This window comes from Azolla caroliniana, unplaced genomic scaffold (genome assembly GCF_043228905.1).
Source record: "Azolla caroliniana isolate FFs.n. ecotype wild unplaced genomic scaffold, voAzoCaro1.0.p SCAF_1, whole genome shotgun sequence".
NCBI lineage: Eukaryota > Viridiplantae > Streptophyta > Polypodiopsida > Salviniales > Salviniaceae > Azolla > Azolla caroliniana.
The window spans coordinates 18046980-18119068 of record NW_028230436.1 but is presented as its reverse complement, the minus strand read 5'-3'; the positions used below and the strand labels follow the sequence as shown (position 1 = coordinate 18119068).

At 43.9% G+C, this 72089-nt stretch overlaps 2 protein-coding genes across 2 annotated transcripts; both read right to left on the bottom strand.

The window, feature by feature from the left end:
- Positions 1 to 44522: 44522 nt before the first annotated feature.
- On the bottom strand, positions 44523 to 47711 carry LOC147869118 (uncharacterized). The gene is made up of 9 exons (XM_087326598.1): positions 47411 to 47711; positions 46310 to 46432; positions 46044 to 46211; positions 45867 to 45950; positions 45642 to 45692; positions 45478 to 45534; positions 45289 to 45362; positions 44718 to 44844; positions 44523 to 44614 (listed from the first exon to the last, which is right to left on the bottom strand). The coding sequence occupies exons 1-9, from the start codon at positions 47591 to 47593 to the stop codon at positions 44549 to 44551; spliced, it is 933 nt and encodes a 310-aa protein (XP_087182724.1). The 5' UTR covers positions 47594 to 47711; the 3' UTR covers positions 44523 to 44548.
- Positions 47712 to 50417: 2706 nt separating this feature from the next.
- LOC147869117 (protein ORANGE, chloroplastic-like) lies at positions 50418 to 54971 on the bottom strand. The gene is made up of 8 exons (XM_087326597.1): positions 54665 to 54971; positions 52828 to 52960; positions 52604 to 52714; positions 52385 to 52471; positions 52213 to 52289; positions 51990 to 52117; positions 51302 to 51411; positions 50418 to 50589 (listed from the first exon to the last, which is right to left on the bottom strand). The coding sequence occupies exons 1-8, from the start codon at positions 54835 to 54837 to the stop codon at positions 50512 to 50514; spliced, it is 897 nt and encodes a 298-aa protein (XP_087182723.1). The 5' UTR covers positions 54838 to 54971; the 3' UTR covers positions 50418 to 50511.
- Between the last annotated feature and the right edge of the window lie 17118 nt (positions 54972 to 72089).

The following is a 72089-nucleotide window of genomic DNA, read 5'->3' as shown; positions in this document are numbered from 1 at the left end:
CAACAACGTCGAGAAGTAGCCAGAGAGTACAATCCAAGAAGCACAAACAATGTTGTGACACAACTGAAGCAACGACAAACGGAGGATAACTGCGGGATAACCTCCGATGCACCGAATGGGAACATGGACAAGAGGGAGTCATGCAGCAACTGAAAGGCATATTGCTATTATTGCCGGAAGGATGGGCATTATAGATATTAACCAATGTCTGGTCAAGGCTAATGAAAAACAATCGGCGGTAAACATGGTCACCGCTGAAGTTAGTGACGTCCAGCAAGTCACTACCCGTTCCAAAGGAAAAGTGGCTGAGTGGGAAACTGAGGAGCATATCCGGAAGCAAGCCGCCAAATGGATCCAGAAAGCCAATGAACGTAATGTGGCCGAGATATAGGAGCAAAACTTACAACCGAAGGAGCCCGTAAAGAGTACCGACAAGGACCCAACTTGGCACGCATTACAAGAATGCCAAATCGTTTTACCATTGGGGCGCCTGCTACAATTAGTCCCCCGGTACACTGAAGGGCTCAAAACAACGTTCACCGCACCAAATCAAGAGCCAACAACGACATTCTTCTCCAATTCGGAGAAAGGACTGGCAGTGGTGGACACAAGCAGCCCAACCATCACAGTGATTGTTAAAGGCAAAGAGATCACCGGAACCATTATTGACGGTGGTTCAGGGGTGAATGTCATTAGCAAAGGGACATGTGACCCCTTGGGAATCTGAGATTGGGAACTGTGTCCATTCTGGCTAAGAATGGCGGATACAAGTTCGGTTCGACCAACCGGACTCATCCAGGACTTGGACATCACAATCAGAGGATACGCTTAATGTGCAAGGGGCCTATCCCCTGTTGCTAGGAAGACCATGGTTGCGGACGGTGCACATAAAACAAAACTGGCAAAAGAATGTAATCACCTTTCGACGAGGAAAGACCAAAGTACGCGTATTGACACAACCACGAGTAGGAACCAGTAAGGAAGTAACCCCCCTATATGCGGAGAGCATCAACATGTTGGACGGGTTAGCTGACGAAGAAGTCGACCATTACTTGGAAGAGCACCCAATGATTGTGCCATTATTTGAGGTGCCATTAAGTGACAAACCTTGGAAAGGAATCGGACGAACCAGATCAAGAAGCGATCCGGGAACTACGACAAGCACAAGAATCATCGGAAAGGGAAATGACTATATCCCAAAGAGTAAAAGCATCCCAGCTCGAGGAAGTGGACCTTGGTACCGACGACACACCCAGACCGGTGAATGTAGCCAAAGAAATGCCACAAGACGAAAAGAAGGCGATGGGTCGAATTACTCACAACTTTCCGAGAAGTGTTCGCCTGGTCCTAAAAGGATATGCGAGGATTGGATCCCCAACTTTATTAGCATTAGATCCACCTTAGCACGGACGCCAAACCGGTGGCACAATGCCGTTACCGAATGAATCCCAATTATGCGGTGAAGGTCAAGGAAGAAATCGACAAGCTATTGAGAGTCGGGTTCATATGGCTGGTAAAGCAAGCAACATGGTTGAGCTCAATTGTAGTAGTACCTAAGAAAAATGGTAAGATTTGGGTATGCATGGACTACTGGAAGCTGAATGCGGCCACAATACCGAATGCGTTCCCACTACCGTTCACGGACAACGTGTTGGATGCGGTGGCTAGGCATGAAGTATATAGTTTTTTAGACGGATTTAGCGGTTACAACCAGATTCGAATGCACATGGAAGACCAAGAGAAAACGGCTTTTGTCACCGAATGGGGGGGTGTTTGTGGCAGTGGTAATGATGTTCAGGCTAAAAACAACACCAGAAACTTTTCAACGAATCATCATGGAAATATTCGGAGAGTACATCCCAACATTCATGCAGGTCTTTTTAGATGATTTTGCGATGTACAGTCAACAGGACGAACATTTGGATCACCTCCAGTTATGCTTGGAGAAATGTTGGGAATACCGACTGAGCCTAAATCCAACAAAGTGCGTGTTCGGAGTAACCAGTGGCAACCTATTAGGACACATTGTAAGTAAGGAGGGAATTGTGGTGGACCCAGATAAGGTGAGGGCAATCCTGGTGTCACCCACACCAAATAACGCAAATGCCCTGAGCCGGTTTTTAGGACAAATACGGTGGCATAGCCGAATGTTACGATATTTGGCTGACTTCGTGACACCACTACATGCAACAGTGCACCGATAGCCCTTTCAATGGGCGGAGCCGGAGGAAAAGTCCTATCAAGCATTAAAGGTAATGCTGTCACAAGCCCCGATGGTGCAACCTCTTGACTGGACGAAGAGTTTCAATGTGTTTGTGGACGCATTGGACGTAGCAACTGGCAATGTCCTTAAGCAACTCACCGAACCGAAGTGGTATCAGCCGGTGTACTATGCAAGCCGGAAGCTCTGGAAGGCCGCTAACCGGGAAAATAGCAAGATGGACACTACTATTAAAGGAATTTGAGTTCGACATCTACCACTGACCCGGAGCGCAGTATGTAGTAGCCGATTACTTGAGCCGGCTAGAATCCGGCGAAGTAGGAGACGGAGTATGAGGTGAGTTCCCTGATACCGAGTTATTCAGGGTAACAACAGAACCGACAACCGACTCAACAGTTGCCGAGGAGGACAAGTGGCTTATAGACATGCATCAGTTCTTGAGCACCGGATTACCTCTTGAAAAAATGGATTGAGACGAACAGAAGAGAATAGCGGTGTCGTAGTGTAATTTGCACACTATGTGAAAATTGCATTTTTGTCCCTTCGGATGGAACCGGCAAGGAGGAACCAGTAAGGAGGAACCGGTGAGAAACGGATGAAGGATGGAATCGGTAAGGACAAACCGGTGAGAACCGGATGAAGGATGGAATCGGCAAGGAGGAACTGGTACGGAGACCCGGTAAGAACTGGCAAGAGCCGGACAAAGAAGGCCGGTGAGAGTCTCTCACCGGATGAAGAGACAAATTTGTAAATAGAAGAAAAGATTGTTACATCCATAGGGCAAGATTCGAACCCTGTACCTCCATGTTAGCAATTTTTAAGCATTGCCACTATACTAGCATATTATGAATTTTAAAGTTATGCTAAACTTTATCCCATGTAAATATTCTAGATATGCATGGTACAAAAAGTTATTCATGCATACACACTCAAGATAAAAGAAAAGATGGGATAGAAAGCTAAAGTTAGGAAAAGCATGATGCTTTCATGTGATAAACTTAGACTCTTCCAACACTATATAAGGAAGAGAGAAAGATGTATAGGGGTTGTTGATTTTTTATAAGGATTGATTAATACAAAATATTCGTGGGATTCACGATTTTACCATCTAATTCTCTCTTACAATCTAAGTATCCATTAATACATTATACTCGGGGGATTCACAAGTTTCACATCTCCATCTTGCAATCTATTCGTAACAAAAACTATCTCATATTCTTCTTCTCCTAGTCCAAAACCTCAGTGGTTCCCACCCGACTCACGCAACGATCCGGAGCCGAAAAGCACGACACAAGTGGTGAACCCAACCTGAAACCGGGTGGCAAGGAGATGGAAAATCAACAGAGGGCTAACAATATGATGGTGATGTTCGAGAGGATGCTACAAGAACAACGCTCGATGTCGGAGATTGCAGCGGCAGTTAAGCGGCTCGTGCAACGGAACGGGCAATTCAACGGGAAATATGTGTCGCGATATTTGCGGGATTACAAGGCGGAAATGCTACGGTGTGGAATATTGGAAGGATTGTAGATGACATCCTTCAATCGGGTGGCTACAGACGGGCTTCAAGGGTGTATCCACGGGTTACGACAATAGAATCTAACATGGGAAGCATTTGAAGAAGCCCTAAAGACCACGTTCGCCATGGAGGACTCTTCCAAGGCAATGAGGAGAGGATTCGAAGATTGGGTGGAAACGCGAGATAAGGGGATGAAGGTCCTCGATGTGTTTTCGGCATTCGAAAGTCGGTTCGGGAGGTTGTCCACGAGAGATCAAGCTATCCTTGCACCGGACAAAGTGATCATGTTCCTACGAGCCATGGACGTCCAGGACCGGAAAGATCTCGGAGTGGTTCTGGAGGACACGACTATCGAGAGTGGTCTCACCGATACATGGGATAAAGTGTGACATATTGTCGCACGATATACAAAGAGGGGGCAATGGCTTGCTAACGAAGAAAAAAGGGTTTCAGAACCGATTCCGAAGCCGAGGGGGCAATGGCTTGCTAACGAAAAAAAGAGGGTTTCGGAACCGATTCCGAAGCCAAGATCCGGTTTGGAAGACCAACAATCGTGGGCTCGTGAGACTACAACCGAGAAGGGAATCGACGCAACCACGGTGGAGCAATTGTTGAAGGAGATGGAGTTCCAAGTTCATGGACCGTTGATGCATATGGTGCGATAGCACCGAACATGATCGGAGAGATTGCGACGAGCACAAGGAGGCGTTATGAAGGGATTTTATCTACTAGGAGGGAAATCGGATTCATTCGATGGATTCTCAGAAACCACTCCGACCGAACTTTCAAAAAGGCGGCATGAAGAAGGTCCTAAAGGAGGAGATCGCTGCGAAAAACAATTATGCGACAACCGCGAGAATACGTGTGGGGCAGTCATCTGCAACAAAGGCGTCTTTTTGGCCAGAAGTGCTAGAAATTTTCAAGAAAGTCGACCATGATGAAATCCGAAGCGCCGTGGAATGTATTCGGGAAGCTACGGTATGGGAGTGCCCCGTAGATAACAATAGCATACATGCGCTATGCCAATTGCATGAAGTGTATGTAGACGAGAAACGACGACACACGGATGATGCGACCGGACCATCGAAGACACCGGAAAGCTGGAACTCCGGAGGGAAGGGAAAAGAAAAGACAATTCCGGCATTCAAGCTCGCCTCAGACATCGAATAGCAAACGGACTTGAAAAAGGTGTTTGAGGAGAGAATTCTCGATAGCCGGGTAGAATTTTCGCTACGGGAATTACTCGGGATAGCGAAGGAGTGCCATGATCTTCTTGTGGATCTCGTGAAGAGAAAAAGACAAAGTACAGAGTAGAACGCTCCAAGGGTAAATGCGAACACGGTGTCGTAGTGTAGGTTGCACACTATGTGGAAATTATATTTTTGTCCCTCCGGATAGAGAATGGAGTGCTCGGTGAGAACCGGAAGAAAACGGCATACCGGCAAGGAGGGAAAACGGCATACCGGCAAGGAGGAAAACGGCATACCGGCAAGGAAGAAAACGGCATACCGGCAAGGAAGAGCCGGATAAAGAGACATAAATGTAAAAAGAAAGGAAATACTCACTACTGCGCAGGGCGTGATTCGAACTCTGCACCTTCACGTTGACAAACCCCAACCTTACCATTACATTAACTTATCTTAAGTGTTTTAAATATAGATTTAATACGTATAAGACCTTTATTTATGCATACCTTTATTAAAAGGTAAATCGTGTATTTTTTTTAATATATGAAAAAGAAAAACACGAGACACTAAAAATAACTCATGCACATCTAGCGTGCATGAGCCCTATACTTAGGAAATAAAAAAGCATCACATGCACATTTAGTGGACATGAACACTTTTTGTAAAAAAAAAGCATGAAGCCATGCTTAGCTCTTCCTCCCTTATATAAGGAGGAGAGAAATGTGTAAAGGGTTGTTGATTATTTGGATTAAGTATTAATCAATACAAAAATTATTCGTGGGATTCACGATTTATACATCTACTTCTCTCTTAACACCCTAAGTACTAATTAATATAGTATACTCGTGTGATTCACGAGTTTCTTATCTTTCTCTTTGCTATTTACTCATAATTAATCTCTATCTCACGAACTTCTTTCTCCTAGTCCAAGACCTCTGTGGTTCCCACCCGACTCACGCAACGATCCGGAGCCGAAAGGCACGACACAGTTGGTGAACCCGACGTGAAGACGGGTGGCAAGGAGATGGAGGCTCAACAAGCTAACAATATGATGGCGATGTTCGAACGGATGCTTCAAGAACAACGCACGATGTCGGAGATTTCGGGATCAGTAGAGCGGCTCGTGCAACGCAACGGGCAATTTAATGGTAAGGATGTGTCGCGATATTTGCAGGACTACAAGGCGGAGATGCTCCGGTGCCGGGCTTCGGAAGGACTGCAAGTGACATCCTTTAACCGGGTGGCGACCGACGGGCTTCAAGGGAGTATCCACGGGTTGCAACAACAAAATCCGACGTGGGAAGCATTCGAAGAGGCGTTAAAGACCACGTTTGCCATCGAGGACTCCTCCAAGGCAACGCGGAGGGGATTCGAGGATTGGGTGGAAACGTCAGGTAAGGGGTTGAAGGTCCTCGAAGTGTTTTCGACATTCGAAAGTCGGTTCGGGAGGTTGTCCGCGAGAGATCAAACTATTCTTGCACCGGACAAAGTCATCATGTTTTTGCGAGCTGTGGACGTCCGGGACCGGAAAGATCTCGGAGTGCTTCTTGAGGACACGACCACCGAAAGCGGCCTCACCGAAACATGGGAAAGCGTGCGGGATATCGTCGCGCGGTACACGAAGAGGGGGCAATGGCTTGCCAACGAAGAAAAGAGGGTTTCGGAACCGATTCCGAAACCGAGAACGGGACTGGAAGACCATCAACCGAGGGCTCGGGAGATTACGGCCGAGAAGGGGGTCGACGCGTCTACGGTGGAGCAGCTGCTGAAGGAGATGGAGAATCTAAAGATCGCGATGGTGAAGAAGTCGGATGACCGCCCCACAAGCTCCAAATATACGGATTGACGGTGCATATGGTGCGATAGCGCCGAACACGATCGGAGGGATTGCGACGACCATAAGGAGGCGCTACGACGGGATCTCATCTACTACGAGGGAAACCGGATTCATTCGATGGACTCTCGGAAGCCACTCCGACCGAACTTCCGGAAAGGCGGCATGAAGAAGGTGCTCGAGGAGGAGTTAGCGGCAAGAAGCAACTATGCGACAACCGCGGGAATATGTGTCGGGGAGTCATCGGGAGCGAAGGCGTCTTTCTGGCCGGAGGTGCTAGGAAACACCGAGAAAACCGACTCCAACGATATCCGAAACACCGCGGAAGGCGTCCGGGAAGCTACGGGATGGGAGTGCCCTGTCGACAAGAATAGCATATACGCCCTGTGTCAATTACATGAGGTGTATGTGGACGAGAAACGACGGCGCACGGAGGATGCGGCCGGACCATCGAAGATACCGGAAAGCTGGAACTCCGGAGGTAAGGGAAAAGAAAAGGCGACTCCGGCATTCAAGCTCGCCTCGGACATAGAACAACAAACCGACTTGAAAAGAGTGTTCGAGGAAAGAATCTTGGATAGCCGGGTAGATTTTTCGCTGCGGGAACTACTCGGAATAGCGAAGAAGGAGTTTCACGATCTTCTCGTGGATCTCGTAAAAAGGAAGAGACAAAGTACGGAGGAAAATGCTCCAAGGGTGAATGCAAATACCGTTTCAATGAACGACACCGAAGTGGAAGGCGAAATTCCGAACTCCCACTATACAAGGCCACACTGGGCACGTGCGACTACGGAGACTCCGGTCCGAATCGGCAACATCAAAGAACCCGTGCTAGCATTGATTGATCACGGATCGGAGATCAACTTGATGTCCAAGGAGTTCTACCGAAAGGGGAAGTGGCCTATAAACACCAACCATGGATGGAAGATTCGGGCAGCCACGAAAACGACAGAAGACCTATTTGCGGCTTGTCCGGATGTGACGGTAAAGATCGGGGATGTCGAAATTGACCAAAATTTCTTTGTGCAGGATGAGGTTTCACATTCTGTCATCCTCGGCCAACCCTTTATCACGGCTTCACGGATGGAGACGAAGGTGCTCGATAGTGGTGCGGCTTTTGCGCGAATTCGGAGCCAAAACGGAGGGAAATCCGTCCAATTCCTAACGGTGCCGGCAAATCACGAAAGGAACAAGAGGGAACTCTTGTCCCAAGTGAGAATGGATTTTTAAAGCGGACTGTTGCGGAGTGGGGAAGTGATAGTCCGAGAAGCCCTGATACCCCACACAGGAAGAAAAGTCTCGGAGCAAAACAAGTACGAATCGGCCCGGATGGGGCATCTACGTACACGGCCGTAACCGAAGGAATGAAGAAACAATACCGACAAGTGGAGGATAAGTTACGGTCGGCATCAATAATAAAAGAAGACGAAGAAATCGTGGGAGTGATCGAGGAAGTGTTCTATGGGAATACACTACAACGGCTTGAAGAGCTTGCGGAAGATAAAAGCCAAGGGAACCGGGTAGTCCCGGTGGAATCGGTCGAGATGTACGAGATCGTTGCGAAAATGGGGCCGGATGCGCTCCGCAAAGAAGAAGCAATGGTAAGTACGAAATACAAGACCGTGGAGAAGAAGGTAAAACCGGCCGCGGGACCACTACCCGCCGATAGCGAACAAAAGAGGAAAGAAGTCTCGGGAGATCTGACACTTCGGAAGACCGTGGATATCGGACATGCCTTCACAGATGAGACCCGGAAGAAACTTCGGATCGGTGGAGGTGGGTTCCTCTTACAAGAAGAAGAAAAACGGTTTCGAGAGATGTTGGAGCAACATGGCAAAGCATTCGCGTTCACATCGAGGGAGATCGGATGCATTGATCCAAAGATAGTGGAGCTGATGGTGATTTTCACGATTAATCATGTACCGTGGAACCTGAAGCCGATTCCGGTGCCACGGGCGCATATTCCGAAAGTCATCGACTTGCTCAAGGAGAAGGTGGCGATGGGGATTCTAGAGCCATCAAGTGCTCCGTACTCAAATCGATGGTTTACGGTTCCGAAGAAGAATGGGTCACTCCGATTCATCCAAGACTTGCAACCGGTGAACAAGGTCACGATCCGGAACTCGGGAGTCGGTCCGATAGTGGACGAATTCGCGGAAGCTTTTGCCGGACGTGCGATATACTCCATCGGGGACCTATACTCGGGGTATGACCAATTCCAACTAGCAGTGGAGAGCCGAGACATCACTACCATGCGGACACCGATAGGACTAGTTCGAATGTGCACACTACCACAAGGAGCGACAAACTCGGTTGCACATATGATGAACGCGATGAACAAGGTGCTTCGAGATTGCATCCCGGAGATAACGATGCCGTTTCTAGATGACATTCCGATGAAAGGATGCGCGGTGGAAGAAAAAGATGAGACTATGGATGATCGGGGATGCCGAAAGTTCGTGGTCGACCATATTCATGATTGCGAGAAAGTGTTGCGAAAGTTAGAAGATGTGCACCTAACACTTTCCGGGGAGAAATCGGCATTCGGGCAAGAAGAAATATTGGTGGTCGGACATCTATGTGGACCCTACGGCCGAAGACCGTCACCAACAAAGATCGATGCGATTCAAGCTATGAAGGAAGTATGTGAGTCAACATCGGAAGTCCGAAGGTTTCTAGGTGCGTGTGCATTCTATCACATATGGATTCCGCACTATGCACATATAGCGGACCCGCTCTATCACTTGTTGCGGAAAGGTAAGAAATTCGAGTGGAAACCAGAACACACTAAAGCCATGAGGAAGCTCAAGAAGACACTATGGAGGGCGGAATCACTTAAGAAGCCAAGCTACGAGCGGCCAATCATAGTAACGGTTGATACAAGTCCAACCGGTATCGGGTGGGTCATCAATCAAGCCGACTCGGATGGTTCGCGGTATCCGATCCGATTTGGAGCAAAGGTCCTCAACGAAAGGCAACGCGGATATGCACAAATCAAAAGAGAATTGTGGGGAGTCGTGTCGGCGATAAAATCGGATCGGGATTATTTGATCGGAACTGAAGTGGTGATCGAGACGGATTGTCTTCCGATACTCGGGATGATGCGGTGTTGTACGATACCGGATGTGGCTATGCTAAGGTGGATTGCATATGTCAAGTCACTTAATCCGGAGGTTCGACACATCTCGGGGAAGGACAACGCGGTAGCGGACATGTTATCGAGGGCGCGGTTTGAAGACGACATAACCGAATCAGATAATGAAGAAGTTTCCGAAGACTACTTCACGTCAGAACACATATGCCGAGTGAACGTGATCCGAGAATTCCGGGAAGAAGAATACGAGGGGGAAACCTTGATGATCGGGAAGATGCTACAAGAGGTCGAGGATTCAACCAATGATAAAGAAAGGAGAGCCGAGATCCGAAGGAAGAAGAGGCAAGTCCAAAAGTTCTTCTTGGAAAACGGTTTAATATGGAGGACGCCGAAAAGACCGGATGGGATACCACTTCGAGTAGTCGGGACGAAAGAGCAACGAAACCGGATAATGTCCGAGTTCCACGAATCCGATTGGGCTGGACATCGAGGAACATGGGCAACTTTTGTGAAGATCAAGCAAAGATATTGGTGGAAGAACATGTATAAAGATGTCGCGGAGTTCACAGAAAGCTGCGAGAAATGTCAAGTCTACTCCGGGGTCCGACACCGAGATGAGCTGCATCCGACATTCTCACCGACAATCAACTTCAAGTGGATGGTCGACATTGTAGCTATGCCGACCGGGATTGGACAAAAGAAATACTTGGTGTTAGCTCGAGAAGATCTCACAAACCAAGTTGAAGGTCGAGCGCTTCGGAGGAAAACGTGTGCCGCGGTGTGCCAATTTCTTTTGGAAGAAGTGTTTTGTAGGTACGGCTGCGTAGGACAAGTGATTGCGGACCGGGGAGAACTCGACTCGGACAAAGCTAGGGGATTCTTCGCCAAACATGGAGTTCGGTTAACGTTGACAACGGCCTACAATCCGGAGGCCAACGGGAAGATCGAACGAGGACATAGTCCGATCGTGAAAGCACTTGCGAAGGCATGCGACGGAAGGGTGAAGGATTGGCCACAAATGCTTCCGTATGCACTATGGGCGGATCGGACGACGCATAGCTCCGTGACCGGTTACATGCCGGCAGAACTCATGACCGGACAAGCACCGGTAATGCCAACGGAAACCGCAATCGCGACATGGACAATACTACCGTGGAAGGAAGAGATGAGCCGGGAAGATCTACTAGCGGTCCGGATACGACAACTGGAGGGAAGACCGAAAGATGTAGCGGAAGCGTCACGCCGACAACAAGAAGCACGATTCCGGAACAAAAGCCGGTTCGACACAAAGCACCGACTACGACCGAGGAGGATTGAAGAAGGAGATTGGGTGATCGTCTATGATAGTAGCTTGGACCATCAACATACAACGATGCGGAAATTCGCAAAAAGGTGGTTCGGGCCGTACGAGGTTCGGAAGGTCTTCGACAACGGGACGTACCGACTGTCCGAGTTGGATGGAACAATACTACGAGTGCCTATAGCCGGGAAGCGGGTGAAGATTTTCAAGAAGCGGACCGACGACAAACCTTATGTGATCCAAGTCGAGGCCGACAACGAGGAGCAATCGGACGAAGACCACAATGATGCGGGAAGCGAAGAAAGTGGATTACAACTCATAGTCGACATAAGGGGAGAATCGGAGGAAGCTTCGGATGAAGACGGATACGAAGAATCAAGAACTTCGGCACATACCGGAGGATGTGCGGGTTTGGAGGGGGCGAGTGTCGTAGTGTAGGTTGCACACTATGTGGAAATTATATTTTTGTCCCTCCGGATAGAGAATGGAGTGCTCGGTGAGAACCGGAAGAAAACGGCATACCGGCAAGGAGGGAAAACGGCATACCGGCAAGGAGGAAAACGGCATACCGGCAAGGAAGAAAACGGCATACCGGCAAGGAAGAGCCGGATAAAGAGACATAAATGTAAAAAGAAAGGAAATACTCACTACTGCGCAGGGCGTGATTCGAACTCTGCACCTTCACGTTGACAAACCCCAACCTTACCATTACATTAACTTATCTTAAGTGTTTTAAATATAGATTTAATACGTATAAGACCTTTATTTATGCATACCTTTATTAAAAGGTAAATCGTGTATTTTTTTTAATATATGAAAAAGAAAAACACGAGACACTAAAAATAACTCATGCACATCTAGCGTGCATGAGCCCTATACTTAGGAAATAAAAAAGCATCACATGCACATTTAGTGGACATGAACACTTTTTGTAAAAAAAAAGCATGAAGCCATGCTTAGCTCTTCCTCCCTTATATAAGGAGGAGAGAAATGTGTAAAGGGTTGTTGATTATTTGGATTAAGTATTAATCAATACAAAAATTATTCGTGGGATTCACGATTTATACATCTACTTCTCTCTTAACACCCTAAGTACTAATTAATATAGTATACTCGTGTGATTCACGAGTTTCTTATCTTTCTCTTTGCTATTTACTCATAATTAATCTCTATCTCACGAACTTCTTTCTCCTAGTCCAAGACCTCTGTGGTTCCCACCCGACTCACGCAACGATCCGGAGCCGAAAGGCACGACAACGGTTTTAATGAATGACACCGAAGTGGAGGAAGAAATTCCGAACTCCCACTACACAAGGCCACACTGGGCACATGCAACTACGGAGACTCCAGTCCGAATCGGCAACATCAAAGAGCCCGTGCTAGCATTGATTGATCACGGATCGGAGATCAATTTGATGTCCAAGGAGTTCTACCGGAAGGGGAAGTGGCCTATAAACACTAACCATGGATGGAAGATCTGAGCAGCCACGAAAGCAACCAAAGATCTATTTGCGGCTTGTTCGGATGTGACGGTGAAGATTGGGGATGTTGAGATCCACCAAAATTTCTTCGTACAAGACGAGGTCTCACATTCCGTGATCCTCAAGAAACCCTTTATCACGGCTTCACGGATGGAGACAAAGGTGCTTGATAGCGGTGCGGCTTTCGCACAAATTCGAAGCCAAAGTGGAGGGAAATCCGTCCAATTCCTAACTGTGCCGGCAAATCTTGAAAGGAACAAGAGAAGGATGGATTTTTAGAGCGGTGTCGCGAAAATACGACGAGGATACACGAACTTGAGGTAGGACCTCGGGGCCTCCGACCAGAGGATAATCACATTCGTGCGTTTATATTTTTAATAATTAACGTAAAGAAGAAATTTAATAATTTTCATTAACAAAGGAAAAAGAAATTACAATATGTCCCAAGATTGGGATTTAGAAGTTTTAGGTTTACTAAGATTAATAGAAAAGAAAAATTAGGGGTTTTGAGAGATATGGCTTCCATAGGGAAAATTAGGATTAGGTTATATGAGTATTATGGCTTCCGTAGGGAAGATTAGGGTTTTTGAGTGTTATGGCTTTCGTAGGGAATTTTGGGGTTTATGAGAGTTATGGCCTCCCTAAGATAAGGGAGTTGAGAAGGAAAAGAAAAATAATGGAGAGAGAGTATGAGTGTAGGAAAAAAAATGGAATTTTATATGGAGTTTTCCCTTGATCATCTACATGTCCACTTTTTGTTGCATGGCCTCTACTTTTAGTTGCTTAGCTTTTTCTTTTAGTTGCATGCGACTGTCCACATGACCTTTATTTTAGTTTACTTCACTTCACTTTAGTTTGTTGCATGATCCAATCTTCTGTCCGTCCACGTCCAACCTCGTTCGGTAGCCGGTTCCAGTTTGCTTGCTGGTTTCGATTCCGATTTTGCTTGCCGGTTCCGGTTCCGGTTTTGCTTGCCGGCCGGTTCCGGTTTGATTACCAATTCCGGTTCCGTTTTTGCTTACCGGCCGGTTTCCAGATTTGCATACCAGCCGGTTTCCGGATTCCGGTTTTGCTTACCAACCGATTTTCGGATTCCGGTTTTACTTACTAGCCGGTTTTCGTTTTGCATACCGACCGGTTTCCGGATTTGCATACCGGTCGGTTTCCGCATTTCGGTTTTGCTTACCGATCGGATTCCAGTTTGCATACCAGCCGGTTTTCGGATTTGCTTACCAGCCGGTTTTCGGTTTTTGGGAACTTGGCCACCATCATCCATCAAGACAAAGTGGCCAAAGTGCTCTTAGCACAAATGAAAAATGAGGGAGCTCAAGGTGCTTATATATCTAGGGCCTTAAGTTTCCTATCTATGTGGGATAGTTCTAATTTCCCTATCTTCTCAAACTTGATTTTCACATAACTTGATATGTATTTCTCTATTTTGTATATATATAGAAAAATACATTTTGAAGCTCTTGAGTATATCCATCTTTCTATAGTAAGCTACTAATCTAATCTATAATAATTATTTCATTATTTTTTTACATAGTGTGTGAAGATTCACACGACAACGGACTGTTACGGAGTGGAGAAGTGATAGTCCGAGAAGCCTTGATACCCCACACAGGAAGAAAACTCTCGGCATCAATAATAAAAGAAGACGAAGAAATCGTGGGGGTAGTCGAAGAAGTATTCTATGGGAACACGCTACAATGGCTTGAAGAGGTTGTGGAGGATAAAAGCCAAGGAGACCAGGTAGTTCTGGTGGAATCGGTGAAGATGTACGAGATCATTGCGAAAATGGGGCCGGATGCGCTCCGCAAAGAAGAAGCAATGGTAAGTACGAAATACAAGACCGTGGAGAAGATAGTGAAACCGGTCGCGGGACCATTACCCGCCAATAGCGAGCAAAAGAGGAAAGCAGTCTCGGGAGATCCGACACTTCGGAAGTTTGTGCATATTCGACATGCCTTCATGGATGAGACCCGGAAGAAACTTCAAATCGGTGGAGGTGGTTTCCTTTTAGAAAATGAAGAAGAACGGTTTTGTGGGATGTTGGAACAACATGGGAAAGCATTTGCATTCACATCGAAGGAGATAGGGTGTGTTGATCCGAAGATAGTGGAGCCGATGGTGATCTTCACGATTGACCATGTGCCGTGGAACCTGAAGCTGATTCCGGTGCCATGGGTGCATATTCCGAAAGTCATCGACTTGCTCAAGGAGAAGGTGGCGATGGGGATTCTAAAGCCATCAAATGCTCCGTACTCAAATCGATGGTTTATGGTTCCGAAGAAGAATGGGTCACTCCGATTTATCCAAGACTTGCAACCGGTGAACAAGGTCACGATCCGGAACTCCGGAGTTGGTCCGATAGTGGACAAATTTGCGGAAGCATTTGCCGGACGTGCGATATACTCCATCGGAGACCTATACTTCGGATATGACCAATTCCAACTAGCCATGGAGAGCCGAGACATCACCACCATGCGAACATCGATAGGATTAGTCCGGATGTGTACCCTACCACAAGGCGCGACAAACTCGGTCGCACATATGATGAATGCAATGAACAAGGTGCTTCGAGACTGCATTCCGGAGATAACGATGTCGTTCCTAGATGACATTCCGATGAGAGGATGCGCAGTAAAAGAAAAAGATGAGGCTAAGGATGATCGGGGATGTCGACAGTCTGTAGTCGACCATATTCGCAATTGCGAGAAAGTGCTACGAAAGTTAGAAGATGTGCACCTAACACTTTCTGGAGAGAATCGGCATTCGGCCAAGAAGAAATATTGGTAGTCGGACATCTATGTGGGCCCTACGGCCGAAGACCGTCACCAACCAAGGTCGATGCGATACATGCTATGAAAGAGATATGCGAGTCGCAATCCGAAGTTCGTAGATTTCTTGGGGCATGTGCATTTTACCATATATGGATTACCCACTCTATCACTTGTTGCAGAAGGGGAAGAAGTTTGAATGGAAACCGGAGCATACCAAAGCCATGAAGAAGCTCAAGAAATCACTACGGAGGGCAAAAGCACTAAAGAAGCTGAACTATGACCGATCGGTTACAGTAATGGTTGATACAAGCCCAACCGGGATCGGATGGGTCATCAATCAAGCCGACTCGGATGGTTTGCAATATCCGATCCGATTTGGAGAAAAGGTTCTCAACAAAAGGCAACGCAGATATGCACAAGTCAAAAGAGAATTATGGGGAGTCATGTCGGCAATCAAATCGGATCGAGATTATTTGATTGGAGCCGAAGTAGTGATCGAAACGAATCGTCTTTCGATACTCGGGATGATGCGGTGTTGCACGATACCGGATGTGGCTATGCTAAGATGGATTGCATATGTTAAGTCACTTAATCCGGAGGTACGACACATCTCTGGAAAAGACAATGCGGTAGCGGATATGGTATCAAGGGCGCGGTTCGGAGACGACATAACCGAATTTGATAATGAAGAAGTTTCCGAAGACTACTTTGCTTCGGAGCACGTATGTCGGGTGAACGTAATCCGAGAATTCTGGGAAGAAGAATACGAGGGAGAAAGCCTGTTGATCGGGAAAGTGCTACAAGAAATCGAGGAATCATCGGACAATAAAGAGAAGAGAGCCGAGATCCGAAGTAAGAAGCGGAAAGTCCGAAAGTTCTTCTTGAAAAATGGATTAATATGGAGGGAGGCGAAAAGACCGGATGGCATACCACTTCGGGTAGTCGGGATGAAAGAGCAACGAAACCGGATAATGTCCGAGTTTCACGAATTCGATTCAGCTGGACATTGAGGAACATGGGAAACTTTAGTGAAAATCAAACAAAAATATTGGTGGAAGAATATGTACAAAGATATAGCGGAGTTCACGGAAAGCTGTGAGAAGTGTCAAATCTACTCCGGAGTTCGACACCGAGATGAGTTACATCCGACATTCTCACCGACAATCAACTTCAAATGGATGGTCGACATTGTATACATACCAACTGGGATCGGACAAAAGAAGTACTTGGTGTTAGCTCGGGAACATCTCACAAACCAAGTAGAAGGTTGGGCGCTACGAAGGAAAACGTGTTCTGTGGTATGCCAATTTCTTTTGGAGGAGGTGTTTTGTAGGTATAGGTGCGTAGGAGGCCAACGGGAAAATCGAATGAGGACATAGTCCAATTGTCAAAGCGCTTGCCAAAGCATGCGACGAAAGGGTGAAGGATTGGCCACAAATGCTCCCGTATGCACTATGGGCGGATCGGACGACGCATAGCTCCGTAACCGGTTATATGGCAACAGAACTTATGATCGGACAAGCACCGGTAATGCCGACAGAAACCGCGATCGCGACATGGAAAATGCTACCGTGGAAGGAAGAGATGAGCCGCGAAGAACTACTAGCGGTCCGAATACGACAACTAGAGGGAAGACCGGAAGACATAGCAGAAGCAACACGCCGACAACAAGAAGAGTGATTGAGGAACAAAAGCAGATTCGATACAAAACATCGACTACGACAACGGAAGATTGAAGAAGGAGATTGGGTGATTGTCTATGACAGTAGTCTGGATCATCAACATACAACGATACGGAAGTTCACGAAAAGGTGGTTCAGTCCATACAAGGTTTGAAAAGTTTTCACCAACGGAACTTACCGACTATGCTAGTTGGATGGGACGATACTACGAGTGCCTATAGCGGGGAAACGGGTAAGGATCTTCAAGAAACGGACTGATGACGAACCCTATGTAACCCTAGACAAGACCAAGAACGAGGAGCAACCGGACAAAGATCGCGGTGATGCGGAAAGCGAAGAAAGTGGTCTACAATTGATGGTTGATATAAGGGAGGAATTGGGTAGTGCTACGGATGAAGACGAGCAACATGCATCGGGAACTTCTGCACATACCGGAGGATGTGCGGGTTTAGAGGCGGCGAGTGTCGTAGTTTTATTCGCACACTACGTGAAAAAATGCATTTTTGTCCCTCTGGATGGAACCAGCAAGGAGGAACTGGTAAGGAGGAACCGGTGAGAACCGGATGAAGGATTGAATCGGTAAGGAGGAACCGGTAAGGAGACCCGGTATGAACCAGCAAGAGCCAGATAAAGAAGGCCGGTGAGAGTCTCTCACCGGATGAAGAGACAAATTTGTAAATAGAAGAAAAGATTGAACATTACATGCATAGGGCACGATTCGAACACTGTAGCTCCATGTTAACAATTTTTAAGCCTTACCACTATACTAGCGTATTATGAATTTTAAAGTTATACTAAACTTTATCCCATGTAAATATTCTAGACATGCATGGTACAATAAGTTATTCATCCATACACACTCGAGTTAAAAGAAAAGATGGGATAGAAAGCTAATCATGCACATGCAGTGTGCATGAAAACTAAAGTTAGGAAAAGCATGATGCTTGCATGTGATAAACTTAGACTCTTCCAACACTATATAAGGAAGAGAGAAAGATGTATAGGGGTTGTTGATTTTTTATAAGGATTGATTAATACAAAATATTTGTGGGATTCATTACAATCTAAGTATCCACTAATACATCATACTCGGGGGATTCACAAGTTTCACATCTCCATCTTGCAATCTATTCGTAACAAAAACGCAACGACGAAAAAGAAACGATTTTAAGAGAAGCCCACTGCGGAATAGCCGGAGGCCACTATGCCTATGACACGACAACCCACAAGATATGGGAAAGTGGGTTATGGTGGCCGAAAACCTTAAAAGATTCCATCAGGTACGGTAAGGAATGAGACCTCTACCAACGATTAGGCCAACCAACCGAGCAAGCCCGAATGCCCCATTACCCGGTATTACCATTAGAACCATTCCAGAAATGGGGACTAGACTTTGTCGGACCATTCCAACCAACGACAATGAGAACTGGTAACAGATACATTATCGTCACCACCGACTACTGTACTAAATGGGTGGAAGCAAAGGCACTCAGGGATAATACGGCGGCATCCACAACAAAGTTTCTATATGAGTTTATATGGTGCTGATATGCCTGTCCAATTGAACTAATAAGCGATCAAGGAGGACACTCCCTGGGCGAAGTTGTGGAGAGCTTCACAACATGTTATGCGGTAGTCCACAAACGTAGTACCCCGTACTACCCACAGGCAAACGGACTAGCCAAATCCACAAATAAGACACTATAGAATATACTCCGGAAAATCGTCAACAAAAACCGAACGGATTGGGACACAAAGTTGTAGAGCGCGTTATGGGCGTACCAGACAATCTACAAGACAAGCATACACACTACCTCGTTCCGGTTAGCATTCGGATTGGAAGCAGTCATGCCAGTTGAGTTTCACATTCCGAGTTTGCGAATCCAAGTCAAAGAGCATCTGAGTGAAAAGGAGTTGGAGATGATCCAGTTGGCAACGTTGTGCGAACTAGAGGAGCATCGGATAACTAGCTTAATATAGCTAGAGCTAGAGCTAGAGCAACGATGACGGAAAACCTTTGTGGACAGGCATCGACGCGACAACGAGAAGGAGTTCGGCATCGGAAAACTGGTATTGGTTTTCCAGACCCGGATGGGCAACATGTCGGGGAAGTTACGGTTTCGGTGGACCAGCCCATTCTGGGTAACAAGGGAGTTTAATGGGTCCTACTAGCTAGGCACGTTAGCCGGAGAATTTCTAAGCAAATGGGTCAACGTATTCCAACTGAAACCATACAAAGGATAGATGCCGGAAAATCCGTTTAAAGAAGAAGAGAACCCACAAAACACCAAAAACCGGACAAAAGGCGGCATGACACCGTCAGAAAGTAGGGAGGCACCGGAGGCACCGGAGGCAACCGATTCGGTGGAACTGGGCACCATCGGCAAGTAAGGACATCTAGAAAAAAAAACAGAAGAAATTAAGAAAAGAAAAGTAATCAGAAAACAACGGTCATCATGCAAAAAGGTGGAGGAAGCAAAAGGTGGGACGGCTATTATTAGGGCAAAGATATTATTGCGAATAGATGCTAGTAAAAAGGCGGAGGCGGCAATTTAAAGCACAAGACTAGGGTACACATACTAATTATGGTCCGGAGCATGCATGCGCAAGAACCAAGAACTAGCAGCTCAAGAAGATGGAGGTACAAAATCAAATGTCAACTGAGGGAATGGCCCTTAGAGAACTTCGATTGTAGCGAGCGCAGAAAAGCACACGAACCCTCAAACACACAGAGCACAACCTCCTCGCAGAGAAGCACACCGACAATGACGAAGAAGACTCAGGTCCCATGGCGCTTTCCAATGCAGCATGCGAATGTTTCACAAAGAATGGACTCGAGGGATTCCTTCGCATCACAGGCACACCACCGCATGAGGACCCGGAATAGGTCGCACCAACGATCGACCTTGAAGAAATAACGAAGGGCACAGTCGAGGCTCTCACAAGATTACAAGCGGGGGGACTTCGAGCATTGGAGAGCCCATCCACCGAGACATTAAACGAGTATTTCAATGAGTATTCTGTCAACATCAAGGCATACTGAACGCAAGGGGGAGAAGACCCTCTATTCCAGGAGGTGTCCCTGGTGCTACTAGAATATGGGTTCGTGCATTCACAACGGCTAGCCATACCAAAATACAGAACCAGATTCATTATAGCACCATACGAGGGACTGAAGGTGGATTGGGTGAAGATCATCACCGAATGCTTGAAATCTGCCATAGAATCTGTGGCGGAAGGGAAGAAATCTTGGACAGGGGTAGCACAGTGGCTAACCTTATTAGTACCTTCCATCATCACCACCAAAGCTAAAAAGAGGGGCCGACCAGAAACAACGCCCAAGAAAGCAACTGAGAGGCGACAACTCCTAGAAAAGCACACCCCAGGATGGACCTCAGAGGACACATCACAATAGGAGGAAGGTCAAACTAGATGGAGACCAGAACCGGCGGAGAAAGACACGGAGAGACTAGCTAAGCCAACTAATCGGAGACAAGAAGCGGAGGAGACAGCTCCAGCGGGAATGAAGCCGATCAAAATCACATTGAGCCGGCAAGACCAAGAACCGGAGCACTTTATACACAAAATCCGTCTGGAGAGCATAGAAGAGGAGGCAGAGGAGGAACCGGCCAAAACCTTAGAAGGACACGCAAAGAAGCAGGGTCAGGAGCAACGGGTGAAAGAACCGGCTCCGATTGTGGTGGTGGAAACCTAGGGTAGAGAGGAACCGGGGAGCGGACAGAGCAAGGCTAAGGTTTGTGTGGTACTAGCGGTTCTTGCGGCAAGGGGGTGACATCTTCACGAACTGGACGTGAAGAATGTGTTTCTTCAAGGTGATCTTGAAGAACAAGTCTACATGATCTAGGCCCTCGGTTTTCAGTCGGCGATGAACAAGTCGATAGTCTACCGGCTCAAGAAGTCACTTTATGGCTTGAAGCAAGCCCCGCATGCTTGGAATTCAAAGATAACGCACCCGTTGCGTAAGATGGGGTTTCCAGCCTCGTAGTCTGACTCTTCGTTGTTCATCCAGAAAGGTCTGGACAGTTCAATATGTTATTTCTATATGTGGATAATCTAGTCATCACTGAACTCGGACTCGTTGAAATCAGCCGAGTGAAGTCCTAGTTGTCAAATGCATTTGAAATAAAGGACTTGTGGGACCTTCATTATTTCCTCAGAATCGAAGTGATCCATACCCCGGCGCCATATTGCTCTCACCGTGACACTATGTGTTGAATATGTTGTATAAGTTCGGCATGACGGATTGCCAACTAGTCTCCACACCCCTGGACCGGAACCTGAAGCTTCGTCACAACTCCGGACCAGCCTGCAATGAGAGAAGGTTCTGACAAATTGTCGGAAGCTTAATATATCTTACTATCGCTCGACCCGACATCAGCTATCCGATCGGGGTGATAAGTCAGTTTATGCAGAAGCTGACCATGGAGAAAAAGCTAGTCGGTTATATGGATGCCGAATGGGCCGGTGACGTGTCGGATCATCGGTGCACTTCCGGTTATATTTTCTCTCTTAGTAGCGTAGTTGTTGCATGGAGTAGCAAAAAACAGCCAATAGTGGCTCTATCGAACACTGAGATTGAGTATCGGGCCACCGTTGCCACTTGTGAAGCCATATGGCTTCGACGGCTACTACAAGACCTCCGGATCGAAGTACCGACTTCAATCCTGATCTACTATGACAACATAAGTAGCATGCAATTGGCCAAGAACCCAATGTTCCATGCTCGAACAAAGCACATAGAAGTGCATTATCACTTTGTGCGCCAACAGGTCCTCAGCAGTGAAGTTGAACTTCGATATGTTCATCCGCGTGGAATAGCGCTCGGCAACAACGGAGTCTTAAACTCAATGGAAGAACAAAACAAAAATGGAGATTAATACACTTACATCGACAACAAAGAGGACTCTGGATGTTTACGTGGAAAACCCTGATAGGGAAAAACCACTTATATGAATTTAGGCGTATTTACAAATATGGCCATGACCGGCACACTAGAAACATATTTACAGATATGTCCTTGGATCTGGTTCACACTGGATACATCTGGATACCTTCCGAATCCGTCCGGTCTGGTTCCTTCCTTCGGTTTGTCCGATCCGTCTCATCCAGATCCCATCGGGAGGGACCGAATTGCCAACAAGCTCCTCCTTCACTCCGACATGGGATTTCTTGTCAATTCGATCTGTCTTCTGCACACATCCAGCTTGTCGGCTGATAGCACCTTGGTTAGCATGTCCGACCCATTCTCCTCTATATGGATCTTTTCAGCAAGAACTCTTTATCTTCTATCTTCTCGCGAAGCTAGTGATATCTCTTCTGGATGTGCTTGGTCTGTGAGTGGCAGGTCGTGTTCTTCGCAAGGTCGACGACACTCTGACTGTCGCATTAGAGCTGGAATTCCTCCTACCGGATCCCTAGCTCTCTAATGAAATCTCTCACCTAGATTACCTCTTTACCAGCTACTACAAGCGCCATGTACTTCGCTTTCATTGTCGATAGTACAACGGACTTCTACAGCCTCGAGTGCCACGATACAGCCCCCCTGCATAAGTCATAACATATCCACACGTTGGCCAGTTGGTATCCGCATTAGCCGACATATCTGAATCCGTGAATCCTCCATGTTGGGGTCTACTTGAGCCGAATCAGAGGTACATACTGGAGGTGCCTTTTAAGTTCTAGAGTATCCACTTGACCGCGGTCCAATGTTCTCTTCCACGATTGCACCTGAACCGGCTTACCACTCCGACAACATATCCAATATCCGGCCAAGTACACACCATTGCATACATCAAACATCCGACGACAAAAGCATCTAGTATCTTCATCATCTCCAACTTCTCTGCCTTCGTCTTTGGGCTCTGTTTTTCGGACAACTTGCAATTTGCAGGAAGACTTGTCGATCTGACCAGCTTCGCATCCGTCATGTTGAGCCGTTGGAGCACCTTCGACACGTTGTCGCGTTGTTACGTGCGTGCGTGTAGAAGGGGCGGGACCACGGGGGTCTCGGACGAGAGAGAGACGGATTATGGAAGGTCGAGCCTCGCTTCTTCCCGCGACCGGCCAAGACACCCACCAGAGCGATTCCGGATACGAACAGGGAGCAACCGTATGAGAGAGGGAAAAGGGCGTGCACGCAACACTTACTAGGCACACGCATCCTATGTACAGAAACTAGAAAGAAGGAACTCCAAAGACACCGACAAAGACACAAATGCACAAAACTTCACTATATATATATCTGTGTATGTACAAGAGCAAGATACAACTCTGGCTCCGAGCCGAACTGAGGTAGGCTAGGTCACAACAGCAGTCCACCGCCAAGCCGCCGTCGGGGAACTCTCGGGCTCGTCAAGCCGAGCAGGGTCTTGCAGAGGAGGCCGAGCAGAAATAAGCCCCCATAGAACATCCAAGCTCTTTACCCGGCTAAAACCCTAAACAGACATGAAGAAGAAGACCTCAAAGAACTCTAAAGTAAGAAGAGGAAGAACTAACACACCTTCGACCTAAGTGGTATACCCTCCTAACTCAAAATGGGCAACCCCACTACAAGGGACCATCCCTTCCTTTTTTATAGAACAAGGAGAGGGATGCGTTACAATGTGGGATAAATCCCGATTTACATGAGATTCTTTGTCCCGACTTGACTCCCACTCGGCGCCATAAAGGCACCCCCTATTATTCACATGTCTATACAAGGGTGAGTGTACATTATGCTCTCCGCCGATTCTCCCGATATTCTCTGATTCCGCCTAGGGACGGTTTTCTCCATGACATCTGCCCCCACCTAACCGCGCATCCACCGGTATGCACCAAAATAGACCCTTGCCGGAGAAGACCGGCCCGCGCTTACCCTTCATCCTCTGAATCCGCCATGTGCTGTCTTCCGCCCTTCTTGTCCGGCACTGTCTATACCGAACACTATCCCGTTCCCATGCTTGCGTTGGCCCTCGATGGCCACAAACACGTCTTTTGTTCCGCTTCCGGGTAGGCCCCTTTCCGGCTCGGCACACCGTTCCTTAGCCGGGTGTCCCCGACAGATCACCGGAAGATCACCCTTGCCGCGTCCTGGCCCGCATAGCTTCCTCTCACGTAACGCCTCGTTTGGTCGGTGCCTCTGCTGTTGCCGCCTTGCCGCCACCTTCCATTACGCTCTGTCTCACGTTGCCCCATCAGCCGAACAACCGGGGTCTCCGGACAGGTGTGAAGGATCCTTCTTGGGCCTCTGTCTTGTTGGGTCACCGACTCGTGTGCCAACCGTGTCTGATCTTTGTCTTGCTGACTCTGCCAGTCGGGTCCGTATCCAGTTCGTGGCCCCCTCGCCGGCCTCATACCTCCTTTCACTCTGCTTTCCGTCGTCTGATCACGTTCACCTACTGCCACCGTCCCTTGTATAGGACTCACACCGGCACTGGGGCCGACCGCCGGTTCGGTGTGAGGATCTTCGTGGGACCTCCCCTTCTGCCGTCTCTATTGCCCACCTTGTTGCCGCCCCCGTTCTTCCCTCTTGGTCTCATGTCGGCTCTCGGGCTGACCACCGGAGTGTCTAGAACCGATGTGTGTAAGGTCATAACAACATCGCTTGCCGTTTCACTGACCTTTGCGTCGGCCTCTTCCGCTGGTCACGTTCACCTACCGCCACCGATCTCTCCTATAGGACTCATGCCGGCACTCGGGCCGACCGCCAAATCGGTGTGAGGATCTTCGTGGGACCTCCCCTTCTTGCTTACCATTTCACCGACCTTTGCATCAGCCTCTTCCGCTGGTCACGTTCACCTGCTGCCACCGATCTCTCCTATAGGACTCACGCCGGCACTCGGGTCGACCGCCAAATCGGTGCGAGGATCTTCGTGGACCTCCCCTTCTGGCTTGCTCTTTCACCGACCTTTGTGTTGGCCTCTTCCGCTGGTCACATTCACCTGCCACCATCTATCTCTCCTATAGGACTCATGCCGGCACTCGAGCCGACCGCCAGATCGGTGTGAGGATCTCCACAAACCGCCCATCCGTAGTTCTTTGCCTTTGTCCGCTCGCCGCCACCGATCATCACTCTAGGTCTCACGCCAGCTCTCGGGCCGACCACTGGAGTCTCTAGAACCAGTGTGAAGGATCCTCCTTGGGCCTCCGTTTAGTCTTCGACCCTTATCCTGGGTCGTCTTTGTCCGCAAGTCGAGAGGGTGGCTCACTCCACACTCTCTCCCGTGGTACCGACGTACCGTGTTACCAGCCTCTTAGTAGGCCTGCTCTCTCCTCTCTTCCAAATCAATTTTTATCCGGGTCGGCCCGTCATTCTCTGGATTGTTGGGTCCCGTTTTCCTGCCACCACCGTTCTCTCCTATAGGACTCACGCCGGCTCTTGGGCCGACCGCCGGATCGGTGCGAGGATCTCCCTAGGAATGGTCTTCGTTCTCCGCTTCATCCCTTGTACTTCTACCTACTTTGTTGTCGTTGATCCCCTTTTCTACGCTTCCCCACCATCTCCTTTCTCTTTCGGTCTCACGTTGCCATGTTGGCTCGAATTGTCGAAGTCTCTGGTCAAGATGTGGGGACTGATTTCGTAACATCTTTCTTCGACATGCCCGGGCCATCAACTCTTTTAGTGGTGTTGGTGGATAACATCCGCTTTGTGATCAACCAAGCCCCGCTTGGGCTTGATTCTCCAATGTTTGGAGTTTTGGGTTGACGCGCCCGAACCGCCGGTCCCAACGTTCCGATTTTGTGATCGGTATCCCGGCCTTGTCCTCGGCCGCACCCTCTCTCGTGGTACCGTGGTACCAGTCTTCTGCCATCTCGTGGGGCAAGTTCGTCTCCTTGGCGTCGGCTTGCGGCCTCGATCTTTCCTCTTCCTCGAGCATTGCCTCGAGAGCTGCGTACGCCTCCGCAATCCTGGCCGCGAAGATGAGGCTTGCCAACTCTCTTTGGCGTTCGGCCTCTTCCCGCTGTGATGGCGCATCGTCGCGCGCTTTCCTTCTAGCCTTTTCGACGCGCTCGTCATCTAGCCTTTGGCATACTCTTCGGACCTTCGACCAGTCCTCGATGAGGCCATTTGCTCCGTCCTCGTCTTCGAGCTCAATCCCGATGGTGTCCTGTTCCGCTCGGTCGATCGACTTAACGAACCACAGGACTTTGTCCGCCCCCACCAAACCTTGTTCCCGCTCCCGGAGCCGAGCAAGTCGTTGCTCGAACTCTCGGAACGCCTTCATTGCGCCCCGGTGTGTCTTCGCCGACGTAACCCACTAGTCGAACCCACATCGTCCCTGGCTCTTCCGCCGTCCCCCATATGCCTGTAGGAGCGCCTCTTCGAAGTCCTCCCACGAACTATGAGCTTCTCGGAGCTCCTTCACTTCCGCGTGCATACAGACGACGACGACCCGACAGAAGAACTCCAGCCTCAACGCCTTGTCTACGCCTCGCTCCTCCATTTCCGCGTTGTAGGCTTCCAAGTAGTATGGAACCTTGTCCTCTGTTGAAATGGCCGACTCTTTCGACCACGCATTCGACAGCTTGCTGCACCGTCTCTCTTCTTGTTGTTGCTCGTCCAAACTCCCTCACCGCTTCGACAAAAAGTTGTGTGAAGTCGTTCTCTTCGAACTCCATTCTCCCTTGCCGCCCTTCACATCGGGTTCACCAAAGATGTCACGTTGTTACGCGCGTGCGTGTAGAAGGGGCGGAACCATGGGGGTCTCGGACGAGAGAGAGACGGAGTATGGAAGGTCGAGCCTCGCTTCTTCTCGCGACCGGCCAAGACACCAACCAGAGCGATTCCGGATACGAACAAGGAGCAACCATATGAGAGAGGGAAAAGGGTGTGCACGCAACACTTACTAGGCACACGCATCCTATGTACAGAAACTAGAAAGAAGGAACTCCAAAGACACCGACAAAGATACCGACATATAGGAGGAGTATCATGAAGTCTCCTCCGTCAAATTTCTTCACAAACACGCAGTGATCGGCTTGCGTCTTGTGGTACCCTTGGTCGGTCATGAAGGAGTCGAACTTCCGGTACCATTGTCGGGGAGCTTGCTTTAGTCTATATAAGCTCTTCTTCAGCCTACACACTAGGTGCTCCTTCCCTTTCTTCTCAAATCCTTCCAGTTGATGCATGTAGATCTCTTCTTCGAGGTCTCTGTGTAGCAATGCCATCTTGACATCCAGCTGCTCTACCTCGAGGTCCATGCTTGCTGTTATGCCCAATACCGTCCTGATGGATGTCATCTTTACTACTGGGGCAAAGATCTCATCGAAGTCCACTCCTTTCTTCTGTTGGAAACCCTTCACCATGATTCGGGCCTTATAACTTGGTGGATTTCCGGCATCTCCCGGTTTTAGCTTGTACACCCACTTGTTCCGGAGTGCCCTCTTTCCTTTCGGCAACTCCACCAATTCGTATCTGTGGTTCTCATGCAAGGAATCCATCTCGTCCTACATGTCACTCAACCACTTGCGGTTGTGGGTGTCCCCCCTTGTTTCTTCAAAGCTTTCCGGCTCCCCCTCATCGGTTAGCAACACATGCTCTGCATCCGGAAATCTTCGAGGGGTTCTTCTCTCTCGAAGAGGATATCTCCATCCTTGGTTTCTGACTGCCGGTTCCTCCGTCTGTTCCGAATCCGAATCCAATTCGGGATCTTGTCCGGTTCCAGTGTCTTCTTCTTCTTCTTCTTCGGTTGGTTCGGTTTCTTGTCTGAATCTAGCTGGTTCGTCGAGTGTCATCCGGTTACCGGTTAACATCCGGTTTTCAATTGGGTATATCCTTTTGTAATCAAGCCGGTTTTCAATGGATGATCTGGAGTTCATTACCTTCTTCTCCGACTCCCAGTCGGAAATGGTCCTGTCTTCCATGAACACTATGTCCCGACTCCAGAACACCTTTTTGTCGACCAGATCCCACATGCGGTAACCGAACTCATCATCGTCATATCCAAGGAATATGCATGGTCGGGACTTCGGATCAAGCTTTGCTCTCTTGTCCTTCGCCACATGCACGTATGCGAGACACCCGAACACCTTCAGATACCGGTAAGACACATCCTTACCGGTCCATACTTTCTGAGGTAAGTCTCCTCCCAAGGGTACTGAGGGTGATCTGTTTATCACATAGGTCGCCGTCGTCAGCGCCTCAACCCAAAACATCTTGGGTAACTTGGCATGTGCAAGCATGCTCCAGACTCTCTCCATTATAGTCCAGTTCATCCTTTCAGCCAGCCCATTTAGTTCTGGCGTCTTCGGCACAGTAAACTCAAGCCGGATTCCCTTCGATCGGCAGTACTCCACGAACTCCCCCCAGTATTCTCCTATGTTGTCTGCTCGAACCGCCTTCAGCTTCCGGCCGGTTTCTCTTTCCACTCTCACGTGGAGCTCCTTGAAGATGGATAACACTTGGTCCTTCGTCTTGAACGGTGAGACCCACAACTTCCAGTTGTGGTCGTCTATGAATGTTACGAAGTACTGCGATCCAGCATGTGATTTTGTGTCGACTTGACACACATCGGTATGCACCAGCTCCAGTGGTGCATTCCGTCTCATCGATAGTCTTGACCGGAAGGAGGTGCGGTTTTGCTTGCCGGCCAGGCAGTCGGTGCACTTCTCAAGTTGCACGTCCTTCACCAGAATGAGGTTGTCTTCGACAAGCCTCTTCATCCCCTTCTCACTCATGTGACACAGTCTTTTGTGCCACAGCTCACTGGCAGTGTCGGATGTTGCATTCACTTCTTCTCGGCATACCCAGGCATTCATCAAGTACAATGTGCTGACCTTCCAGGCTCGAGCCACTATCAAGCTCCCTTTGTAGAACTTCATGACACCGTTCCGGATGCTACTTGTGTAGCCTTCATCATCTAGCCGACCAACTAATATCAGGTTCATTTGAACCTCCGGAACGTGTCGAACATCCTTCAGTAGCAACTTGCATCCGGTTGATGTCGTCATTCCCGATCCAGACATTCTGTCGTGCTCACCGGCTATGTAGGATGAGAAGCATTTCCAGTCCGGGGTAAGGTGCAACGACGCTCTGGAATCGACAACCCATGTTGTCTCGTTGACGGCAAGGTTCAACTCGCTCTCCTCAATGATGAGCATTAGTTCTTCTTCACTTGTCACGATCACCATAGTTCCATTCCGGTCCGGGTCTCGCCGATCCGAACCGTTTCGGTCCAGTGACTTCTTCAAATCGGTACTGTTGGTTCCCTTGTCTTCTCAGAAATGCCGACAGTTCTTTTGGATGTGCCCAAGCTTGCCGCAATAGAAGCAAGTGGGCCTCCCCCTTGACTTTGACCGTGTCCCCGACTTTTCCCGATTCTGGGGACTCCAATTCCTTTGTCTTCCGCGTCCTGATTTAGTCAGGAGGGCTTTGGCGTCATAGATCACCTCCTTGTCTTTCCGACACGCCTCCTCATCAAGCAAGCTCAACTTGACCCTTGCTAGGGATAATTGTTTTCCTTTCAGCCCAGTGTTGCCCAATGTGACAACTAACGTCTCTGAGCTATCCGGGAGGGAACCGAGCAGGACTAAAGCAAGTACCTCATCGGCAAGAGCTACTTCCAACGAGGTTGCTTGGTGTATCAGCCCCTGGAAGACATTCATCTGCTCCGCCATACTAGAGCCGTCTTGGTACCAGAGCCTCACTAGCTTTCGAAATACCGAAACCCGATTAACGACATTCTTGTTCTGGAACATGACGTCGATCTTCTCCCAGAGTTCATGAGCCTTGCTCTCTTCATTGAAGTTTTTGTACAAGCTCATGTCGATGAAGCACTGGATGTATGCCGTCATCTTCATGTGCATCACCTCCCACACCGTGACATCGATCTTGTCCCCGAACTGAACTAGCAACCAAAGATCTTTAACCACCAGCATGTCTCTCATCTTCGACTTCCACACTGAGTAGTTGGAGCCGGTGAGCTTGAACATGCCGCCATAAGATTCTTCCATTTTCTGTGTTGTTCGCTCTAATACCAGTTTGTAGAGAAATGCACAGAATATCGCTCTGCCACAACCAAGTAGTAAATCACTTCTATAAGAATCAAACACAGAAATGGCAAGTGGAGAGCACACACTATGATCATCGTACCGTGTTTGGATGTGAAGCATATGTTCATGTTCCAAAACAGTTAAGGAAGAAACTAGATTTCAAAAGTAGAAAATGTATTTTTCTTGGCTATGGTATAGATGGTCAGTTTGGATATTACTTATGGGACCTCGAAACGCGCACTATAGTCAAAAGTAGTGATGTGGTTTTTGAAAAGAATGGCGTGCGGAAGCAATATAGGAAACCGAACAACAGAAAACGCAGGTTTAATGGAAAGCTTAGGTTTGCATAGTACGCACGGGAGAGAGAGAGAGAGAGAGAGAGAGAGAGAGAGTAAACACAAGAACTTAATTCAAAAATAATACTCGATCTATACATCGTGTGTGTTCAATGAACACTTTTATACAAGTCCTTTTCGGACTGACAGAAGTACTGACAGTACTTCAATGCTCATTGAGGAGCGCCTACACTAACTCCCAAATATATTCCTTGCAGAATATCTTTCCGATGGCCTCCCGGTTTCCGCACCGATCCGGGCTTCCTACGCACCGGTCTGCATACCGGTTTCCAACCGATCCGGCCTAATCAATCGGTTTGCTCAGCCAATCCGGCCGATGTCGTGCTTGTCTCTCAACACTCCCCCTCAAGCTCAACTTGAGGCTCTTCAGGATCTTCCGCATCACCGGTCCGGTTCCTCCTGGCTCCACGCCTTGCTCGCGCTCCTCGACCTGTTCGACTTCGCGCGCTTCGACCCTTCCGGTCGGCTTGTCTGCTCCCACGGCCCTTCACAGCTCCCTCGTTGTCGTGGTGTTGGCGCTTCTCCTGTTGCCTTCTTTTCCGCTTGGCCCTCGGTTGATTCAGTGTATCCGAATCAAACATCCGAACCGACTTGGCTATCTCCGATTGGTTTTCGCTCTTGTCCGAGTTGGCTGTCTCCAACTCGTCTTCGGTATTCTCGCCCTTGACGATGTCATCTCCCCCATGCTTGGTTGACTTCGGCTCTTCCTTTTGGCTGCTCCCCTTATGTCCGCTTCCGGAATCTTCCGCGGGTCCGCCCTCGGCTTCTTCAGCCGATCCGAAATCCAATTCATCATCCGAGTCGGCGTCGCGGTCTTCTCTCCCCTTTACGTGGTCATTCGGGACATCTCTCCCCCTCAAGTTCAGCACGTCGAGGTGACGCAACCCAAGCGCACCCGAGAATTGCCGCAACCTGTCCAGTCCAAGAGGCTTGGTGAAGATGTCGGTGGTCTGCCGATCCGTCGGAACATACTTAAGTTCGAGTTCACTAGAGAGAACACGCTCACGGACGAAATGGTAGTGCACCTCAATGTGCTTAGTTGGGGCGTGGAAAATGGGGTTCTTGATGAGTTGGATGCTGTTGAGGTTGTCGCAGTAGATAGTCGTTGGATCGGACAACTCCACCTGCAGATCCTTAAGTAGCCGCTTCAACCATATGGCTTCGCATGTCGCGACAGCCGCTCCTCTATACTCAGCTTCGGTGCTCGACAGTGCAACTGTCGGCTGCTTCTTACTGCTCCATGCTATCACAACACTCCCAAGAGAGAATGTGTATCCGGACGTGGATCGGAGATCAACGGCGTTGCCAACCCAATCAACATCGGTGTAGCCAACCAACTGCGAGGTTATACTGGTTCGATATAGCAGTCCCCGGTCCTTAGTGCCGCTTACGTACCACAGTATGCGTTGCGCACACTGAAGGTGCTCCTCGGTAGGTTGCGCCATGAAATGACTGATCACCCCGACCGGATAACTGAGATCGGGTCGGGTGATTGTCAAGTAGATAAGGCTTCCGACAATTTGTCAGAACCTCGTCGGGTCGCATACCTTTCCGGAATTGGGGCGAAGTTTGACGGTTCTATCCAGAGGAGTCGAGATGGACTTGCAGTCTGCCATCCCGAATTTGAAGAGCATATTCAACGCGTAATGACGTTGGCTGATCAGTATGCCTTCGGGGGTGTGGATCACTTCGATCCCGAGGAAGTAATGAAGGTCCCCCAGATCCTTCATGCCGAATGATGCCGCAAGCTGGAGCTTCATGTGGTCGATTTCACCTATGTCGGTGCCGGTGAAGACCAAGTCATCAACATATAGTAAAATGCTAACCGGACCGATTCGACCTTTCCGGATGAACAAGGAAGAGTCTGATTTTGACGTTGCAAAGCCCATCCGACGCAGTTGCTGCGTGATCTTCGCGTTCCAGGCACGTGGGGCTTACTTCAGTCCGTAAAGGGACTTCTTCAATCGGGACACTACCGACGTGTTCATTCCGGAGTGAAATCCATCTAATGTAAGTGCCACCCCTTTGCCGTAGCTACCGTGGGCAAAACATGGACAATCGTCATCTTCGCGACAGGCGCAAACGTCTCATCGTAGTCGATGCCGTGTTTCTGTGCGTAGCCTTTTGCCACCAACCGGGCCTTGTATCGGTTGACCGAGCCGTCAGTGTTGTACTTGACCTTGTACACCCACCTACATTTGACCCACTTCACACCCTTTGGTGTGTCAACCAGCTCCCAGATCTCGTTTTCCGCCAATGTGTGCATCTCTTCCTCCATCGTGGCGCGCCAATTCACGTCCTTAGCTGCTTTTGCGTAGCTCTCCGGCTCACGCACTTCCGCTACACGGGTCATGTACGCATAATGATGCGCCATATACTCATTGTATCCGAACCGCACAACTAGGTTCTTCTGGTGGGCAGATCAGCGTAATTGCTCATTAGCCAATGTCGAGGTCTTCTCGGCCGACGTGGACTTCGCTCTTAAAGACCCATCACCACTGCCCTTGGAGTCGGACTTGTTCCTATCCATGCCGTAATCCGACAACTTCTTCTTCCCATTTTCTTTGCGCGTAAGCCATCTCCTCGGCATCCTGCGCGGGGAATGCATGGCCAAGTCTCCACTACTCGCCGGCTCTTCATCGGACTGGTCGAACTGACTCAGTCGTCCATTCGGTCCACTTAACTGAAACGAAATCGGACTCTCTTCGTGGGTCCCGATTTCAGGCTCATCCGGAGGCATCTCGGCCTCGTTGACCTCATCATCAGAACTCGGATTGGAGGTGAGGTCCGGAGTCGGAGGCAAGTACTAGGACGCGGACTCGTCAAACACAATGTCGTGGCTCACGCGTGCTTGTTTGGTGCGCGGGTGATAACACTTATAACCCTTCTGCTCGTCCGAGTAACTGACCAAGATATATTTCTTGGCCTTTGCCTCCAGCTTCCTCCATTTCTCCTTCCGCACATGCACATACGCAATGCTATCGAAAACTCGTAAGTGTCGCAAGTTCGGCTTCATTCCGAAATATAGCTCATGCGCCAAACTTTGTCTCCGATCCGGTTCTAGATGTATACCGGGGTTCGTATCGCCTCGGCCCAATAGAACTTGGGCAAGCTCTTTTCTTCCAGCATTGCCCACGCCGCTTCCATAACCGACCGATTTTTCCTCTCAACCACGCCGTTTTGCTCCGGCGTGTATCTATAACTGAATTCGCGTTGAATTCCCATTAGTTGTAGATAACCGTTGAGTTGACCGGAAAAGTATTCTTTTCCGCCATCCGACCGCAGGCACTTGATCTTCCTTCCTGTTTCCATTTCCACGAACCCTTTGAGGTTTCGGAAACAGTCGAAGACTTCGCTCTTCCTCTCAATGAGGTAGATCCACGTGTGCCGCATGTAGTCGTCGATGAAGGAGACGAAATATCGGCTCCCGCCAAGACTAACGTTTTGTGCCGGCCCGCACACATCGGAGTGTATCAAGTCGAGTTTGTTCCGGCTCCGATTACGCTCGTTGGGGAAGGGAAGTCGGTGTTGCTTCCCAAGCTGGCAGGCTTCACAAATTTATGCCTTCCGGCCCCTAAATTTGGGCAAACCAAACACCACATGTTTCGATTGCAGGTCCTGAAGCCGTTTATAGTTGACGTGGCCTATCTGCTTGTGCCATAAGTCGATGTCCGACTCGACTTTTTGTCCTTTCGTGAACATTGCGGTGCCACCGTCACTAGAGTCGAGGATAAACATCCTCCCGTCTTTGCGCCCTTGCGCAATAACTCAGCCTTCTTCCTCAATGAAGCATCTAAGGTGTGTAAACCAAACTTGCATCCCATGGTCGACGATCTGCCCAACCGACACCAGATTCTTCGTGATTGTCGGGACGTGTAACACGTTCATAAATTTCCCTTTCTGCCCGACATGGCTCAAGGGAATGTCACCGACATTCGCGATTGGATGCGGAGTGTCATCCCCGGTTGCAACTACTCCTGGTTGCATCGGTTTCTCAAGGTATGAGAACCACTCCTCGTGGCACGTCATGCGGTTTGACGCGCTGGAGTCGACATACCACACCTCCTCCGACTTTGGGGTGATCTTCTTCATTGAGTTTGCTTCGTGTCTCGTCACGAAGACTAACCCGTTTCCGGCTTCTCCGGATCCTTCGGCATAGTGTGATTGTTGCCGATTTCCTTTGTTCCGGACCCGGTTCTCTCCGAATCGGTGAGTTTTTTCTAGCACTCGCTTTGCCTGTGGCCTTTCTTGCCACAGTACCAACATTCCGTGGCGGATTTCCCTTGCCGGTTCTCGTCGCCTCGACTCCCCCTGTTTCCGGAGGGTCCGGAATTGCTGTCGGCATCACTTCGGTGCCTTCTTCCTTGATCCCGTCGGCCGCCTCCATTGTGTACCGACTCGCCCCAACCGCCACAACCACGGGGCCTCTCTCCCTCCGTGTACAACATCTTGTTGTCGGCATGCATGCATGTCGACGCACCCACGTGGTTCTCCTCTATAAGGAGCATCGATTGTAAGTCGAAAAACGACGGCGTATTCTCCTGTGTACACACAGCAATTCGGAACGCTCCGAACTTTGACGCCAAACCCCCGAGACGGATCTGGACCATCTCGTTTTTCTCGATGTTCACATTGATGGAAGCTAAGGAGTCGCATATGTCCTTGATCTTCGAGGTATAGTCAGCCATCGACAAATTGCGTTGTCGTAGGTTGCTCAACTCCTGTCGGAGTTGAAGCTTCCTGGTTGTGGTGCTCGCGGCGAAGATCTTCTTCAGATTTTCCCATGCACCCCTGGACGTTTTTGCATCCTATTGAGAGACAAGCTCAACATCGGCCGGATCGGCTGAAGAAGCCGAGGACTGGATCAGTTGGGACCGATCGGTTAGGCCGAATGCGTAAACCGGTATGCAGACCGGTGTGTAGGTAGGGCCGGATCGGTGCGTAAACCGGGAGGCCGTTAGGAAAGATATTCCGTGAGGAATATATTTGGGTCAGTACTTCGGTCAGTCCTTCTAGGACTTGTATAAAAGTGTTCATTGAACACACATATGTATAGAGTGTGGTGAATAGAGATTGAGTACCTTTTTTGAATATAGTTCTTATTTTTCCTCTCTCTCTCACTCTCTCTGTCTCTCCCGCGTATACTGCGTAAGCTCAAGCTCTCCATTAAACCTGAGTTTTCTTCCTTCTATTCGGTCTTCATACTTTCTTCTGCATGTTACTTTTTACACATCCCGAACATAGCTTAATAGTTGTTCGCCCACACAAGACGCGAAACAATACAGCAATTTGCTCGTCGATTGTTCCCACGCCGGGAAGTCTTTGTGTGTCGAATCGGGTGCTATGTCATTTGCTCCATCGACATAGCTCTAGTAACTGTGTCTGAGCAGGTACTAGTGCATCTTGTAGGACCAAGATGCGTAGTTGGTTCTATCGAGCTTCTCCGTCGGAAGCGAGGTAGCCATTCCTCTGTCTTGTTGGGAGACAGGTCCCTCCGGATGGGAAGGGAGAAGAACAGTGTTGATGAACAAACTCGGCAGAGGTCGATAGGCCGAGGCCGAAACCGTATGACGAGTACCCGGCTACGGAGAGCCGGATGGTGCAGGCCCGGTGAGAACCGGATGAGGAGTACCCGACTACGGAGAGCCGGATGGTGCAAACCCGGTGAGGAGTGCTCACCAGATGAAGAGACATATTTGTAAATATGTTTCTGAGAGTCCATCATGGCTATATTTGTAAATAGTCGAAAAGTCATATTAGTATAAATATGACTTAAGGCAAACTTTTAGTCAGTTGTTGTTATTTTTGTTGGTGCAAGGAGAGAGAGAGCGCGGAACTGTGTACAAAGAGAGAGAGAGAGAGAGAAAGAGGTCGTTGCCTCCGTGAACTCACTGTTTTACATTCTAGCATAGTGATAGTTTGCAGCCTGTGGGCTGCCGTGGTTTTTCCCTTAGTTTGGGTTTTCCACGTAAACATCCTGCGTACTCGTCTCTTCTTCGTGTCGTTCATTATTTCCCGTTTCTGTGTATGATTCTAAGCTCGGTTGTGGCCGAGCGTTGCGTATAGGGAGCGTGCAGTTCCTATCATGTCCATCGGTTTTCTTGTTCTTCTTCGTTGGTTTTTCCTTCAAGCAAAGTCGACTGCAGAGGTTCTCAACCCTCGCGCTCTAATACCATGAAAAGAATGGCGTGCAGAAGCAATATAGGAAACCGAACAACAGAAAACGCAGGTTTAATGGAAAGCTTAGGTTTGCATAGTACGCACGGGAGAGACAAAGAGAGAGTAAACACAAGAACTTAATTCAAAAATAATACTCGATCTGTACATTGTGTGTGTTCAATCAACACTTTTATACAATTGCTTTTCGGACTGACAGAAGTACTGACAGTACTTCAATGCTCATTGACGAGCCCCGACACTAACTCCCAAATATATTCCTTGTGGAATATCTTTCCGATGGCCTCCCGGTTTCCACACCGACCCGGCCGTCCTACGCACCGGTCTGCGTACCGGTTTCAAACCGATCGGTCCCAACCGATCCGGTCCTCGGCTTGCTCAGCCGATCCTGCCGATGTTGAGCTTGTCTCTCAACAGTTTTCAATGAAAAGATTATGCATAAGCAGCCAATTAAGGAAGTGGAAGTGAGGAAAGTGATGTTTCAAGATGTTACACCCTCTATTAGTGTGCAAAAGAATAATCCCACACCTATGCCGAATAGTCCTACAAATGTTTTCCCATATGAGAATGTTCAAAATGATGATGCATGTGTACAACCTTAAAACATTCCAACTTCGGTTCAGCAACCAGTGAGATGATCTACTCGTGTCTCTAGGCCTTATGTTAAGCTCACAGACTATGTGATGTTAACGGATGCAGGTGAACCCTCTTGCTATAAAGAAGCCATGTTGGCTACTGATCATGCTAAATGGGAGCATTCCATGCAAAGTGAATTGGATAGTATTCATAAAAATGGTACTTGGGATTTAGTACCTTTGCCAAAGGATAGGAAAGCATTACCATGCAAGTGGGTCTACAAATATAAATATACATCTGATAGGACTTCTCCAAAGTACAAAGCGCATTTGGTAAAAGGTTTCAAGAAAGAACTAGGAATTGACTTTGATGAAATTTTCTCTCTTGTAGTTAAGATGACTACATTGTGTATGTTGCTTGCCTTAGCTACAAATCATGACTTAGAATTAGTCCAAATGGATGTAAAGACGGCTTTCTTGCATGGGGATCTTAATGAGGAGATCTATATGGAACAACCAGAAGGTTATGAAGTCTTCGGCAAAGAACACTTGGTATGTAAACTCAAGAAGAGCTTGTATGGGCTTAAGCAAATCCCCAAGATTGTGGTACCAAAAGTTTGATGCTTTTATGAAGACGCAGGGGTGCGCTAAAAGCAATGAGGATCTTTGTCTTTATACGAAAAATGTTCAGATGAGAGTTCTATTATGTTGATACTCTATGTTGATGATATGCTTTGTTGAAGAAACACTTGAGTCAGACTTTTGACATGAAGGATTTGGGAGACGCAAAACATATTCTTGGTATGTGTATTGTAAACGTAAGTGTTTGCGGAAGCGTAAAATAGAGAACAACATAGAGAGAGAGAGTGAGAGTGAGAGAGACAGAGAGAGCAGAACACAATTTCAAAATTATATCAAGACTCTGTACACACACTGTGCTAAGTAGCACTATTTATACAAGTCCTTTTGGGACTGACAAAAGTACCATGTACTTCAATGCTCACACGAGCATCTGACACTTACTACGAGACTATAGCTACCTAGTAGTCTATCCTATACTAGGCTTCCGATTGGACTTCTGGTTACGGATTGCACCCGGCCTCCACTACTTGCCGGTTCGGTTGCTCACCGTAATACCGATCCGTTTCGCCCGATCCGTCTCGCTTACCGGCTCCGGCTTATTCAGCCGATCCGGCTCCGGTTGAGCTTGCCGCTCAACACTCCCCCTCAAGCTCAACCTGAGGTAGGGTCGTAGTGTCGACCTCTGTGGCAGTCGGTTCTTCCAACCGACTTCTCCTGGCGTCACTCCGCCTTGCTCGCGCTCCTCGTCCGGTCCGGTCTCGTTTGCCGCGACCCCTTTGGTTCTGCGCGCCTCGACCCTCTCGGTCGGCATTTCTGCTCAATAGGCCCATCTCAGAAGTCACGTTGTTGTGACTCCGGTGCTTGCCGATCCGTCGGTTCTCCCACGATGGCATCGACTTCCGTTGTGTCCGTGTCCCCTTGGCCTTCAGTCGATCCGACTCATCCGGATCCATCTGTTGATCCGAGTCAGCTGTCTCCGACTCGTTCCAGCTCTTGTCCGAATCGGTACACTCCGATTCGACTTCTGGCTTCAGGCCTCTCACCACATCGGACCACTTCCGAGTCTTGGCCTTCTCCATGCTTCCCTCGGCTTCTTCAGCCGGTGAACCGAAATCGAATTCTTCATTCGACTCTGCATCATGGTCAGTACCGTTGTGATGTCCTCCGCATAGCATGCACTTCTCTTCCTGAGTGCACAACTCTTCTTCACGGCCGCTTGCTCCGACCTGTTCGGATGTGTCGACTTCCTTCGTCGACTCGGCTTCCTTCAGCTTCTTGTCTCCTCTTCTTCCGGCTCTCCTCTTACCGACGGGTTCAATAGTTTCTTGGCCTTTGCCCGTTTCGGTAGAGACTTTGCCCTTGCTTCTCCCCCTCAAGTGCGGCACGTCGAGATGCTGAATACCATGCATGTCGGTAAAGTGCTGCAACTTGTCCGATCCGAGCGGCTTGGTGAAGATGTCGGCAACTTGCCAATCCGTATGAACATACCATAGGTCAACTTCACTGCTCAGGACCCGCTCACGCACGAAGTGGTAGTGCACCTCGATGTGCTTTGTGCGAGCATGGAACACAGGGTTCCTGGCGAGCTGCAGGCTGCTCATGTTATCGCAGTAAATCGGGATCGGGGTCGGTACCTCGATCCGCAAGTCTCGCAGTAGTCGCCGAAGCCAAATGGCTTCACAAGTGGCAACGGTAGCGGCCCGGTACTCAGCCTCAGTGCTTGACAAAGCCACTGTGGGCTGCTTCTTGCTGCTCCACGCAACGGCATCGCTACCTATGGAGAACATGTATCCGGAAGTGGAGCGGCGATCAGATGCATCGTCGGCCCAGTCAGCATCTATGTAACCGACAAGCTCTTCGGGTATACCTCGTCGGTATAGCAGTCCCCGGTCCTTACTGCCGCTGACATACCGTAATATTCGTTGCGCGCACTGAAGGTGCTCCACGGTCGGGTTCTGCATGAACTGACTTACAATGCCGACCGGATAGCTCATGTCGGGTCGAGTGATGGTTAAGTAGATCAGGCTTCCGACAACCTGTCAGAACCATTTCTCATTGCAGGCCGGTCCGGAGGTGGGACGGAGCTTCTGGTTCCGGTCCAGGGGTGTGGAGACAGGTCGGCAATCCGTCATGCCGAACTTATACAGCATATTCAACACGTAATGTCATTGTGAGAGCAATATGCCGTCGGGGGTCCGGATTACTTCGATCCCAAGAAAATAATGAAGGTCCCCCAGTTCCTTCATTTCGAATGCGTCCGACAACTGGGACTTGACGCGGTTGATTTCGGGAAGACCCGGTCCGGTGATGACTAAATCATCCACATACAAGAGTATACATACCGGACCGTCAGAGCCTTGCCGGATGAACAACGAAGAGTCCGACTTAGAGACAGCAAACCCCAGCTTACGCAACCGGTGCGTGATCTTCGCGTTCCAAGCTCGGGGGGCTTGCTTCAAGCCGTAAAGCGACTTCTTCAGTCGGCATACCGCCGACTTGTTCATCTCCGATTGAAATCCGGGGGGGCTGAGTCATAAAGACTTCTTCTTCAAGCTCGCCTTGAAGGAAGACGTTCTTCACATCCATCTGGTGAAGATGCCACCCCCTTGCCGCAGCAACCGCCAGTACCACACGAACCGTCGTCATCTTCGCCACAGGAGCGAAGGTCTCGTCGTAGTCGATTCGGTGGGTCTGCACATATCCCTTCGCCACTAACCGGGCTTTGTACCGTCGGCGTTGTACTTGACCTTGTACACCCACTTGCATCCGATCGGTTTACAGTGATGGGGAGGATCAACTAGGTCCCAAGTTTCGTTGGCATCGAGTGCCCGCATTTCTTCGTCCATAGCGGCACGCCAATTTGCGTCCTTTGCCGCTTCTGCGTAGCTCTCCGGCTCAGGCACTTTTGTCACTTTCGTCATGTACGCATAATGATGCGCCATGTATTCATTGTACCCGTACCGCATGACGGGATCCTTTTGGCGAGTTGATCGGCGCAACGCACCGTCACCTGATTTGAGGCCCTTCTTGGCTAGTTCGGTCTTCATTGCCGAAGATCCGCCTTTCTCCTTTCCGGAGTCAGATACGCACCGATCCGACTCATCGTTGCCGGTTTCGAATTCCGGCATCTTCCTCTTCCCCTTCTCTTTGCACGTGAACCGTTTCCTCGGTTCCTTGCGCGGGGAGAGCACGGCAGAGTCTCCACCAATTGCCATCTCTTCATCCAACTGGTCCAACCGACTCAGTTGCTTATTCGGTGCACTCAACCGTAACGATTCCGGACTCTCATCTTGAGTCCCGGCTTCATCATCCTCTACCAGGGCTGATTCAGGCTCACTGGCCTGATCTTCCGGCATTGGGTCGGGATCGGAAGTCGGAGTCGATACGGAGTACCAGGATGCCGATTCATCGAACTCGACATCCCGGCTAACTCGGACTTCCTTCATCCGGGGGTTATAGCACTTATACCCCTTTTGCTCTTGAGCATAGCCGACTAGGATGCATTTTTCCGATTTTGCATCCAGCTTTCTCCGCTTCTGATCCGGCACATGCACATACGCTATGTTGCCGAATATCCGAAGGTGTCTTAAGTTCGGCTTGCACCCGAAATACAGCTCATGAGCTGACACCTTGTCACCAATGCAGTTTTGTATGTAGACGGCCGTCTAGACCGCCTCCGCCCAGTAGAACCGGGGCATGCTCTTTTCCTCTAGCATTGCCCTTGCCGCTTCGACAAGTGTCCGGTTCTTCCTTTCGGCCACACCATTTTGCTCCGGTGTGTATCTACAGCTGAACTCTCGCCGAATTCCCTTCTGCTGCAAATAACTAGTGAATTGGCTGGAAAAATATTCCTTTCCGCCATCCGACCGAAGGCATTTGGTCTTCCTCTCCGATTCCCGTTCCACCATCTTCTGGAGGCTCCGGAAACAGTCGAAGACTTCACTCTTCCGCTCAATGAGGTAGATCCAAGTATATCGAGTATAGTCGTCGATGAAGGAGACGAAGTACCGGCTCCCACCAAGGCTTACACTTTGTGCCGGTCCCCACACATCCGAATGGATGAGATCGAGCTTGTTACGGCTCCGGTTCCGTTCGGTGGGGAATGGAAGCCGGTGTTGCTTCCCAAGTTGGCAGGCTTCACAGATTTCGGCTCTCCGGCCGCTGAACTTCGGCAAACCGAAAACGACTTGTTTCGTTTGCAGGTCTTGAAGCCTCCGGTAGTTGACGTGGCCTATCCGCTTGTGCCACAGGTCGATGTCCGACTCGACCTTCTGTTGTTTCGCGAACAGAGCGGTACCAAAGTCATTGGTGTTGAGGATAAACATCCTCCCGTCTCTGCGCCCTTGCGCAATGACTTCGCCCTCATCCTCAATGAAGCACCCGAGGTGCGTGAACCACACCTGCATCCCCTGGTCGACAATCTGACCGACGGACACCAGGTTCTTCGTGATTGTCGGAACGTGTAATACGTTCATCAGCTTCCCTTTCTGTCCGACGTGGCTTAGAGGGACTTCTTTGACGTGCACGATTGGGTGAGGAGTGTCGTCTCCGGTTTCGACTACTCCTGGTTGATCCGGTTTCTCCAGAAAGGAGAACCACTCTTTGTGGCTCGTCATGTGGTTCGACGCGCCGGAATCAACATACCACACTTCTTCATTGAGTTTGCCTTGTGATTCATCACCAAGGCTGGCCCCTTACCGGCCTTTCCAGTTCCGGATCCTCCTGATCCGTTTGCGTAGTGCAAGTTTTGCCGGCCATCCTTACCGGTCTTGCCGAATCCGGATTTGTCCGAATCGGCACGCTTTCTCCAGCACTCGCTTTCCCTGTGGCCTTTTTTGCCACAGTACCAGCATTCCGTAGCGGGTTTGTCTTGCCGGCCTCCGGCACCGCCTTGACTCCCCCTGCTTGTGGAAGTCCCGGAACTGTTGTCGGCACGCTCATAGTGCCTCCATTCCTGCTCTTCGCCAAAACTGTGTTATTCTCTGGCCGGACAAGGCCTAACACAAGGTGTCACGGAGACACTTCACCAAAGGGTGATTACGGCATAGGATTATGACTCAACGATTACACCGACTTACGTAGGTTACACGATTAGAGCGCTTTTGTTAATTACACGCGTAAGATATAACAATAATTACAGAACGGAAATCAACACAGAAGTATAAACACCATATGCTCTATTAATTATCCGCTGCAATTACAATGGGGTCCGGGCCTTTAAATAGGTTTCCGGCCCGTAGTACAAAACGGTGCCTATCGCACCTATTCGGGATCCGTCCGGATCTGGAATGGCATACCGTTTCCAGTCCGTCCGTCCACACTATGCTTATTTACAACCATACTTAATTAATTTTTTCACTCCGTATTTTGGACTCCTTGCCGGCCGGTAACAGTGCCGACCCACCTCTTCCACCACGCCCACGGAGCCGATCCGTTCCCGTGTACAGCATTCGGCTGTCGGGGGATGCACTGGTAGATGCACCGGCGTGGTTCTCCTCTACAAGGAGCATCGACTGTAAGTCGAAGAATGAGGGGGTATTCTCCCTTGTACACACCGCAGTCCGGAGCGCTCCAAACTTGGACGCTAATAATGATGTATGGGTGCTAATTGTACGGTTGAATGCAAAATTGTGCCACATTTTCTCCTGCGTGAGGTTACAACTTACACACAAAAGCAAAGTAGAGCTCCAGGTGCCATGAGGGCCTTGGATTTTTCCATTTTTCCATGTTCATATACATCTCACCTCCGCCCTCTCTCCTTGCTACCCTCTTCACTGCATCTTGAAAGCTAGAAAATAATTGTACTAGATTTCCAAGAACTCCTAACAAGGAACATCGCCAACAACATTAGGCATGCTCTTTGCTTGCCTAATTGACCCAGAACCAAATTGATGGAAGTTCCAAACGGTGAAATTTCGAGAAATAAGCTTAGTCTTTCATTTCAGATTTCAATATAAACTTCTTTTGTTATACCATGTTATAATCCCCCATTATTTCTCAGCCCCGTAACTCTACCTATTAGGTAGAACCTAACTCGGATGCTACAATGAAAGAGAAAAAAAAGATCATTCTAGTCAAGACCATCACACATGCCAGATTCAAACATCTGCTTTTCCACCTTGAGACTTGATGATATGAACAACAAAATCCTTTTTGACCCACCCTGTAACAGAGGCAGAGATATCATTAGACAACAGCTACATTGGAACTCTAGTGTGAGGTTCTAATTATTTTTTGCCCAGAAAGTATCCACTCAATTGGTTTGAGATTTTTAACTTTCCTAGTTGTAATAGACCATCCATGCTTGGTACATGTGGACCTCTAAAAGCAAGATGGTTATAGGTCAGATCTACCTCATTAATAGTAAGTGCAGGGATATTTTTCCCCACACTTTTACAGGTGCGACAACAATGAACACCGTCTTCAGAACACGAGACCTCATCATTTTCTTTTGCACTTTCAACTCCTAATATCTCCAATGGACATATAGATAGATGGACAACCAAAGTGGCTCTATGCCAGCCCCTTTTGTGTGCGTTTTCAGTTTTCTCCATTGGATGAGATCTAGTCAATTGTACAAGAAGTTCATCCGAATTGCTTTTTTGTACACAGGACTAGTTCCTTTCTCAATAACTTATTTTTAGAATGAGTACTTTTATCATATCTTGGAAGAAAAAAGATTTCAGTATGCACAAGAAAAGACCACGAGTGATCGGAATCCATTGATTTGTGAATATAAATTATAGCAACATCATCAACCATCGCCATCATACCACGTCAAGCTGGATCACCGCTTCTAGAACAACAGCTATATTCTCCACATGAGGCAACAACTGTAGTGGATCCACTATTAAATTGAGCTGTCCAAAGAAACTATAACAACATAATAAAACAAAATTCTATATATCAACTGCATAAGTTGCATTTTCACCAAACCTTCTTTGTAAGAATCTTCAACGCTTCATATTCTGCCTTCAAAATAGATGCTCTTGCTTCAGCAAGCTTGTCATTCATTGAAACAAGAGCAACTGGCTCGATATAGCTTGTAGATCCTCCAACACCACTGTTATAGATAAAAAAACATGTTAGTACGAAAATATTCCTTCCATGACCTTAAAGATCTAGCTTTTTCCGTAGTACTAAAGCATGCTCATATTTCTTCTGTTTATCACGTAATCTTGCATGGATATCTTCAGATACCTCTAACCATTTGTTGCTAATTATTTATTCTTAGTTTAAAGTATAGAGCTGCAACCTGTAATGAGAGAGCTAGTCACTCCATTGTTTATGATCCAAGTGGATTGACTCTACTGTATAGTGGCCACTATTCATTCATTGGTTACATCTATTTTGTCTCTTTTTTGAGACATTGTTTACATTGCTCAAAGCTCATGTAGCAAAAACAAAATGATGGTCAAAATAAAGTAATAACAGCAACCTAGAGATGGCATCACCCAGAATAGGATATATTTCTCTTGAAATGAAGGGATAAATAAATAATTCTAACCTTTGAAGAAGTAAACCTGGAAAGGTGTTCTGATTCTCGCTAGACACAGCAATGCAATACCTTCCATCCACTTCCTAGAAAGTTTATTTATAATAGGGAATTGCTTTAATATGACAATTCATTTTTCATTTTTCATCTTTTCAAGTGAAAAAGCATCATCGGTCAAAAACAAAAACACACAAAAAAAACCTGTGTGGTTACACTGCCTTCTTGATCCTTAATAATGCTCCTCAGTAGATCTTGAACCTGAAACCTAGCCAATCTTAAAACCATAAAAACTTACCAAATAGGCATTAATACATTCTACTCAAATATACCCAATCCTTAAAATCTTATCAAATTCAAATGCTCACCTTGGTTTGAAGCAATCGATACTGAACCCTAGCTCTCTGTAATTCGGCACTCTGTGGTAAAATGTCAACTCTACATTCAATGAATCAGTCCCATTTAACAAACTTGCTGTTGTTTTACACATATACTTTGTAAAACTTATGTAATTTAATATATACTTTGCCGAGTTTAATAACCTAATCATGATTTTTAAAATAATTTAGTAGAAGAGCATTTTCAGACCATACCGCACTGTCCTTCACATTTCCATCCTCATCCACCGTCTTCATGATAGATTTTGTGACTTCTGGCTGAGAGCCAAGGGTACATATCTGCAAAAAGCAACAAGCATTTTTGAGTAATGCTAAGCAAATCGAAGCATAATTGTAAAAACTCTAATTCAAATAGAGTTAGCTTTTCTTTACTGTCTCTAAGAAGATATTCAGAGCATTGTTTGAAAGCAAGTTCTGCTCCATGCCCATCTTTATATCACGCCGTACGGTATCTGTGAACTGGAATAACATGAGAATAGCTACCGCTTCTTTTCCATTAATGACAAAACCCTTTTGCAAGCGAATAATACACGAATTTACCTACATGAACAAAACGCGCATATAAAACCATTTCGAGTCAAGACTATTTCTCTCAATTATTGAGAATAAGTTGTTTAAGGATTTGTGCTAGTGCTCACCAACTTTGATTCAACGCCTGCAAAGCCAAGGCTACTTCCCAAAAATGCGAGAAGATCTATAGCTGCAGTTGTCTCTAAGAGAAGATTCTCACTTTCACTCTGGGTGGAAGGAAGTGTGGAACTCTGTGCAATATGGAATCATCATTTTAACTATCAAAATCCAATCATCACCAAAGACATTCTGATCTAGGAGCCGCAGGTATTCATAATATCATCTTATCAGAAAGCAAATGTTTTTCTCTTTATTCAATTCAAAAACCAAAAAAAAAAGTATAATTTATTATCTCCATGTATAATTTCTATTTAATACACGTATATAAACATAGAATACAAAGGCCATGAATATAATTCAGCATCGAGGTGTGGCCAGAAAAGGAAAAATAAAAAACTGGGCAATCCATGGGGTAAAACTCAAAAAGACTGATGTAAAGTCAACATGATCATCTCTACAAATCTCCAAATCTCTGAATTCGCAAATACAATACAAGTTTTGAATGTTCAAAAATCTTTTATGGCTTGATTAAACAGCAAATTAATATCTTGAAATGCAAACATACCACCAAATGGAAGGTAAAATTTGTACCCCATTGCATACATATACTTACATAGGGATTAATTAACACCATTAATGTATGATTATGTGTACGCTCATAGAAAGTAGAATTACATCTGGAACTCTTATCATCGTTATTTATCATCCATAGTTACCATCGATCCTACATTGAAAAGAGATTTGATTCCGAAATAACAATTTCCTAATAAAAAAAACCCAAAATCCATATGATTTCCAATATGCTGTGTTGTTTAACCCCTATAACCATTCATATCATGTCAGAATATTTCAACATTATGACCTTTTATAATGAAATGTTTCAAACATTGGAATCTTCCATGTTTGCTCTCCAATGGTTAGGTATGATTCATTCGAGCTTCCTGATGTGTTCATTTTGATCATAATCAGGTATAACTTGATTGAAAATAAAATAAAATATAGGTACTATTAAGTTTCATGCAAAGAGCCTACAGTATGGAAAATAAGTTTACTTTCTTTTACATCTCCATATAGTCAGAAACTGAAGTATGAATATGGAAATCACTTACTTGGATGATTTCTTTAGAAGATGAAGTGCCAGAGAAAGAAGAGAGAATCTCCAAAAGTCGAGGCCATTGAAGAAGCTCAAGTGTAAGATCAGATGCATTCTTCTTCTTTTTCTGAGAGAAGTCTTTATCTTCATCTGCTTCTTCTTCTAGAGTTTCAGTATCCAAATTCTCCTCCATATCCATCCCAATAGAAAAAGAAACAAGGAAACAGGGTCTGGGAGGACGAAGTCTGAGATGGGTTGTGAGTTTTCTGCGAAAATGCACACAATCCACAAAGCCATTGATCCTCCAAAACCTTAACTTTGAAGCCGAAGAAGAACTACCACATGATGGTGAGAATGCTTGTGATGATGAAGGCAGCAATACAGTTGTGGGTACTTTCATGAAAACATTCATGTTGAAGGAAATAATAATGGCTATGGAAGAATCATCTTCAGGATCCTGGATCCAAAGTATTTCAAGAGATGATGATACCTTATCCAAGTATTAGTGGGATTAGCCAAGTTATTAACTACCCCCTAATCAGTTAGGCAACACTAGGTGTGTTAAAAGTCGGTGAAACATGTGATTGCACGACGAAAGCAACTCATTGGGTTTTGATAAGACCCATCGACTCGAGAACTAACTTACTTCCTTGCGGACCAGAAGTTGTGAATTATCGGGTCGAGTTTAGACCCAGATATTAGAAACCCATCCACAAAAATAATTGTCATCAAAGGAACAATGGTTTTTTCATTCGATTGGTCATATTATAAAAAAAAACACTCGACAAATTTAGACATAGCATTGGAACTCTAAAAACTCATTTTGATGGAATTCTCTTGAATTTGGAATCATCTCCACAACCATATATTCGAGCAAAGCTAATTGCATTGTCTAAAATTGTCATCTCTTGCATTAGACCTTGTTAGTAGCAATTGACACTCAAGCCTTGAATAAGCCACTAAACATTTGGTAAATATCTTAGTCTTCAAGTTTAAAAGAGTATTTGTAAGATTGGATAAAAAAGAGGACCCCCATGAAGCATTTCTCTTAACCATCCCAAAGGTGATGTTTTTTTTTGTTTAAATTGTAGAAACTCTTTTTGGAAAAAGAGGATTTACAATTTCCCATATTGATCCTTTATGAGTTCCTTCAATTTCCCCAAAAGATCAATGTTTCAACATTTTTTAGAGGTGTCATCTTTGTAGTGCAAAACACCCAAGCACTTAAGGTTTAGTAGAAGCAACATGGTCCACTTTGCTCACTAAAGGACGCCAATCTTGCATATAGGAAAATTGATGTATTCATAATTGATGAGTTTGTTGCATCTCGAGATTTGTCATCGACAATAGTTTTTTCATGTTGCTCATTTTTTATGCTATTTTTAATTCTATTTTTTATGCTATTTGGAGAACAAAAATATAAGAGAAGTACAAATTGAGAATAAGAGAAACAAAATTTAATGAGTAAAAAATTGTTGGTAGGCAAAAACGAAGCTTTGTTGAAGTCTCATGAGTTTTTACTTGTTCTTGAGTGTTTTTGTCAAATCGCCATAGTAAAGAACTTCCCAAGTTCAAATTGCCTACACATCAAAGCCATGAATTGGACATGGAATATCAATCATTTATTCTTGACTTTGGTACTTAAACCTTTTGAGGTTTATGTAAGAAGCCTTTGATGCAAACTCACAAAAGAAACAATGCACTTATTAGTGAAGACAACAAGAATGGAGTGAACCAAAACTTTTACTATGAGACTCACAAAAGAAACAATCCACTTATTAGTGAAATACAGCAAGAATGAGTGAATTAAAGCTTTAACTATGTAATTGCTTGCATATACACATATTTCTTTTCAAATCATAAACCAATAGTTGTCGTGTAAATTTTTCTAAACAACATTGGCTAAATGCTTGAGATGGTCCAAGACACCAAATTAAAGTTTGAAGCCACTCTAGGCAAATCTTTATATGGCATTGAAGAATGCTAAAGGGTCCAAATTGTCTTTGTATACACACACACACACGATGCACAAGAATACACAAAGTACTCCATAAGCCATAGATTGCCCTCTAATACCCATGCTTTCTTAGATTTGATTCATCAACTAGTATTAGTAAACAATAAAAGTGAAATACATAAGAGTTCACTAAGGACAAGAAAACTTGCATACACCTTTGATTCTCATTATGGCACTCATTAAATGTTGGCTACAATCGTGTGATATCAAAGGGCATCTCTATACCCTCTTTTATTGCTTTTTTTATTCTTCTAATTGGTTGTCTCAATTCTTCTCAATTGTTGTTATGTTACTCTTAAGTTTCTCACATGGAATATGAATTGAACACAATATACACTATACACAAATTATGAAATACAACCAAAAAACAATCTCAAGTTCATGTTATTTTACTCACCAAAATCAATCTCAATGACAACTTGCAAACATTACTAGGCCTAACCAACTTGAAGAAACATTTTATATCACCGTAACACACCTACAAAACATTGTAAGGCTTCCATTATGGTGAAAATTGTTGAGATATCAAGCTCAACATAGTTTAGTTAGTTAGTCAACACACGTAACTTAATAGTTTCCTATATAAAATCTAGTTAGTGTGTTGACCTTAAAGCCTTAAATAAGATTTTGTACTTAAGTGAGATACATTGTAGATCCTCCACTCCCATGTTCATTTAATATAGGACTTACACGGTTGTACATATATTCTACTCACACATGTGCACCTTTGAGATGTATATATACCTCATTATGGGTATTGTTGTATTTGATTATGCTTTTTAATATAGTTAATCATCCCCCATCTTATCTCATTGTTCATAAGTGTTAACTTCCTCAATCTCTTCCTCTCACACACATACACACACATATCACTTAATCTTCCGCTTAACTTAATCACATAATTAGGTACTAATTAACCCTTGCTTAATTGCCTAATTCTTCACAAAAACCATCAATAAAATCTTTATTTGTAACATGTATGTCTAGAGGTGTTTTAATGAATTCATTATAGAATCAAACACATGAAATAAATTTTGGAAGGATAAATACACAATGATCCCAATCAAATAATTATAATTTATGTTTGTCATATGACATTGTCAATCAAATGGATCGAATCGAGGGTTGCTCTCATTTGCCATGGTCATTCCCGTACAAAAACAAGTTGGGCACATCACCTGCACACATTTTCAAAGACCATTTTCCTTCTTATTTGAAGTTTCCTTCCCAGATTTGCTACTTTGTTTGGGCCCTTAACCTCTAAGCCATAGGCCGGGATTTCAACTCCCACCACCATTCCCATTCAGTGAAAAGAAAAACAAAATGCGGTAATCAACATGAATTCACAGTTTCTTGAATGCAATGCAAGTTCACAAACATCATAAATGAATTCACAAATAGTTTCATCAAGTGCAATAGTTTATAGATGAATTGAAAAAAGTTTTCTTGAATGCAATACAAATTCACTATGGTCATAGATGAATTCACAAAAGCTTTCCTTGAATTGTAAATGCAAGATCCTTAAGGTGAGAGATAATAAATGAATTTGAAAGAAGATAATCATCTACAACAAAGTTTTGTTGAATGCGATGCAAGCTCACTAAGATCACATACACGAATTCATAAAAACTTATTCATCTACAAAAACTTTTGTTGAATGCATGCAAGCACTAACATCATTGATGAATTCAAACAAAGTTATTGAATTCTAATTATTTGTTGAATACAATGCAAGTTCTCTAATTATAAATGAACTCACGAAAGGTCTTGTTAAATGAAATTCCGCTCACAAAAGATAATAAATGATTTAATGAAAAATTTTGTTGATCACAATGCAAATTAACAAAAGATAATACATGAATTCACAAACAATTCTGTTGAGAAATTTACCTTCGCTGTTCCCGAGCAAATAGAGCACCTTTCGGATTCAAGACCCTTTCCATTAACAATGTTAGACACTTGAAAACCGGTTGCTGAACAACGGGCACATGCTAGATAGCCTACGAGAGAAGAAAACTTTAATTCTAATATGATGGTACAAAAACATGACAATGAGAATGGAGCATCAGTCATTATCATTAAAAATGCCATCGATGCAGCATTACATGCCATTTATCATAATGATAATAAATGATAACAGTGCACTGATCATCATCATTCCTAATGCCCTCCAGATAGCATAATATGTTCTCTGTAATGACAAACAACATGATAATGACAAGCTCAGAATTTCGGGTTTAGGGTTTAAGAGTAGGTCTCTTGCAAAATGGTAGTCTGGACAAGCAAAGAATGAGCTGACAACTATTGACATTGTAACAAGATACTCATAACAAAATAGTTATGGCTTTTGCACAACGACATGCATGTCAAAGTGCTCAGTTGACTTATTGGAGAGTTATTCCTTATCCTAGATTTCTCACATTGATATGTGTGTGTATATGACTTTCAATGATTGCATGTTTTGGACACAAATTCTAGATCACCATGAACAAAAAGCAGAAATTCTAGATCTCTATGAATAACAAGAATAATAAAATCTGGATCATCATGAACAACAAGGATAATAAAACTTTCCTACCAGTTCCATTACAATATCGGCATCTCATCTTCTCTTGTTGTTTTACATTATTGATTTCTATGATCATAAAGGAAGATATGACTCCGACTGCACCACCAGAAAAGGAGGCAACAATAGGATCCACCTGGCTGCATTGACCACAGCAATAATATTTCCAGAAATCTCTTGAAAAAACTTTTTCTTTTTTTAAGAACACAATGAAAGCCTAAACACAAAACATCACCTCAACTGCAGTGGGAGATGAACATTGATAATGAAATCCCTATAAGAGGTTCCTCCAATCCCAAGTTTTAGTTCTAGCTGCACATAAACAATATAAACAATACATATAATCATACATCGCCATCATTTTAAAAGCATGAACAAAATAAAAATAAAAAGTGATAACATCTTACCAGGGGAGCAATAAGCCCACCAAACAGGATAATTGCAATCATGAGCATTAAGCATGTAGCATAGTATTGTCTCAACGTGGCCGGGGTCTATGATAACATCAACATAATTAGTGTATGTATACATGGTGAGTTGTTACATCACTCAATGCAACATAAGAAAATCTCTCATAGTAAGAAATGTTACGAGGATTTTCAGCTTTCTAGGCTTTATGCTCTCACCATAAGAGGTAAAAACGGTATAAATGACTTATACTCTGGCTCCTCTTCTTCCATTCCCACTGATTGTTCTTCCATGGATTTGAGCTTCAGTTGAATTCGAAGCCTCCGAACCTTTATGACAATTTTTTCTAATGTTATAAAAAGGCTAAGTTCTGATAATGCCATCAACAGGGAAAAAAGGAAAAAGGAAAAAGGAAACTGACTCAACAGTGGCATATACTTGCCTCCTCAAGTAGAAGAAAAATGGCATTTCTACGGCTTTTTATGTTATCTTGAATCTCTTGTAGTTGTAGAAAGGCAAAGTCCATCACAGTTTCAGGTCCCTCAATAATACAGAATTCCTCAGAAGGAAGGATTCTATTTCAAAGAAAAAGACTATGTTTACAAACGACATAAGCTGAGAGTTGTAAGAAAACTTTACACAAGAAAGCCATCATCGAGGTGAACATTATAGCATACAGTCCTATGGAATCGCAGTGATATTTTCACTGAAGAAAACCATTACACAACACTAGGCTGTGGCAATGATGAGATGTACAATGAAGGTAACCTTTATTCAGCACAGGTATGCTGAATAGATACAAAACATAAAACGAAGAGAACCATTATAGAAACAGATCTATAGTTGCAAGTTGAATAGAACCATTATCGTTTATTATCATGTGCAAGTTGAATCCCTAGATACATATCGCCTTGGCATATCATTGATAAGAAGGGAAATAAAAGTCTATATTGTAGCAACAAGGCAGAGAATCAAAGAAACTATCATAAAAATTATATTTATTACATAATAATAATATATACAATAAGGAAGGAAGCAATCAAGGAAGACAGGTCTATAGCATAACAATGATATATACAAGATTCTCTCTTCCACTCAAACTCTCTTGGCTGTAAGAACGCTTTCAAACACTCGACCAAAAAGAAAGTATAGATGTTAGTACACAGCATAAGTAAAAATACCAAGCACTGAATCATTAAATGATGGAAACCATCACCCAACAAGTAAAACAACAATGTAATGATGTATAAAATGAAAGAAAACTATCATTTAGCAAAGATATATATACAATGAAGGCATCGTTTTCCCTCTTTCTATTGAGGTTGCAAGCATGATTTCAGAAAAAAACTCATTGTGAAGGTTGATTGATAGCACGAGTATATCCCTATAGTACACCATGAATCTATTTAAACGAAGGAAACTATAACAGAAGCTTATGTATAGTGCATAGCAACGACCTAAATGAAGAGATATGTGGCTTGTAGCCATAAAAAGACTCTTCTGAGAGGCAGGCTGTGGATGCATAGATGCATCATTCACAAGCACAAATCAAGGATGTCTGGTGATAGTAGGCCATTTGTCTCGACCTAGGTGATTACTCCTTGATAGAGCTCTCCATATCGGATGCTCTAAATGTTCAAAGATATATATGCATTGCCACAGATGAGGAAGCCATTTGTCTCGACCCAGGTGGTTACTCCTTGATAGAGCTCTCCATCTGGGACACTGTAAACGTTCACAGATACTTGGCTTTTTGCTACACATGTGGCATCATCGTACTTGGAGGATACTCAGCTTATCCAGACAGAGATCTATGCGAGAATTGGTAGTGTCATTATTTTCTTAGTGAACAATAGGAATATTGGTTCCTTTCTTTTGACTATCCATGTCACCATTTCAATCATTTATTGGATTTATTCCTTCGTCTCTCTTCCTCTCCCATGTATCGATTTCTATCATTTATTGATATGTTCCATCTCGAATTCAATTCATCCGTTCATTTCTCTCATTTCTCTTGGTCGTTCTGGAGGAATTTCTCGTCACAAACCATCATTATAATAAAACGTGAAAAGGATTACCATATCATCCATGTTCCGAGAGAGCAAAAATTGCATAAATAGACGTGTGATGAAACCCAGTGCAACGCTCCTCATTGCAGTAATATAATCTAAATATCCACGAAGAACAAGAATGGCATACTATATATATATATATATATATATATATATATTGTTATAGAGAGAGATATAGGAAAAAAGCCATTTTGGGTAAGGAAGTACCTTCCATTGGGTTTAAGAGAAAACACTGTTGGGTGATCTTCTATTCTTCTTCTTATCCTTCTTCTTACTCTTGTTGTTGTTGTGATGAAGCATAGATTCTTGTGAATATGGCCATGGAAGAGCCCATTAGTAGCAGAAGGAAAGAATGGATGGTGAGTCTGACGCAGAAGCATGATCCCTCTCCTTCTTTGTTCAAAAAATCAATCTGTTAGGGTTCCCCTCAAACCACAGCCTATGTAAAAGTGGGTCCATGGTTCCCATTCCTTGGGAAAAATATCATTTGATTGGGAACACTACTAAAGATAGCCCTGAATTGTTTAAGTATTTACAACATAACATTATCTATCATGCATACTTCCATCACACACCATCTACTACTAAAATACCCATCCCAAATACTCTCATAAGTTGCTAAAGCATCCATGGCCTTGATGGTTGCTAAAGCATTCATGTGGTTTGATCATGTTAATGGATTGTTGTTATGCATCCTATCAATTTGCCACGTAATGGTATTTCTCAAACAAGCATATTTATGTTCAACATTTGAAATCTCCAACTATTGTAGTTAGGATTGCTTTATAAAAATATAACCCTTTGGGTTTTGGACAATGTATTGTCACTTATCAACTTCTATGAGAAAATGACTAGCTTTATACCATGATCATACCAATAAAGCCTTCGCCTAGACTTTAATCCAATAATTCTACACAAAATAAGGTTTAGCTACATATGAAATTTACAGCACTTTCACATTGTACTTTGCAACCATTGTACTTGTTTGATAATATGATTATTGTGTGTTTCATCATAATAGAAAAGTTGTGACACACCTTTTTCAGTAGTTCTTATTTAGTTATATCTTGCACCTTTGAAACTAAAATATTGGCTATTGGACTCAAATAGGCCACAACTACTTCATCAATTCGTGGAGAATCTAGACAACCATGCTCTAAATGGAGCTAGGGATCATTGATATAATAAAAGGGAAAGCAGCCATATTAAATTTTTTCATATTATTTAACATCTTAAATAACTTTCAAACTATAAGGGGCATAGAGGAACACATCTATTGTCTACTCGTCTCCCACTAATTACTTTAGTAATGAAATTAATTTGATGCAACATCCTCAACCATGAATCACTTGCACTGGTTGATAGGGTAGGTGACCGATGGACAACCAAGAGTGCCTTGATCATAAAGTGAAGAAACAAAAACTGGAATACACTTGATGTTATGGATCACAATAGTATATATACCCTTACCAAGCAATGACAAAGTACCTATGATATTTGCAGTTGTAAACCGTGATAATATTAGGACTTTCAATTTGTGTATGTAACTCAATATCATATTTGAACATATAGAAGGAATGCACGACTTCACTAAGTGATGAACTGTCTCAAAACACTCAATTCTTTGGAAAGTTCATTGCAAAGAATGCTCATTGTGCCGCATGTAAGGTATTTGATGCCTCTCACACCACTGACATTTTGCAAACAACTTCAAAGGCTTATCCCATGCATGCAAATAACATTGATGTATTAAAGCTCATTGTGCCTCACGTAAGGTATTTAATGCCTCTCACACCACTGACAATTTGCAGACAACTTCAAAGACTTGTCCCATGCATGCAAATAACATAGATATATTACTTACACTTTCAAGGACACAAGTTTCCTTGGACCATTTGACATCAAGTTAATAACAATATAAACTCGATGATATCTATCAAAAGCAAAACTATATGTATGAGACATGTGTTATTGAGGATTAAACCTGATATTGTTTTCCTCTCAGATTACTCAAGGTTCACACTTAACATTCAATTGATACAGAGTGCATTTGACACATTCAATATGTATAAGGTTCTTTTGCCAGTTCCTCAAGTGTTGACAATGCACTAACATACTGGATATTGGGCATTTCAAACGCGTAGCTTTAGTCTTCTCAATTCCACATCATATACTCCCTTCAATCCCTGCATGATACAACTTCAAACCAAAGTAAGATATGGTGGTGATTATATAAGGATGAAACTAAAAATCTGGACCATCCTAATCAAATTGCATTCATATTTTGGTGGGATAAAAAAAGTGAAAGGCACAGATTTAAAATTTTCAGAATTCCTTATAATTTCTATCTTTTTCCATATTTCTGATATCCTTTCACACAATTCCATTCAAGTTAATAGAAACGCATGGGGATATTAGGGAGATATGTTAAAATGTTACCCTTCAAGACAAAGAAGCATTACTTTTTAAGTTTTAAGCCTTTTTTTCCTTATGAAATATTACAACTTTTACTACTAAACCAAAACAATAAGATTGATTACAAACAAAGTTATCCATTTGAGCTCAAAACTACATTGTAGTTTTCACCAATAGTAAATCCATAGTAAGGATAATGTAAAAATATTCAGGGTGTGGTTGTTTCGGTGGTTTTGCCAAGTAATTGAATGCAGTGTCTTTTCAGCAAGAATCACTGCAGAAAGACTACATATGAATGCTTTGTAAGAAAGGCAAGCCAGGATATTGCAGCTATGTCAGAACTTGGATAAGAGAAAGGCAGGAGTCAAAGTTCACGATGATGTTCTCAATGATGGTGAGGTGACAGATAATGGACAACGGGTTTGTACACAAGCAAATGGAGAGGCAACCAGAAGGCCAAAAGTAAGTAAGAACTTGGAAGATGCTCCACTTTCTATGAAGGAAAGTTAGTGGTTAATTTGACAGTTTTGTCAAAAGAAGTATCACAGAATCCAGAATCTCTTTGCCAAGAACCAACCAACCAGTCAATTTACAAGTCCCCCGTGAGGAAGGGAAGGCAGGAAATTGCAACTATATCAAGTCTCTAATGGGAGGAATCCAGTGGTCAAAGTTCATGATGGTTCCAATAGAAGTGAGGTGAAAGGTCATGAAAGACAAGTTTTTACAAGTGCAAACGGAAAGACAACCAGGAGGTGAAAAATATCTATGGAATCTGGAAGAGCAGAATCCAAGGAAATTTCAGTGATAGTCTAACAACATAGGAGATGATAAAGCCTTGGCAAAAAATCCAACAGAAGGTACAGTTGAGTTTAACGGAACTATTATTGTCTCCACAGTATACTGTATATATTCTAGGACGAAGGTCAACGATCTTTAAGACCAAGTTCACTATTGATGGCACACTAAGGGACATTTTTCATGCCCCAGACTTGACTTGCATAAAACTTTTACAGCAAGATCAGATCGTTGGCCAGCTTGATCAATCATGAACTTGGTCTTGAACAAGCAGTTGCACCCACTTGTTGAAGGAAGAATAAGTATTGACACTTCAATTTGCAACCAGCAAATGTCTCAAGCCGCCAGTCTGAACTCCTTACTTACGCTTGTAGCAAGTCAACATCATAGTTGGTACACTTAAAACACATATGCTGTCTCTTACATACCAATAAAAAATGATATACCAGTAACAGTATACATGGGCATGAATCACAATTAACAAAACGTGTTTTCAGGAAAACATATTTGTGTAAATGACGCAGAATGATTCACAAGCATCCCATTCACCATCACTTGGTTGCATAGTGGATGTCATGGAACAAAGTAGTGGAACATGGGGAATAGTGCCATCATCTAAGGTCGACTTGAATGTCATCAAATTCTTGATAATCTTGAGTTCGAGTTCGAACTCCAAACAGATGGAGTACTCTGAGCATGAACGCAAACGAAGCCCCCACAGCAGCACAAACTCTGAGATCGACATTGCACCTTCAATGCTACAACACACGAGCAAGTCGATCCTCGTCCAGGTATGTATCAGTTACATATTAAAAAAACTTTTTGTTTACTTTCTGAAACTTTATTTTCCCTTTCTAATGACTATCTGTAACTTTGGTGCCTATTCATCTTTCCCAAAAATCGAATAGGGCGAAGTCATTGGAGTCCCAAACAAGGATGTCTCGTAGATCGGGGTGTAGCAACAGGTGTGTTCCTGATTGACAAAATTTCGTATTACGGTTGATTTTTGCCTTTCATGATGATTAGGGTTTGTGTTTCCCTTAGGTGGATTAGGGTTTCTGATTACAAATTTCAGATTACAAGTTTTTGGTTACAAATTTCTGATTACTGTCGCAATGTGTTGTAATTTTCCACCAATTCTTATGACAAATTCTGATTAGGGTTTCTGATTTTTTAAGTGCTTAATTTTTTATACACGTTGAAAAGGACAGATTACAAATTTCAGATTACTGTCTCAAAGTGTTGTAATTTTGCACCAAATTCACATTAAAAATTTTGTTTTTGCACCAATTCTGATTTGTGATTTTCTATTTCAGGTGGCTTGTTCCTCCCTATCCTAGACTACTAAACTTCGCAAAATTTTGCGAGAAAAAGGAGTACTTTCACAACATATATGGTTTGTTGCTTGAGGGTATTGACCCTGTTGTTCTAACAAATAGATTGATTAGTGATGTAGACTGGATGTCAGTATATAAAGTGCCTAGAGTGAAAGGCAAGGTAAAGTTTAAGCATGTACGACCGGACCTGTACGACAATTGCATGAGACTGCACCAGAAAGTACATCAAGAGATCCCGGTCAACAACGAGTTGTCTGTTTCATTTGCCAGAGCTTTTGCATACGAGTATTGTAAAACAACGAACGAATCTCATGACCCTAAAATGTACAGGGTAGCTTGGGCAATTTATGGTGAGGCATCGGTAGAAATATGTCGGAAGATGGGGAGCTTGCAACAAAAAATGGCAAGATTTTGGAGCACGGCAGTTGATGATGCAACTGCCAACTCCCAACAAACCCGCAAGTATACGCCACACTGACACACAATGAAAGCCAATGTCGATGATATAGGTGAGACATTCGCTATATGCTAAAAAATGTCCATGAAGCTTGTGAGACATTGGAGTTTTTTAAGACTGATTTAGAGAAAAGTCACTTTGGTAGTTACAACAATCAGAAATAAGATTCAGGTACCTATTGTTTTGCTAGTATGTAATATGTTATAAATAACTTGTACATGAAAATGTGCTACTAAGGCATTATCTGGAACATGTTGCTCAACATGAGCTTGAAATTGAGGGGTCGTTGGATACCCAACGGAAAATTTAACTACAGACAGAGATCCAGGTTCTTTCAATGAACTTGGACCTTCTAGGTGTAAATACTGTCATTGATTACAATTTGGACAAGCTACAAGTAAGTTAATGATTCTTGTTTCTTGTTGTTGTATCTTACTAATTAAGGAATAATTGACCGGTAAATTTTTCGGCTACGTTGAAGGAACAATACTCCCGTCAAGAACAGGTACTTAGCTGCCTTAAGAAGCAACTACATTTTGCGGAGGGGATGGAAAGGAGCAGACAAGAATTGGACCTGAACATTCTTACTCCCTTACCAAATGAAGAAGAACTAGGAAACGATATATTGACTATTGAAGCACGTTGCATCGCTTATGGATTACGTGTAGAGGACAAATATGCGACTCTGTTGGTTCACCTACAACCATGCCAACACACATACCATATCATTTGTTTTCAATATGCTTGTCGCATAGCTGCATTCTGTTTGGGGGATTGTAGTAGAGCTCTCCCATATGAGTGGAGAAAAGTGGCAGGTAAAATTGTTGCTTGTGACCATAATGTAGCTAATTAGTTCCATCTTTGCTAATTAGGTAAGCCGTATAATGTGTGGAAACTATGTAGCTGTTATGGTTATAGTGTAGTAGCTAATTAGTTAGCATGTAGTTAATTAGCTAAGTGGTAGCTAATTCGCTACTACCATACTTGAGTTGAGTCACTAATTAGCTAAGTGGTAGCCAATTAGCTACTACCATAGTTTAGTACAGTAGCTAATTAGCTAAGTGGTAGCTAATTAGCTACTACCATACTTGAGTTGAGTCACTAATTAGCTAAGTGGTAGCCAATTAGCTACTACCATAGTTTAGTACAGTAGCTAATTAGCTAAGTGGTAGCTAATTAGCTACTACCATAATTTAGTTGAGTAACTAAGTAGCTAAGTGGTAGCTAATTATATACTACTACAGTTTAGTTGAGTAACTAATTAGCTAAATTGTAGCTAATTAGCTACTACCATACTTTAGCTTAGTAGTTAATTAGCTTAGTGGTAGCTAATTAGCTACTACCATAATTTAGTACAATAGCTAACTACCTAAAAATTTTGTTTTTGCACCCATTCTGATTTGTGATTTTCTATTTCAGGTGGCTCGTTCCTCCCTATCCTAGACTACTAAACTTCGCAAAATTTTGCGAGACAAAGGAGGACTTCGCAAAACATATATGGTATGTTGCTCGAGGGTATTGACCTTGTTGTTCTAACAGATAGATTGATTAGTGATGTAGACTGGATGTCAGTATATAAAGTGCCTAGTGTGAAAGGCAAGCTCAAGCTCAAGCATGTACGACCGGACCTGTATGACGACTGCATGAGACTACACCAGAAAGTACATCAAGAGATCCCGGTCAACAACGAGTTGTCCGTTTCATTTGCTAGAGCTTTTGCATAAGAGTATTGTAAAACAACGAAGGAATCTCGTGACCCTGAAATGTACAAGGTTGCTTGGGCAATTTATGGTGAGGCATCGATAAAAAGAGGTCGGAAGATGGGGAACTTGCAACAAAAAATGGCAAAATTTTGGAGCACGGCAGTTGATGATGCAACTGCCGACTCCCAACAAACCCACAAGTATACGCCACACCTACACACAAGGAAAGCCAATGTCGATGATACAAGGAGACCTTGAATAGCTATATGCTAAAAAATTTCCATGAAGCTTGTGAGAGATTGGAGTTTTTTAAGATTGATTTGCAGAAATCAACATTGGTTGCTGCGATGGAGAGCAAAGTCACTTTGGCATTGACAACAATCAGAAATAAGATTCAGGTAACTATTGTTTTGCTAGTATGTAATATGTTATAAATAACTTGTACATGACAATGTGCTACTAAGGCATTATCTGGAACTGGTTGCTCAACATGAACTTGAAATTGAGGGGTCGTTAGATCCCCATCGGAAAATCTAGATATTTTAGGTGTAAATATTGATGTTGATTACAATTTGGAAAAGCTACAAGTAAGTTAATGATTCTTGTTTCTTGTTGTTGTATCTTCCTCATTAAGGAATAATTAATCGGTAAATTTCTCGGTTGCGTTTAAGGAACAATACTCCCGTCAAAAACAGGTAGTTAGTTTCCTTAAGAAGCAGCTACATTTTGCGGAGGGGATGGTAAGTGTGAAAGTGTTTTTAGAATTCAAGGTATTGAAGTCTACAAGAATATAAGGTATGGTGCGTTCACATCCGGAAGGCAAGATCACGAGCTAAGGTCTTGAGGATAAGTCAAACAAAAAGCAAGTCACGTGGAGAAAAGTAAAAGAAGAAAAAAGCGGGCACCAAAATGCAGTCTACAACGAACGCTCATAACTCATTCGTTTGGAAGCCAAATATAATGTGTAAATATGGGTTGGAAAGTTTGTGAAGAGAGCTATCCATAGGTTTTTAAAGCTCTAAATTTAGAGCTTCTACGAGGGAGATATGACGATTAGAAGATCGTTGTATCATAGCTAAGAATAGGAGATGGAAAAGCTGTAAAAAAAGCGTGGAAAAGAAAGCAAGCGAAACTTATCTACTAGAGGAGAACTTCATATAAAGCAAGAAGAGTGAGGTGGTGAGAGGAGTTTTTTTTCTTGTGGTGTTTTTCTTGCCTATTCATGTAGTGTGTTTTTCTAGTGATCAATTGATCCTTGTAGGCTTGAGTTTATGTATCTTCTTTCTCTTGTTTCTATGATCATCGCTCCTTATTAATATATCTTTGTAGATTTGGGTTTCTATATCTTCCTTCTCTCTCTTTTCTATCATCATCTCTCTTTTCATTTTGGCGCTCCAGGGAGGGTCGATCCTTTCTGTATAACGGGAGGAACGGTTGTCCACTAATTGATGGTTGGATCTACCGATTCATCATCAAACTAATGTCAAGATATAGAGTTCGCGATGCGACAGATCTACGAAGAGAACTTTTCCAATTGCGTATGGTTTCACCCATGTGCTACCTCGAGTATGAGAAGACGTTTTTGGATATATGGTCCACTTGGATTGGACTTGTTGGAGGCGTTGAAGATGTATACTTCAAGATGGAAAGATTCAAAGCAGGGCTAGATCCATATTTTCAATATGAAGTGCATATGAAGTACCCAAGGTCTTTCCATGATTTGCTTCGAGTATGTCAAAGTTATGATCAACAATTGAAGAAGTTGTTATTCGGTGAAGCATATGGAGTATCGGCGTCATATACCATAAATCCAAGCTATAATAATTATGGATCAGTCATGAGCCAACAACCAGCCTACTTGCAATGTCCGATTCAACATGTTCCCTCATATCATTATTCTAATTTTTGGAGTTATAATGATGTCTATGAAGGTGATTCCAGAGACAATGAAGAAGAGGTGATGAATGTGGAGTTCCCCCATCTAGTTCATGAGGACAACCATGATATAAAGAATGATGATGTGAAAGACGAATCTAATGAGATTGTTATGAGAAGCGATGTTATGGATGGTGATGCCAATGTACATCATGTTGAGGGCATTATTGATACAACAAGCGATATGGTGGTTGATGATGAATATGTGCAAGATGAAATGGAAGATATGACAAAAGAAGTTGTTGATGGTGAAGTACCCACAACGAAGTTGCAAGATGAAGAAGGTAACCTAGAAGTGATAGCTGGAGATTGGCTTTTGGAGATCAATGCGTGTAAGGAAGCATTGGTAAGTGCCAAGATGCAGTGTATGAAGGTGTTTGTGCAAGATTTGTGTTTTGGATTTGCATTGAGTAGCAACAAAGTTATGTGGGCATCAACTCTTCAACAACAATTTGACCAAGAGCCAAGAGATTTACTTGTAATGCATGATTGGAGTATCATTAACTTATCACCATCAAAGGATCCACCACAACTAATCAAATGTATAAAGGAGAAGGAATCATCTATCGACATTGGCAAGCAAGAAGAGGAAAGCATAACAATTGATGAATATTCGTGGGATAGGGAAAACAAATCATTCCACATGGTGTCTAAGGAGGAAGAAGAAGTCATTGAAGAGAAAAGTATTATCACCCTAAAGGGGAAAAAGAAGATGATTTCAAACGATGTCCAAGGAGAAGAGGATCTAAGGTTTATTTCTCTCTTTTTTAAGTTTGCAAAGTTATTCATAAATGACTATTTACAGATAAGAGTAGAAGGCATCAAGCACCACATCAAGTTGGAGGATTTGAAGTTTGTCTCACTTATTGTCGTGGTTCCAAAGGAGAAAGACGTCAACTTCCAACCCTTGAATGAGTCAACCAAACGAGATTTATTTTTTCTTCCTTTTCGAGATGAGATTCTAGATGAAATGGTCATACATACAAAACAAGGTAATGTGGAGAATGTGGTGTGCCAAGAAGAAAGTCATGTTGATGAAGCAAAGATCGACGTAATTCAAAATATGACAATTCTGACAAGTCTCGAAGCTTTGAAGGTGTTTGTGCAAAAGGTTCGCTCGCTCGAAAGGTTTATTCATATGTTAACATGCTTACTTCTATCAAGAGTTATGTATCACATAGACCTACTTCTGTTTGGAAAGTTGATGAAGATATACTAATTGTTGTAACCTCTTTCTTTGTGTTGACAAGGAGAAAGATGGTGATGGCAATTGTCAATGTGTATGTGTGTGTGTTTAGAAGTGTGAGGTTTTTCCTATCGACTAGCGGGGGTTTTACTCACATAGTTTGTTTCTTTTCTATTTATTTTCTCCTTCTTTGTCTATAGCCATGAATAAGGCGAAGGAGAACCTTTAGTTTTATTAGTAGCTTAGGGTTCACCATAAATGGTTCACAAAAAAGCAAGGGGGAGGGCTAAATGTGAAAGTGTTTTTAGAATTCAAGGTATTGAAGTCTACAAGAATATAAGGTATGGTGCGTTCACATCCGGAAGGCAAGATCACGAGCTAAGGTCTTGAGGATAAGTCAAACAAAAAGCAAGTCACGTGGAGAAAAGTAAAAGAAGAAAAAAGCGGGCACCAAAATGCAGTCTAAAACGAACGCTCATAACTCATTCGTTTGGAAGCCAAATATAATGTGTAAATATGGGTTGGAAAGTTTGTGAAGAGAGCTATCCATAGGTTTTTAAAGCTCTAAATTTAGAGCTTCTACGAGGGAGATATGACGATTAGAAGATCGTTGTATCATAGCTAAGAATAGGAGATGGAAAAGCTGTAAAAAAAGCGTGGAAAAGAAAGCAAGCGAAACTTATCTACTAGAGGAGAACTTCATATAAAGCAAGAAGAGTGAGGTGGTGAGAGGAGTTTTTTTTCTTGTGGTGTTTTTCTTGCCTATTCATGTAGTGTGTTTTTCTAGTGATCAATTGATCCTTGTAGGCTTGAGTTTATGTATCTTCTTTCTCTTGTTTCTATGATCATCACTCCTTATTAATATATCTTTGTAGATTTGGGTTTCTATATCTTCCTTCTCTCTCTTTTCTATCATCATCTCTCTTTTCAGTAAGGAGCAGACAAGAATTGGACCTAAACATTCTTGCTCCTTTACCAAATGAAGGAGAACCAGGAAACGGTATATTGACTGTTCAAGCACTTTGCATCGCTTGTGGATTACGTGTAGAGGACAAATCTGCTACTCTGTTGGTTCACCTACAACCATGCCAGCACACATACCATATCGTTTGTTTTCAATATGCTTGTCGCATTGTTGCATTTTGTTTGGGGGATTGCAGTACAACTCTCCCAGATGAGTGGAGAAAACACACAGGTAAAATTGTTGATTGTGACCATAGTATAGCTAATTTGTTCCATCTTTGCTAATTAGGTAAGTTGTATAAAGTGTGGAAACTATTTAGCTATTATGTTTATATTGTAATAGCTAATTATCTAACATGTAGTTAATTAGCTAAGTGGTAGCTAATTAGCTACTATCATACTTTAGTTGAGTAGCGAATTATCTAAGTGGTAGATAATTAACTACTATCATAGTTTAGTACAGTAGCTAATTGGCTACTACTTAGCTAATTCAAATTAGCTACTACTATACTTCAACTGAGTAGCTAATTAGCTACTACCATAGTTTAGGACAATAGCTAATTAGCTAAGTGGTAGCTAAATAGCTACTACCATACGTTAGTTGAGTAGCAAATTAGCTAAGTGGTAGCTAATTAGCTACTACCATAGTTTAATACAGTAGCTAATTAGCTAAATGGTAGCTAATTAGCTACTATCATAGTTTAGTACAATAGCTAATTAGTTACGTAGTAGCTAATTAGCTAATTAGCTAAGTAGTAGCTAATTAGCGACTACCATACTTCAATTGAGTAGCTAATTAACTATGTGGAAGCTAATTAGATACTACCATAGTTTAGTACAGTAGCTAATTAGCTACTACCATATGCTAACTGAGTAGCTAATTAGCTAAGTAGAAGCTTATTAGCTAAATGGTAGCTAATTAGCTACTACCATAGTTTAATACAGTAGCTAACTAGCTACTACAATAGTTTAGTACAGTAGCTATTTAGCTAAGTGGTAGATAATTAGCTACTACTATAGTTTAGCTACTACTTACCTACCACTTAGCTAATTAGCTAATTAGCTAGTACCATAGTTAATTAGCTAATTAGTTAATTGGTAGGTAATTAGTTTAGTACAGTAGCTAATTAGCTAAGTGGTAGCTAATTAGCTACTACCATACATTAGCTGAGTCGCAAATTAGCTACCACTTTGCTAATTACGTACTACCATAGTTTAGTATAGTAGCTAATTAGCTACTACCATACTTTAGTTATAGTGGATGATTTGGTAGTAACAAACTTTAGTACAATAGCTAATTAGCTACTACCATACTTTAGTTATAGTGGGAGCTAATTAGCTACTATCCTACTTTAGTTATAGTGGCTAATTTGCTAGTACCATACTTTAGTACATTAGCTAATTAGCTAAGTGGTAGCTAATTAGCGACTACCATACTTTAGCTAAGTATCTAATTAGCTTAGTGGTAGCTAATTAGCTACTACCATAGATTAGTACAATAGTTAATTAGCTACTACCATAGTTTAGTACAGTAGCTAATTAGCTACTACCATGGTGTAGTACAATAGCTAATTAGCTAAGTGGTAGCTAATTAGCTACTACCATACTTTAGTGATAGTGGCTAATTAGCTAGTACCAGGTTGTAGTGCAATAGTTAATTTGCTAGTACCATACCTAAGCGAAGTAGCTAATTAGCTCAGTGGTGGCTAATTAGCTACTGTCATAGTCTAGAAGAATAGGTAGTTAGCTAAGATGTGGCTAATTAGTGACCATGTTGTTGTAGAATCTTGTGGATTAAGGAGGACGAATGAGGTGTTTGGTGTTGATGATGCTGCAACCGATGAGGAGATAGTTGCCAACGTGGCTGAAAGTAAGAGTCTTGCTATCACATCTCCTTCAAATTAGCTCCACCCTATTCTTTTGGAAGATGGTAATGAATTAGGCAACGATGTGAAAAGCCATGAAATATTGGAAACAACATGTAAATCTGAGGTTCACAACAATAGTGTTTTTGAACACTTGATGCAGTATTTTTTCGAATCCCAAAACCTTGATTCCACCCCACTGAGCCTAACTACTAATAATGTCCAAACAGATCCCACTGTACTGGAAAAGTGCAAGATGCCGCTGACCTGCAAGCCGTTGCTGAGGTGATGGAAAGGTTGTCAGAGGAGGACACACTTGCGAAATGGGTCAAAGAAGCAAGGCTATATGGGGAACCGGCTAGAAAAAGGCTGAAGAAGGGGCCATGATCGGGGACAAGACCAGTTACTCGATCAAGGGGCTCTTGAATTGGAGCGAAATACTTATTAGTGGGATATGATTGTTAGCGATTTTCCTAGGGTTTTATGAGGTTTTACCATGATCTATTTGGACAAGTAAAACCTCACATTGGTTGTTGCTCTAAGCCCATTATGTAATGGAACTCTATGATGTTTCTCCAAGATAATTATGTTCATGTTGTTCTGTGATGGAAAATATTTCATGTTCATTATGTTGTTTTGTGAGACTGTTAGTTACTTTGTGAGTGTGAATATGTTGGTGTTTTCTGATGTTGCAAAGTCTAAAGGGTTTGAATCTATTGCTCCTAAGGCCAATGGCAGTGTGGAAACTGTTGATGTTGTTGCATGTTTAGAGCGCCACATCTTGAAAAGAGATGTAGCAATTGACACAAATGATCTGGTCATGCAAGTTGATCAAGCATGTTGCACAGATGATCTGATTTTGGAGGTAGATGTAGCATGTGATACCAGTGGGCTGATATCGACCAGATCAGTATCTACATGCACCGAACCAATGACTAAGTCAACAACACAAGAGCATCAGAATGTGAAGCTAGGCCCAACACAGTCAACCAGGGGTTTGAAGAGGAACAAGACACCAATTGTGCCGACAGAACTTGAGTTGATTGAAATTGATCGTGTGCTACCAGTAATTGGTGTAATAGAGGCTCAGTTACAGGAATGGAAACCTAAACCATTAGAAGTTGAAAGAAGAGTCTTTATCTTGGAGGTTCATAAAGTCTTGATGAGTGTACGATATATGACACCAAGGAGGGACGCAAATCAATTTCTGGAGTGGGTTGTGCAATACTTTGATTTGTTTATTTGGAGCGAAAAACCACGTACAAATGTGTGGAAGTGTGTAGAAAGATTCTTCCCGAAGGGGTGACAACATTTCAAGGGTCAGTGGACACGAGAGAATTGTGAGCAGAAGGCTGTTGCAAGATTCAAAAGACTTTCTGATTTTTGGGACACTTGGCTAGATTATAATGCCGACAATACGTTGATTCTAGATACATAACATTTTCGATATTACTTCAACATTCGCAGATGTTGTCTCATTCTACCCGATGAAATGCCTAAACACTATTTGGTGAAAACATTAGGCTGCCAACTAGCTACATGGTTGTGGACTCCATACCGAGCTCGGTATGTAGATCATATATGTAGAGAAGTTCCATTGACCAACAAGAGCTTAGTTGTTTATAGGCGATTTGAAGACATTGGCAATGGGATGTTATAAATATGTAATTTTGCTACCACTTAATCAGTGAAGAATTAAATTGCTTGTTTTGAGTAACTTATCTACTGTGTAAATTTAAGAGTATGTTCAGGATTGTTGATTTCATGATAGTGCTTTTTCGTAAAATTATGCAAACTATTTTAACTTGTACATGGTTCACTTGAGTAAATCTATATCTAAGTAAGAAGAAACCTAAACGATATTATTAAACTGTATATCAGAAAGAAGACTGTATATAAAAATGACACACGATTTTGTTAAGAAAGAAGCACAAAAAGGTAGACTGTATATCAAATAAAAAACTCCCAAATAGGTCCATTAAACTATTTATTTGCAATACATGTGCTTTGTTTGTTTTACAAGAAAACTGGTAATTGCTACTTGTAGCTACAAATTCCATGGCATACTGTTGTAAATACATTCATACACATTAGCACTAACTGTGTATAAACCTAAGCAGCTATTGTATTGCGAGATTGGGACATTGATGCACCTGACCAAATGAGAGTACATGTATGCCACTGGTTTATCTTCTAATAGCCTATACACATAATCGTAATCATCTAGTCTTGCATAAAAAATACCTTCGATGTAGAATGTCCCAGTAGATACAACATTTCCCCAAGCATCTAATATATTCTGCATTGCACACTATTTACTAACCGTGCACTTCAATATATAGAAATCAACACCCTCTGAATTGCCTTCTTCTGCATTTACAGCGAAATTATCCCCAACATTTAAGACATCACTCAGAGTATCTCCATGTCCTTGATATGTGAAGTCAGCATTCTTTTCTGTTTCTCCATCAACTCCTTCCTTATCATCCAATGTATGATACTCCCAATTCTGAATATATGCTTTGTTTAAACAATACCTCCAATTTCCTTGCACACAATGGAAGCAAAAAAATGTTAATTCTCTAACTGCAATACAATAACCATCCAACCTACAATAACCGCAAACAACATGGAGAGATCGCAATTCGCGAATTCCTTGGCACTCCCAGGTCTTCTCCCTATTTACTTTATCTATCTTCACTTCCCAAAATTCACGTTTGATATCTCGGACCTGCGAGGAATAAACACCAGTTGCACTCGTTGACATATTAGCTCTTAAAAATTCAACGACATGTGCTGCACAATTCATCTGCACACCATCTGCCATGAATAAATGAAGTTTTGTTTAATGAACTTTCCTAGAGATACTACAAATAGAGACACCAAGTCCCTTGGTTTAAGCGGCTTCCTAACTAGCTCCTTTCTTTTACACACCTTTCCTTCAAAATTGGTGTCAACTGACTCAAATAACATGACAAAGATTAATATTTTACCACTCAATTCATTTGGACACCACCTAAATCTACTAGGGCCAAAATCTTGACATAAACCCATGACACATTTATTACTGTGGAAGATGGCCTCAGTTTCTCTCAGACACAATACTGAATCTAAAAGACAACTCATAAAAGAGATAACATGCTCAGATGATTTACAATGCTCATGCGGGCTCGATCGACAAATTGGGCACTCACAAGTGCAAACTGCATTTGTTAGGGAGGCGCTATGGTGATGTAGTAGATTAACAGAGTCCTTGAGAAAACCCATTTGCACATGGTAAATGCAACAACATGTGTATCGATCCTTCAAGCGTCTCACAAAGTGTGGCTTAAGAGACTCGAATGTTCATAGTTGAACTTTGATATTTAGATGCATTCGCCTGAACCTAATAAATAAATCGACCTGCGTAATAAAATGGACATATTGATTAGCTCTATGGCTAAGTGGTAGCTAATTAGCTACTACCATAATTTTGTACAATAGCTAATTAGCTAAGTGGTAGATAATTAGCTACTACCATAGTTTAGTATAGTAGTTCTCATCTAAGTGGTAGCTAATTAGCTACTACCATAGTTTAGTATAGTAGTTCTCATCTAAGTGGTAGCAAATTAGCTATTACCATAGTTTATTACAGTAGCTAATTAGCTAAGTGGTAGCTAATTAGCTACTATCATACTTTAGTTGAATAGGTAATTAGCTAAGTGGTAGCTAATTAGCTACTACCATACTTTAGTTGAGTAGCTAATTAGCTAAGTGGTAGCTAATTAGCTACTACCATAGTTTAATACAATAGCTAATTAGCTAAATGGTAGCTAATTAGCTACTCCTATAGTTTAGTACAGTAGCAAATTAGCTAAGTGGTAGCTAATTAGCTACTACCATAGTTTAGTACAATAGTTCTTTTGTCTAAGTGGTAGCTAATTAGCTACTACCATATTTTAGTTGAGTAGCTAATTAGCTACTACCATAGTTTAATACAATAGCTAATTAGCTAAATGGTAGCTAATTAGCTATTACCATAGTTTATACAGTAGCTAATTAGCTACTACCATAGTTTAGTACAATAGCTATTCCTATAGGGGATTAGCAATTCCGGTAGCTAATTAGCTATAGTCCAAGCTATTGTTATAGGCAGCTAATTAACTACTCTGGTAGCTAATTAGCTATTGTTATAGGCAGCTAATTAGCTATTGTGGTAGCTATTTAGCTATTCTGGTAGCTAAATAGCTATTTTTGATATTCTTAGGGAGCTAATTAGCTATTATTGGTAGCTAGTTAGCTATAGTCATATTCTGAGGTAGGTAATTAGCTATTCGGGTATGGTCATATTCTGAGGTAGCTAATAAGCTAACTAACTAAGCTCAAAAGTCAAAACAAATGTTGAGATAAATGTAAATACCTGAGGTACATCAAGAAGATGAATGAGATGCTCCTCGTATTGACTCCTTCCAACACGTTTCCTGCATAAATCCTTCTTATTGGGTGAAACCCTACTCTCATTAGTCCAAAATATTGTGATTATATCCTTGATTTCTAATGTTATGCGTGTCATTCGCTTACATCTTGTTGTTAGCTTTAGCAGACTAGTTCCTTCAGTCGAGGAAACTATCCGGTTCAATGTATTGTACACACTTTTTCTAATAACACCAATTACCTTAGATAGCACAGTGATGTTAATATCGTCAACATCACTATTAAGTAACATCATTAGACTAGACCTTTTTAAGCGGCAAGGACAAAGGGTCGGTTAGAGTCCAGAATGTGAAAGGGGTGTTTAATTAGGAATAAGGAGTTGAAATTAATAAGGATTTAATTATGTTATTTTGAGAAGCGGAGTATTATGTGATTTTGAGAAGCGGACGGACGGACCCAGAATCGGTATGCCAATTCGGATCTGGACTGGATCATTGCCGGTTGCCGGTTGGCACCGGTTTGTAACTCAATCGGAGACCTATAAAAGGACCCGGCAAGAATGT

Coding starts and splice junctions, on each gene's coding strand:
- LOC147869118 (XM_087326598.1), bottom strand. CDS start 47,593: ATGGATATGGAGGAGAATTTGGATACTGAAACTCTAGAAGAAGAAGCA. Junction 44,845..45,288: donor CCAGGTTTACTTCTTCAAAG/GTTAGAATTATT, acceptor TATCTATAACAG/TGGTGTTGGAGGATCTACAA. Junction 44,615..44,717: donor TGAAGATTCTTACAAAGAAG/GTTTGGTGAAAA, acceptor GATCCACTACAG/TTGTTGCCTCATGTGGAGAA.
- LOC147869117 (XM_087326597.1), bottom strand. CDS start 54,837: ATGCTTCTGCGTCAGACTCACCATCCATTCTTTCCTTCTGCTACTAAT. Junction 52,961..54,664: donor TCTCTTAAACCCAATGGAAG/GTACTTCCTTAC, acceptor TCTTTGAAATAG/AATCCTTCCTTCTGAGGAAT. Junction 52,715..52,827: donor TTTTTCTTCTACTTGAGGAG/GCAAGTATATGC, acceptor ATTGTCATAAAG/GTTCGGAGGCTTCGAATTCA.